Source organism: Arachis hypogaea, chromosome 2, assembly GCF_003086295.3.
Source record: "Arachis hypogaea cultivar Tifrunner chromosome 2, arahy.Tifrunner.gnm2.J5K5, whole genome shotgun sequence".
NCBI lineage: Eukaryota > Viridiplantae > Streptophyta > Magnoliopsida > Fabales > Fabaceae > Arachis > Arachis hypogaea.
Window position 1 is genome coordinate 65986546 of NC_092037.1, and position 72089 is coordinate 66058634.

At 37.2% G+C, this 72089-nt stretch overlaps 2 protein-coding genes across 2 annotated transcripts; one reads left to right on the plus strand and one right to left on the minus strand.

Moving 5' to 3' along the window:
- Positions 1-6332: 6332 nt before the first annotated feature.
- On the minus strand, positions 6333-9610 carry LOC140177060 (uncharacterized). Its single transcript, XM_072209462.1, has 4 exons — positions 7957-9610; positions 7845-7904; positions 7058-7702; positions 6333-6532 (listed from the first exon to the last, which is right to left on the minus strand). The coding sequence occupies exons 1-4, from the start codon at positions 9608-9610 to the stop codon at positions 6333-6335; spliced, it is 2559 nt and encodes an 852-aa protein (XP_072065563.1).
- Positions 9611-11277: 1667 nt separating this feature from the next.
- Positions 11278-35989, plus strand: LOC140177062 (disease resistance protein RGA2-like). Its single transcript, XM_072209465.1, has 2 exons — positions 11278-12190; positions 35943-35989. The coding sequence occupies exons 1-2, from the start codon at positions 11278-11280 to the stop codon at positions 35987-35989; spliced, it is 960 nt and encodes a 319-aa protein (XP_072065566.1).
- The last annotated feature ends 36100 nt before the right edge of the window (positions 35990-72089 follow it).

Sequence of the window (72089 nt, forward strand, 5' to 3'; positions counted from 1 at the left end):
TAATCCCCGGTCATGAACCCCAAAAACTTGGTGTTCAATACCATGGCATTACACAACTTCGCACAACTAACCAGCAAGTGCACTGGGTCGTCCAAGTAATAAACCTTACGCGAGTAAGGGTCGATCCCACGGAGATTGTTAGTATGAAGCAAGCTATGGTCATCTTGTAAATCTTAGTCAGGCAAACTCAAATGGATATAGTGATGAACGCATAAAAACAACAAGATAAAGATAGAGGTACTTATGTAATTCATTGGTAGGAACTTCAGACAAGCGCATGAAGATGCCTTTCCTTCCGTCTCTCTGCTTTCCTAATGTCTTCATCCAATCCTTCTTACTCCTTTCCATGGCAAGCTTATGTAGGGTTTCACCATTGTCAGTGGCTACCTCCCATCCTCTCAGTGAAAACGTTTGCCTATGCTCTGTCACAGCATGGGGTAATCATCTGTTGGTTCTCGGTCAGGCCGGAATAGAATCCATCGATTCTTTTGCGTCTGTCACTAACGCCCCGCCTGCTAGGAGTTTGAAGCACGTCACAGTCATTCAATCATTGAATCCTACTCAGAATACCACAGACAAGGTTAGACCTTCCGGATTCTCTTGAATGCCGCCATCAGTTCTAGCCTATACCACGAAGACTCTGATCTCACGGAATGGTTGGCTCGGTTGTCAGGCGAGCACTCGGTTGTCAGGCGATCAACCATGCATCGTGCAATCAGGAATCCAAGAGATATTCACCCAATCGAAGGTAGAACAGAGGTGGTTGTCAGTCACATGTTCATAGGTGAGAATGATGATGAGTGTCACGGATCATCACATTCATCAAGTTGAAGAACGAGTGATATCTTAGAACAAGAACAAGCGGAATTGAATGGAAGAACAATAGTAATTGCATTAATACTCGAGGTACAGCAGAGCTCCACACCTTAATCTATGGTGTGTAGAAACTCCACCGTTGAAAATACATAAGTACAAGGTCTAGGCATGGCCGTGAGGCCAGCCTCCCAATGATCTAAGATAGCATAAGAATGAAGATAGCTACCCCTCGATATCTCAATACAATAGTAAAAGGTCCTACTTATAGAAAACTAGTAGCCTAGGGTGTACAGAGATGAGTAAAAGACATAAAAATCCATTTTCGGGCCCACTTGGTGTGTGCTTGGGCTGAGCAATGAAGCATTTTCGTGTAGAGACTCTTCATGGAGTTAAACGCCAGCTTTTATGCCAGTTTGGGCGTTTAACTCCCATTTGGGTGCCAGTTCCGGCGTTTAACGCTGGAATTCCTGAGGGTGACTTTGAACGCCGGTTTGGGCCATCAAATCTTGGGCAAAGTATGGACTATCATATATTGCTGGAAAGCCCAGGATGTCTACTTTCCAACGCCGTTGAGAGCGCGCCAATTGGGCTTCTGTAGCTCCAGAAAATCCACTTCGAGTGCAGGGAGGTCAGAATCCAACAGCATCTGCAGTCCTTTTTAGTCTCTGAATCAGATTTTTGCTCAGGTCCATCAATTTCAGCCAGAAAATACCTGAAATCACAGAAAAACACACAAACTCATAGTAAAGTCCAGAAAAGTGAATTTTAACTAAAAACTAATAAAAATATACTAAAACCTAACTATATCATACCAAAAACATACTAAAAACAATGCCAAAAAGCGTACAAATTATCCGCTCATCAAAGGATAGGTTGATCAGAAAGACATTCTTTGTTGTTTTAGATGATATTTGGGACAATCAACAAAATTTGTGGGACAATTTCCTAAATCCTTTTCTATTTGGGAAAAAAGGAAGTAAAATTCTTTTAACGACTCGCAATGAAAATGTTGATTCTATGGTTTCACTTACTAATCTACATTACAAACTAGATATATTGTCCGACGAAGATTGTTGGTCAATGTTCTTGAAACATTCATCACTTTCAATTAATTCTAGACAACATGCAACGCTAGAAAAAATTGGTAGGAAATATGGTTCTAGTTGAACTTGAGAAGGGGGGTTGAATCAAGTTAGTTTAAAACTTAAAGTTTCAAACTATGTTTTGCTGTTGCTCGAGTTGCAGGAGATTATTTAAAATTGTCTCATACGCAGAATATTAAAAGAGCAAAGAAGAGGAGAAAGAGGCCAGCATGTATCCTGGTTCGGATTCTCAGTGCCATGAATCCTACATCCAGTCTCCACCACAAACCATGGTGGAATTTCCACTATAATTTTCAGATTACATACACCAATACTATTGAATTAATTCCTAATCCAACTAGTATCTACCCCTAAGCTTTCTTCACCAAAGCTTAGCAACCCCAAAGTGCTATCCCAACTTGGAAGGAGAATCTACACAGATTCAATTCTCACCAAGTGCTAACCCAACTTGGCAAGGGGAACTAATCCTAGTTCATACACCCAAATTACATCAGAAATTAGTGGCTATTTTGTATCACTCTTGCCTTTTCTCTCTTGGCTTTTGAACCTCACATAATTGCCTTTTTTCAAAACAGAAAATAACGCAAGACAGCCATAACATAAGATCAGAATTAAGCTTGAGTAGAAGAAAGAGATTTCAGCTCTGTGTTAGAGATGGTGCTCTGAATATGTGTGCTCTCTTTCTTGCTTTGAAATGATGAAGTGAAACTTCTTATATATCTTCAACTTGGCTTCATTGTTGCTCCTTCCATTTTCTTGTACCAGCTGCCCGTTGGAGCTGTCTCAGCTGGCATGCAGTCCTTGCTCATCTGCTCCACTAACGCTGCTTGTTGGAGGGTCTGATCCAACAACCTCTGTTGTCCTTGGAGCTGCTGTCTTCCTTGGCATGCAAATCACTTCCATTTTTGAGCCATTCCAACTGCTGTCCATAGCTCTGCGATTTTGTTTTGCTCTTCCAAACTTGCTAATGATCTTCTGTATTTTGATTTGCTGATGTCCTTTGTGTAGTGGCACTGTCCTTGTGTTGTTCTTTTCCTAAAGCCACAGCTGTCCTGCGTTGCTCATGATGTAGACAGCGGCCCCTTTTTCTTTTACTTTTGCCAAATGCATAACCTTTTATTCTTTGCTGAACGGTGCAATGAGCTTTGGCTCTTTTATAATGCTGAAGCACTAGCTGGTGTTGGATTGAAGTAATGTGGACTTGGTCATATGGGCCTGCCACAATAAAGCACACTTTAAATAATATTGGGCTTTCAACCCAAAATAATGTTTGTCATCATAACTTAACCCAAAATCAAACTAGGCTCAACAATCTCCCCCTTGATGACAAACATGATAAAATAGGGAAATTAAAACTAATTTAAGTGAGTTAAGAACACTTCCCTTTGACGACATTTGGATTGTGAGTTGCTCCCCCTCAATGCTAGCATTACTCCCCCTTGATCATGGCTTACATCTTTACCTGAACAAATCTTAACAAACAGCCAGGACCAAAATTTCCAAGCAATATACCACAGTAATAATAATACAGAGCAATTAACACTAGGCATGATACACAGGACAAAATAAGTTACTTAGCAACACAAAGCATCATTGTTCTCAACTATCACTATTTACCCCTAAGCCAAAACTAACATTCCCTTTTTTTCTCCCCCTTTTGTCATCAAGGGAGGAAAGGAAAAACCTGCACAAAATTTGTTAGTGGCTGGTGCATATAGTTCAAGTAGCAGAGTAGTTTAAGTCTGTTACAGTCATCCAAAAGATTAAACAAGTTCAAAACAAAAACAAGGCATAGTCGCAGATGAGATAACAAGGAGTTAGGCATCAGAGTTGGATTCATCAGAGGTTCCGTCATCCTCCCCCTCATTGTCAGAAGTTGTGAGGCCAACCTTGACATCCTCCACAAAGTCCCTAAGAGTCCGAATCCTCCATTTGGTCTTCTTGAAAGCATTTTCCTCCATAACTTGGTTCCTTTTGCGCTCGGCACCATGAGTGAGAAGAAGATCTGTCAGATTGATGAACTCTTCAAGCACATTTTTCATAATGCGAGTCATGACCTTAATTGTAGTGGAGATGTAAAGGGGAATCAGAGGATCCTCATCAACAGAGGGAACATCAGTGCTGTCATCAGTTTGGCGACGCCTGGGAGCTGTTTTCTTTACTGCACCACCCCCTTTGATATATGAGTTACAATCTTTAGCAATTTCAGCCCCAAAATCAACATTGTAATATTGAAAAATTTTTGTAAGAAGCATGCCATATGGTAATGCATTTTGGTACTGACACAAGCAAGTAAGCAAAAGAAATGGGGAGTTTTGAAAGCAGTGCATACAGAACCAGCGTGTCACAAAATAATACTCGTTGAAAAGAGCCGCTCTGAGGTAGGAGGATGTGATTTACAATCCGATGCAATTAAAAATGAAGCCCTAATAAAACGAAATGCAAATTCCAAAAATTTGAGACCCAAAAAAATTGAAGTTTGCCGAGTGATCTCAAAATATTGAGGACCAAAAAGATTGAAAATCCACTTTTTACAAAGGCTTAGTCATCAAATTTTTTTTTGTTTTTTTTTAAATAATTTCAGTAAAGAACAGCCCATAGTCCAAGATACTGCTTCAGCACTAGATGTCCATCATGTATTGAGTTCAGATATGATACCAAAGGTTACTCATCATCTGCAAAAAAAAATCTCACCGCGATTTATGAGACAAAACACAAAAGATCTCATTATCAGAAAAATTAAGAAAACAGAGATGAAGTTAGAATGCCCAGTTCAGTTCTTAATTTGCAGAACCTTTCCTCTATCAATAGTTTGGTGAATATATCAGCTAGCTGACCTTCAGAATTAACAAACTGAATATCTAAATTTCCATTTTGCACATGTTCTCTTATCGAATGAAAATGAACTTCAATGTGCTTTGTTCTAGAGTGCAAAACAGGGTTTTTGGAAATGTTAATAGCACTCATGTTATCACAAAATAATGGAATATTAGATACATTCAGTTTATAGTCAGCTAGTTGAGTTTTCAGCCATAATAATTAAGAACAACAAGAGGAGGCTGCAATATACTCAGCTTCGGCTGTTGAAAGTGCCACAGTAGCTTGCTTCTTGCTAGACCAAACAATGAGGGATTTTCCAAGAAAGCAGCACATGCCACTTGTGCTTCTTCTATCAATCCCATCCCCAGCAAAATCTGCATCACAGAAACCCACTAATTGAAAAGAATCAGTCTTAGGAAACCATAAACCATAGTTAGTGGTACCAAGCACATATCGGATGATCCTTTTGACTGCTGAGAGATGGGACTCCTTAGGCTTTGATTGAAACCGTGAGCAAACTCCCACACTTTGGATGATATCAGGCCTTAAGGAGGTTAGATACATTAGGGATCCAATCATCCCTCTGTATCGTGTCTCATCAACATCTCTACCGTGTTCATCCTTATCAAGCTTGATGTTAGGATGCATGGGGGTTCCCATAGGATTAGCAATGTCCAGCCCAAACTTCTTGACGAGTTTCTTTGCATATTTTTCTTGATGGATGAATATGCCTTTTGCAGTTTGCTTGATTTGCAAGCCTAGGAAGAAATTGAGTTCTCCCATCATACTCATATCAAATTCATTGGTCATAAGCTTAGCAAAATCTGCACACAAATCCTCATTAGCCGAACCAAATATAATATCATCAACATAAACTTGCACAAGAATAAAATGATCATGATAATTTCTAATAAATAAAGTGGTGTCAGTGGCTCCTCTTTGAAAGTTATTTTTCAATAAAAATGAGCTAAGCCTCTCATACCAAGCTCTAAGAGCTTGTCTTAAACCATATAAGGCTTTAGCTAGTTTGAAAACATGGTTAGGAAAAGTTTTGTTTTCAAACCCAGGTGGTTGAGCCACATAAACCTCTCTATCTATTATGCCATTGAGGAAAGCACACTTTACGTCCATTTGGAACAACTTGAAGCCACAATGAGCAGCATATGCAAGGAGCAATCTGATGGCTTCCATTCGAGCTACTGGTGCAAAGGATTCATCGAAATCAATCCCTTCCTCTTGATCATATCCTTGAGCGACCAATCTAGCTTTGTTTCGGACTATAGATCCATCTTCACCCAGTTTGTTTCTAAAAATCCATTTAGTGCCAGTGACTTTCTTTCCATTTGGATAAGGCACTAATGACCAAACTTGGTTCTTCTCAAATTGCTGCAATTCTTCCTTCATAGCTAGCACCCATGAAGGATCAGCAAGAGCTTCTTGGATGTTTTGAGGTTCAATCTTTGATAAGAGAGCAATGTTATTGGATTCTGCTCTTTTCAAAAATGAACGGGTAGTCCTGCCAGTGGATGGATTTCCTATTATGAACTCTTCAGGATAGTTTTTCAGAAACCTCCATTCTCTTGGTCTTCTTGACTAGTTTGAGGATTCAGGTTCCTCTTGATCAACAATGGCCTCTGCATCAGTATTTTCTACAGCAACAGGAGATAATTCCAAATTGTCTCCTGCAGAATTGAACTTTTCGTTGCTAGCAGGTGCAGCTTCTTGAGAACTTGAATATTGTTGAACTGGCTCATTGTTCTCAGGTAATTCAGCTTCGAAACCTGGACTATCATCTATGCAAACACTAGGAACAATGTTAGTCTCACAGAATGTGACATGCATGGTTTCCTCAACAGTTTTGGAGTTCTTGCTATAAACTCTATAGGCCTTGCTATTTGTGGAATAACCAAGAAAAATCCCTTCATGTGTTTTAGGATCGAATTTTCCTAAATTTTCTTTGATATTCAAAATGAAACACTTGCATCCAAACACATGAAAATAACTAAGATTGGGAGGATGCCCTTTCCAAAGTTCATATGGGGTTTTCTTCAAAAACTTCCTAATGATGGTTCTATTTAAAACATAGCAAGCTGTATTCACAGCTTCAGCCCATAAGAACTTGGGGATTTCATATTCACATAACATAGCTATAGCCATTTCTTGTAAACTTCTATTTCTCCTTTCTACAACACCATTTTGTTGAGGTGTTCTTGGACAAGAGAAGTTATGTGATATGCCTTGTTCATCACAAAAAGATTCAAAAAATTGATTTTCAAATTCTTTACCATGATCACTTCTAATTGAAACAATTTTTAAACCTTTTTCATTTTGAACCTTTTTGTTGAATTTCTCAAAAACTGAAAAGGCCTCGTGTTTATGAGCAAGAAAGAACACCCAGCCAAATCTAGTATAGTCATCCACAATTACCATGCCATAACTCTTTCCTCCAAGACTTTGAGTCCTAGTTGGTCCAAATAGATCAAGATGTAACAACTCCAATGGTTTCTTAGTAGAGACATCTTCCTTGGGTTTGAAAGAGGTTTTAATTTGTTTACCCATTTGACAAGCATCACAGATGATGTCCTTATCAAATTTTATATTAGGAAGACCTCTAACTAAGCCTCTCTTTACAAGCTTAGAGATTTGGAACATGCTAGCAGGTCCTAATCTCTTATGCCACATCCATTTTTCAGATTCCATTGAAGAGAAACAAGTCACATTTTGAACTTTTAGATTATCTAGAGTGATACCATAAACATTGTCACTTTTTTTGGCAACAAATAAAACAGCCCATGTTTTCTCATTTATGACACTACAATATGATTTCCTGAAGGTTACAGCATACCCAAGGTCACACAATTGACTTATGCTCAATAGATTATGCTTTAACCCATCAACTAAGAAGACACTATCAATGCAAGTTGAAAAATCTTTGCCAACCTTACCAATGGCAATTATTTTACCTTTACCATTATCTCCAAAAGTGACAAATCCTCCATTATACTTGTTGAGTTTAATGAAGAAAGTATCCCTTCCGGTCATATGCCTTGAACATCCACTATCAAGATACCACATGTCCATTTTCTTCTTGGATGCAAGGCAAACCTGCATGTTCTTCAGCTAACCTTAGGTATCCAAATCCATTTGGATCCTTTGATGTGAAATCTTCTTGGTTGCCCAAGAGCATTAAAATCATGAACAACTTTATATAACTTACTATCATTACCAAAAGACCTAAGAAAGATGAAACATTGAGGAGGATTATGACCATTTCTATTGCACTTGTAGCACTGATTTTTGCCCACTGATTTCTGGGGTTTGCTGAATCCTTTTGGTTTGAAAAATTTGGAAGAGGAAGATTCAGATTTTTGAAAGTTTGGTTTGAAAACTGATTTATTTCCCTCTATGAAACCAATTCCAGATTTTTCAGACCCAAATCTTTGACAAGCAAGCAGTTTGTTCAAATTTTGAGAACCTTGAACAAACTTTACTAAGTCTTCATTCAAACTTTTTATTTGTTCATTCAGCTTTTTGTTTTCAGAAATCAAATCAGTGGAGGCAGTAACTTCATGCTTGAGTTTGAATTTTTCTAATTCAGTTCGCAAGGCAATATTTTCTTCTTTTAAAAACTTTTCATTATTAGTTTCATTTGCCTTAACCTTTTTCAAAAGAAGATCATTTTCTGTCCTCAAAGCCTCATTTTCTTTCTTACATTTAGCATACTTATCCAAGAGTTTCTTAGAGTTCACAGAAATGTCTTTGATAATGTAGTGCAGTTCATCAATAGATAAGTCAGAGAGATCTACCTTATCTTCATCATTATGATTTGCCATCAGACATATTTGAGCTTCTTGATCTGAGCTTTCTGAGCTGGTGTCATTCTCCAAGTCCTCCCATGTTGCCATCATCACCTTTTTTTTGTCTTTCTTAGATTTTTTGCCTTTCTTAAGTTGAGGGCAATCTGACTTGAAGTGACCAGGCTCCTTGCAGTGATGGCATGTGAACTTGACTTGATCTTTCTTGACATCTTTGGATGAAGAGCTTCCTTTGCCTTTGTTTTTGTATCTCAGTAGTCTTCTCATTTTTCTTGCAAAGAGCACCATTTCTTCATCTGAGAAACTGTCATCAGATTCTTCTCCTTGGGCTGTCATTCTTGATTTTAGTGCTATACTTTTCTTTTTGTCATCTTTGTCTTGAGACATGTGAGTGGTTTCATAAGCCAGCAGCTTGCCTCTCAGCTCATCATAGGTGATTTTGATCAAATCATTCCTTTCAGAGATGGCTGTGCTTTTCACTTCCCATTTCTTAGTAAGACTCCTCAGAATCTTTCTTACCAAGGTTTCTTCAGAGTAGCTTCTTCCCATGGCGTCCAGATTGTTGATGATTATCAAGAACCTTTCGAACATTTGATCGATGCTCTCATCTTCCTTCATGCTGAACATTTCATACTCCTTCATTAACATATCAATTCTGGTTTCCCTCACTTGCTTAGTGCCTTCATGAGTGAGTCTGAGATTATCCCAGATTTGTTTCGCTGTTTTACACCTTGACACTTTTCTGAACTCTTCAAAACTGATTGCACAGTGCATCAAGTTGATTGCCTTGGCATTGAGTTCAACCTTCTTCTTTTCTTCATCTGTCCATTCATTGTCCTCCTTTGCCACAACTTCTCCATCAGCATTCTGTTTGGTAGGAATGTCTGGGCCATTGAGAATGATCTTCCAGATGTTGTAGTCGATCGACTGCATGAAGATTCTCATTCTCTCTTTCCAGTAAGAGTAGTTGCTGCCATTGAAGTAGGGAGGTCTATTGTTGGACTGCCCTTTAGTGAGAGTGAAAGCCACGATGTTGGGATTCATGTTGTTGGCCATGGATCTTTACTCCAAGCTATGAAGCTTGCCTTCTTGAGACCTGGCTCTGATACCAATTGATGGTTCTAGTTGAACTTGAGAAGGGGGGTTGAATCAAGTTAGTTTAAAACTTAAAGTTTCAAACTCTGTTTTGCTGTTGCTCGAGTTGCAGGAGATTATTTAAAATTGTCTCATACGCAGAACATTAAAAGAGCAAAGAAGAGGAGAAAGAGGCCAGCATGTATCCTGGTTCGGATTCTCAGTGCCATGTATCCTACATCCAGTCTCCACCACAAACCATGGTGGAATTTCCACTATAATTTTCAGATTACATACACCAATACTATTGAATTAATTCCTAATCCAACTAGTATCTACCCCTAAGCTTTCTTCACCAAAGCTTAGCAACCCCAAAGTGCTATCCCAACTTGGAAGGGGAATCTACACAGATTCAATTCTCACCAGGCGCTAACCTAACTTGGTAAGGGGAACTAATCCTAGTTCATACACCCAAATTACATCAGAAATTAGTGGCTATTTTGTATCACTCTTGCCTTTTCTCTCTTGGCTTTTGAACCTCACATAATTACCTTTTTTCAAAACAGAAAATAACGCAAGACAGCCATAACATAAGATCAGAATTAAGCTTGAGTAGAAGAAAGAGATTTCAGCTCTGTGTTAGAGATGGTGCTCTGAATATGTGTGCTCTCTTTCTTGCTTTGAAATGATGAAGTGAAACTTCTTATATATCTTCAACTTGGCTTCATTGTTGCTCCTTCCATTTTCTTGTACCAGCTGCCCGTTGGAGCTGTCTCAGCTGGCATGCAGTCCTTGCTCATCTGCTCCACTAACGCTGCTTGTTGGAGGGTCTGATCCACCAACCTCTGTTGTCCTTGGAGCTGCTGTCTTCCTTGGCATGCAAAGCACTTCCATTTTTGAGCCATTCCAACTGCTGTCCATAGCTCTGCGATTTTGTTTTGCTCTTCCAAACTTGCTAATGATCTTCTGCATTTTGATTTGCTGATGTCCTTTGTGTAGTGGCACTGTCCTTGTGTTGTTCTTTTCCTAAAGCCACAGCTGTCCTGCTTTGCTCATGATGTAGACAGCTGGCCTTTTTTCTTTTACTTTTAGCTTTGGCTCTTTTACAATGCTGAAGCACTAGCTGGTGTTGGATTGAAGTAATGTGGACTTGGTCATATGGGCCTGCCACAATAAAGCACACTTTAAATAATATTGGGCTTTCAACCCAAAACAATGTTTGTCATCATAACTTAACCCAAAATCAAACTAGACTCAACAGGAAAATTGTCAAGAAGTGTAAGGGGTTACCTTTGACTGTGAAGACACTTGGGGGTTTATTACGCAGTAAGTATCATGAAGAGGATTGGAAGAATGTATTGGAAAGTGAAATTTGGGAACTTTCAGAAGATGACAGCAAAATTGTTCCTACATTAAGAGTTAGTTATCACTATCTCCCTTCACATTTAAAGCGGTGTTTTGTGTGTTGTTCATTGTTTCCAGAAGATTATCTTTTTGACAAAGACGAATTAATTTTGCTATGGATGGCTGAAGGCCTTTTACAACCAATAGGAAAAAGCACTTTAGAAAAAATTGGTTGTGCATATTTTAATGAATTAGTTGCAAGATCATTTTTTCAACCTTCTAATACTAATGGTAGCTTATTTGTAATGCACGATCTTATACATGATCTAGCAACAGTTTTTGCTGGAGAATTCTATTTCAGTGCCAAAAACCATGGCAATGCACCCGAGATCAGCATCAAAACTCGTCACTTGTCATATATTGCAAAACCTTGGCATCCAATCTCAAAACTTCCAGAAGTTGGCAATGGAGCAACACATATGAGATCATTTCTATCTATTTGCTTGTTTGTGGATTATCCATTAACAAGGATAAAATGCGATTCTGGGCATTTTCTGCTACATTTGAGGTTTTTAAGAGTGTTGTCATTTAAATGTTTTACTCTTAAATCATTGTCTGATTCAATAGGTGAATTGTTCCATCTGCATTATTTGGATCTCTCGTTTACCCTTGTTGTAACTTTGCCGGAATCATTGTGTAAATTATACAATCTACAAACGTTGAAGTTGAGGAATTGTATTAAGCTAAAGATGCTTCCTAGCCGCATGCATGATCTTGTTAACCTGCGCCACCTTGACATTGAAGGAGCTTCTTGTTTGAAAGAGATGCCGAAAGGATTCAGCAAATTAAAAAATCTGAACTTCCTAAATCATTATATTGTTGGCAAGCATGAAGAGAATGGGATCAGAGAATTGGGAACACTAGACAGCCTTCAAGGGTCGCTTTGCATTGCCAAGTTAGAGAATATCAACAACAGTTCTGAAGCATTGGAGGCAAAGATGGGTAATAAGAAGCACATCAACATTTTAACATTTAAATGGCTTCCAGGGAGTGATATTGTTGATTTTCAAACTTCAAGAGATATATTCAACAAATTACAACCACATGGAGACTTGAATGAGCTATCAATTGTGGGTTATAGAGGTGAAACATTTCCAGATTGGTTAAGCCTTGGCTGTTTTTCTTATGGAAATATGACTAAACTGAGTCTGAGTCGTTGTACAAATTGTCGTCAGCTTCCTTCATTGGGACAACTATCCTCTCTGAAGCATCTGGAGATTTCTGAATTAGATGTGATCCGTCACCTTATAACTCAGTCTTTATTATGCATTATGAGTTATAACTCGGCGTTACCTATCATTCATTCTTTTGCTTGTAACTGACACCTTCATTACCGACTTAATGACCATCATTTCTATCTTAATGACCAAACGGTCATAACATCAATTGTATTCATCAATTTTATGCCTATAAAAAGAACATTCTATATCTAATTTCAATAATACATTCTATATTCATAGAATTATTATAAACACAACATAACACATGATAACTTTCATTTCATGTCTTACATTCTATATTCGTAGAATTATTATATACCTCTTAAACACTTACTGACTTGAGCGTCGGAGTGTCTTTTGCAGGTACCCACCCCCTTGTTCTCTCCTTGCCGACGTATAACTCATCCCGACGAGAAGCTTGAAGACATTCATCGACAGACGAGCTATACACCGGCCAAACTCAGCAAGAACAATTGGCGCCGTCTGTGGGGACGAGTAAAATCATTCCCACTCCCGTTAGATTCATAAAACTTGATTTACATTCAAATTTTTGAACCAATCTCAACAATCTTGTTTAAGATTTTTAATACCTCTTATCAAATTTTAATCTATCGCAACTTTTTATAAAGTATATACTTTATACATTCAAATTGCTTCATTTTTACGTATCATAATATTCCACATCTCATAATTGATTAATGAACCAATCCGAGAATAAACTCGGCTTTCAATCAATCCAAAAAAAAAACTCGGTTTTCAATCAATCCGAGCACAAATTCACTTATCAAATTTGCTTATTTTTTTTAAAGTTTTCTATTTACACAAGTAAAATTATATATTTTATTCAACATACTTTTACATTTATATTTTGAGTAACTAATACTTACTGATTTATTAGTTATATTCAAACCTCAATATATGTTCTATACAATAATGACATATAATAACCATGTCAATTACATTTTTATTTCATTATGTATTATATTCTATTGCTTAATAATTTCATTTATACAATTAAATGACAATAATGATGAGTTTAAATCTTAAAATTGGATTCTATCAAAAAATTAATTATATATCAATTGTATATAACTGTTACACTATTCACTTTATGCTATTAAATTTTATGTTACTATTTATTTAATGTAGAAAATTAAACAGGCAATTTATTATTATTGCACGAAGAATATCCCTCGTCATACTGTAACTACTAGAAACATTATACTAAATGTATAATTCAATAACTATTATCTTATTGCTTTATTATCAAATTAAAGCATGTCCTACAAAACAAAATTCAGATATTCACATTTGGCATGTATGACATTCATATATGTCGCCTTCTTCTCTACAATTATCAACTTTCAAGGTATATTTTTTTTTTTACTTTGAACTATTTTACTTTTATAATATATATTATTCAATATATGTTGTGAGTTTATACCTATTCATTTTCTCAATTTATCTTATTCATGTCAAACCTTCACTATAAATTGTAAATATTCAATAACTAATTGCTTTGAGCGAGAAATTTATCAATAAGTTGTTGTGGGCTGGAAAAATTCCCAAGACAATTAACCATTATATCCTCGGATCATACAATCGATTCCATCAATGGATATCTATCTCTGAACTTTTCAGTTCATATACAATCAAATGCTAAAATTGTTCTTAAGCGGAAAAGTATCCCCCACACAACTATCTTGATTGAACGACTCGTATCACTCAATTATTTTTTGAATAAGTGCCGACATAATAACCCGACTAAGCTTGGGGGCTCACCATATCATTATTCACTCATCTTTTAACCGAGTTATAACTCATTTTATTTTCTAAGCTTAGCCTGGATCATATGATCGGCGGATAAAGCTTGGGGGCTGTGATCCGTCACCTTATAACTCAGTCTTTATTATGCATTATGAGTTATAACTCGGCGTTAACTATCATTCATTTTTTTGCTTGTAACTGACACCTTCATTACCGACTTAATGACCATCATTTCTATCTTAATGACCAAACGGTCATAACATCAATTGTATTCATCAATTTTATGCCTATAAAAAGAACATTCTATATCTAATTTCAATAATACATTCTATATTCATAGAATTATTATAAACACAACATAACACATGATAACTTTCATTTCATGTCTTACATTCTATATTCGTAGAATTATTATATACCTCTTAAAACTTGAGCGTCGGAGTGTCTTTTGCAGGTACCCACCCCCTTGTTCTCTCCTTGCCGACGTATAACTCATCCCGACAAGAAGCTTGAAGACATTCATCGACAGACGAGCTATACACCGGCCAAACTCAGCAAGAACAAGATGGATTGGAAAGAATTGATTGTGAGTTTTACAGGAATAACAAATCATTTCAGCAAGAGACACCCTTCAAATCTCTTGAAAGTTTGACATTTGAGAGTTTGCCTAGTTGGCGGGAGTGGCTTTTTTCTGATGAGTTTGATGCTTTTCCTCAGCTTAAAAAGCTTTCAATAAGGGAGTGTTCCGTGTTAACCGGAGATCTGCCTAATCACCTTCTAGCTCTGGAACAACTTTCCATTGTTGAATGTGAACAGCTTGCATGTTCACTGCCCAGAGTCCCCAGGCTTCATCAATTAGATGTAAAGAGTGTGTATCATATCAGAATGGAGGAGCCGCTGCATTGGGTAGTAATTGAAGGAACCCAGCTAGTGAACTCCATATTGGAGTGGCTCGCCGACAACCAATCAACTCATCTGCAATGCCTAGTCATTAGGAAGTGTTCTTAAGACATATCACTCTCGGGATTATTTGTTCACTTCATTACAAGAACTGAAAATCTGGGATTGTCCAAAATTAATATTCTTAGAGAAACTGCAACACAAGTCACTAACGGAGATAAATTTGTACAAATGTGGTTCAATCACGTCGTTACCACTGGCGGCCCTTCCAAATCTGAGGACACTCACAATCGATGCATGTAAAAACATTGAATGTGTTGTGGTGCCAATGGATGTTGAAGATACTCTTCCATGTCTCCGTTATTTAGACATCAAATACTGTCCCAGTTTTGTATCCTTGTCAACTCTAGTCTTGGCTGCGCCTCACCTAGAGTCTGACTATAAGCAATTGCCCTGAAATTGATTCTTTTCCGGAGGGAGGCCTTCCGCCAAGCTTGACAACTCTTTGGATTAAAAACTGCCAGAAGCTAGCAAGGTACATAACATCAAACGGTTTGCAATGTCAAGGCCTTGCTTGTCTTATCCTTTATTCATGGGATGATGTTAAGTCCTTCCCAAGAGAGGGTTGCCTTCCTGCTTCGCATTGGTCTCTATATCTGGGGGAGTTTCTGACTCTGGAGACGCTAGACTGTGGGGGACTTCAACACCTCACCTCCCTCAAAGAATTAACTATTGAATACTGTTTGAAGCTGGAGAATATCACACAAGAAAAGCTGCCTTCCTCTATAACAGAACTCCACATCAAAGACAGTCCTTTGAGGCGTAAGCTGTACCAGATGAACGATCCACGAATTCAATATGAAAATTGAAAAGAGCTACTTGTTCTGTTGCCAAAGATTTTCAGACAGATAATTGTGTTTTATTTTCCAATTGTTGCACTTCTAATGTTTGGCAAGAAATTTTCAATGTATGTCCACACAGAAAATTTTTCTTTTGTCATATCCAACTATAGCTATTCTTTTTGCTTCCCTTGCAAGTTACATTTAATACTATAACTGTATTTTGAATAGTTTCTTCCCTCTTTTTCTTAGCTATTCAGCTAAGCATCTATTTGATAGAACTACCATTTATAGTTTTTTTTTTCTCTGTTGGGGTACCATTTTTCCCTTTTCGTTAGCATATCACATTATGTACTCTGGGCCAATGTGAGTATTGAGGTGAACTGAATTAAGACTAAACATTGTCCAGGTGTTGCAAGCTTGCAATTCTGCCTCTGTATATTGGTATTAATTATATAATCATACCTTGCTTTATTCAGGTGTATAACAGCATATGGAACACCTTGATAAGTCAATGAGTCTCTCTAGCAGTCTAGCTTCAGTAATATGTCAATTAAATGATTTTCTGCTTCTGCAAAAGAAGCAAATAATCAAAAGCAACATAACAAAAGTATAATTTTTTGTGTTGATGTTTATTTGAATTTTTTTTTTTAAAATACATCCTACTTGTTCCTTGTAATTATACTTGTCTCTATTTTAAATGCAAAGTCTAAGATTGCAAGAAAATGCAGGCCTTCGTAGACATGATAATGCAAATATTCAATAATAAACTAATTCTTGCTGTAAAAGGCTTCTTGAATTGGATGTAAATTAATTTTCTAATCTCTCAGCATTGTATTTATTTATTTTCGGGTATTTTTCAGCAGTGTGAGTTATTATCCCACTTTGTAAAGCATGAAAATTTTGCTTTCCCATACAGGAACTGAGCCTTCTAAAGACCCTGGAGGCAATATGAATTTCTTCTTTGACATTGCTGAATCTATGACTGACTGCTAGCATGAGTGAAAAAAAAAACGGCTGGTAGCAATTCAATGCTTGGTTGCATTCTGGATAAAATTTCTTAGAATAGGGAATCGCCTACTTTTGTATCTGGCTCTTCATAAAAATAAAAAAATAAAAAAAAAATCCTCTGCTAGGTGAACACAGCCAAATGAAGGAAAATTTGTTGAATCCGCAGGAAGGAAGAACTTTTCTTCTTCTGGATAAATCTTGAACCATTGAAGTAAGGAAATGTAAAATGTGATGGAATCTACAGGAATAAAAGAAGATGATATCTGGGGGAAGCACTTTCTTCGTCAATGAGGAAGAAAGGATCTCTCTATATGAATAACCCAAAAATTTGGTACAATGTTTCCCATGTATGTGATATTGAGGTTGATAGGATATGGATTTGATGTTCCAACATCTTCAACAGATAATTCTTTTCCTTTCTTGGAAGGTTAGTGCGCTTGTACAAATATATTCAGTTTTTGTACCAAGATTTTCTTTTGCATGTCAACAGGATTATTATTAGCAATTGATTCGTCTGTTAGTTTTGCATGCCTAAAAGCCTTATCTTATTAGGTGGATCGGCTACATGTATCATGTATGTCGTGGGATTGTTCATATAGAGATCTCGCTGGTCACCTCATGCATCTTCTCTAATTTGTAATTTTTAATGCCTGAGTATGTGTCTGAATTATGATAATTCCGACTTTGTAGTTGAAATGTAATATTATTTGTTATCGTTAGCGAAGGTGACATTATACTTATTGCATGAGTTTTGTTGTCATTACAGTACTCCTGGATTTCATCTGACCATCATTATATTAAACCAGATTAACTTGAAGCTCGAAGTTCAGCCCTGGACTTGATCATCATAGCTGAACTCTCAATTCTTGACAATGGAGCATCAAAGTGGATTATTACAGATTTTCGGTATGTTCTTACTCTTCATTGCTGTTAGGGTCCTACATGCCTTATATACATGCTAGTTTTCTCATTGTCCTGTTTTCATTGTATTCAAAGATATAGCTTCTGTGAATGTGGCCAAGGTTTTTCTTTTGCTGTGTGCAAAGACATAAAAGTTATCAAATCCACATTGTTTGGCATCTTTGGTGGAGAAGGTCACTGAACTAATAAGTACTTGAGTTTTTCAATTTTCATACTTGTCCTGCTGACACCTTCTACCTTGAATTTGATGATCTACTTGAAATTTACATTACAGTATTATTTTTGGGATGTTAGCTTTTTATAGACTGATTATTCTTTTGTTTTGATTATTCGCCATGAGTTTTAGTGTTGCTCTTTCTCATACCAAGGAGGAAATGAAAGCTCGAATAAGGCACATCATATTGAATGCAACTGAAGCATGTTCTTGAGGAGGTTCAAGCTCCATACAAATGCCAAAATGGATTGTTTCTATTTACTACTCCGACTGCAATCAAGGAAGTGATTAAGAAACCTGATGTCAATCAAGGTAATTGAAATTTCCAAGTAATAAAAAAGATATTTGTATTGGCTGATTTTTAATTATTTTTTCATTTGTTCATTTTTTGTGTTCTTTTTTTTGTTACGTACCAAGTATATCCATAGAAAATAGGACTGACAATATGAATAAACACATTATTTTCTAAATTTCTATCAAATATAGCAGCTGAGATCTCAGTTTAACAAGGATTTCATGATGAAAAGAAAAGTTGGTGAAAGATATCGTTCAGGTATTCCTGGAAGAAGAAAGAAATGAGGCAAAATGGATACACAATGGAAAATAAGGCAGTACATGCTAACAAAGGAAACCTATGCCGTAAAATGTAAACAAGAAATGAGATAGCTACATCCAACTTTGTATTGGAAGAAACTCTTGTATCATTCTTTTTGTTAGAGAATGAAAATGAAAGAGATTTGTGTACTAGGAAAATATGTTTGTAAAATATTATTCAATTAGTGAAAACTAGTACAAAAGATCTTGCTTCGGCATTTAAATTAATTTGTTATGTTTTCTGTTTAGTTGTTTTGATACAAATGTAGCAACATGTTTTCAATTGCAGTAAAAATCTGGTCACTTATATTTGAAGGATTATGCTACGTGTATACCAAAATCAGCCATCAAAATTAGTCACCAGTATAAAATACATGCTGGAATACAAATACACTATAAAAAATAAATTAAACCAAACATTTATTTATACGCAAATACACTAGTGATTAATTTTGGTGAACAAATAACATTTCTCATGATTTTAATATGTCAATTTGAGGTCCGCATTAGTTTGCATAACCATAAAAAGATGCTGCATCTTCTCATAAAAAGGCTACAACAAAATATGGATTGTCATAGATCTATGGAAGAATTAACCTGTAAATATGTGCTTCTATATATAAAATTAATAGGGTGAAAAAAATGTATACAATAAATTTCTCTTTTAATTATGGAAATATTGTAATTATATTACTCTGTCCAGAAACAATTAATTCAGTGTCCAATTTTAAATGTGCACAAAATAAAATATAAAAAAAAATTAATAATTAATGACATTAAAAAGGAGTATTTAACTAGGAATATTCCTTTATATATAATCAAATAATACCGGTGTAAATTCATGTAAATGTTATATTGTTGAATAACTTTTTATTAGAATATATTTTAACAAAATTCATTGATATGTGCTTCAAATGTTCGTGATATGAAGAGTTCAAGTGTTATTTAAAAGATATTATTTTACATATTTAGAATGTTTTAATTTAATGTATTTTGATTTTATTTATTTAATTATTAGATTGGGCCTTATGTTTGTGGGTTTAGGGTTTTCTATATTTTAACCTAATAAGAGGTTATAAATACCTCATAAATTAGGGTAGTGGTAGTATAAAATGATTTAGAGGTTTTAAAACCTCTTTTTGGTCTCGCAATGAAACCATGATGTAGACAATTGAAGTTGATGAATCCTTCTCTTGTTGCATCGGGGAATTGAGTAAAAGGTTGAGGAGTCTCTTCGATTCAATTCCCAAACTATGGCGTTGACAAGTTAGGTTGAGGAGTTCCTTTCTTGTTGCGTGAAGAAATTGGGTAGAAAGTAAAGTGATTCTCAATCTATTTTATTTGTTTCTATTTCAATTTCAATGTATCTTTTTTTTATTCAGTTTAAATCCTTATCTTCTTGTTTATCCTTTTATTTCTATATCATTTGGTATCAGAGCTCAAGTATTGAATTAATTCTTATTAATCTATATTCGTTCTTCTTTTATCATAAAAAAAAGAGTCCAGTGTCTGTAGTGTCTTTCTTTAAGTTCTTGTGTTTTTGTTTTCTGTTTGTATCTTATATTGTTAATTTTATTGTTTAAAAAAAATAAAAAAATAAGCATACAGTACAAAAAAAAAAAGAAAAAAGAAAAATATACAAAAAAATAAAAAATTATCTTTCTTGTAATTATTGTTCTTTTCATATACTATTTTTCTACCTACAAGTTTTGAGGATGAATCTTTTTTGAAGAGCTGGGAATGATACGTGTTTCAAATATTTGTGATATGAAGAGTTCAAGTGTTATTTAGAAGATATTAGTTTACATATTTAGAATGTTTTAATTTAATGTATTTTGATTTTATTTATTTAATTACTAGATTGGGCCTTATGTTTGTGGGTTTAGAGTTTTCTATATTTTAACCTAATAAGAGGTTATAAATACCTTATAAACTAGGACAGTGGCAGTATAGAATGATTTAGAGGTTTGAAAACCTGTTTTTGGTTTCGCGATAAAACCACGATATGGACAATTGAAGTTGAGGAGTCTTTCTCTTGTTGCATCGGGGAATTGAGTAGAAGGTTGAGGAGTCCCTTCGATTCAATTCTCTAACTATGGCGTTGGCAAGTTAGGTTGAGGAGTCTCTTTCTTGTTGCGTCAAGAAATTGGGTAGAAAGTAGAGTGATTCTCTTTGTACTCAATTTCAATCTATCCTATTTGTTTCTATTTCAATTTCAATGTATCTTTTTTTATTCAGTTTGAATCCTTATTTTCTTGTTTATCCTTTTATTTCTTTATCATTTAGTATCAAAGTTCAGGTATTTGATTAATTCTTATTAATCTATATCTGTTCTTCTTTTATCATAAAAAAAAGTTTAGTATCTGTCGTGTCTTTTTTTAAGTTCTTGTGTTCTTGTTTTCTGTTTGCGTCTCATTATTGTTAATTTTATTGTTTAGTAAAAAAATAAAAAAATAAGCATACAGTTCAAAAAAAAAAGAAAAAAAAGAAAAATATACAAAAAAATTATCTTCCTTGTAATTATTGTTCTTTTCATATACTATTTTTTTACCTACAAGTTTCAAGGACGAATCTTTTTTGAAGAGAAGGAGAATGATATGTGCTTCAAATGTTCGTGATATGAAGAGTTTAAGTGTTATTTAAAATATATTAGTTTACATATTTAGAATGTTTTAATTTAATGTATTTTGATTTTATTTATTTAATTATTAGATTGGGCCTTGTGTTTGTGGGTTTAGGGTTTTCTATATTTTAACCTAATAAGAAGTTATAAATACCTCATAAACTAGAATAGTGGCAATATAGAATGATTTAGAGGTTTGAAAATTCTTTTTTGGTTTCGCAATAAAACCATGATGTGGACAATTGAAGTTGAGGAGTCCTTCTCTTGTTGTATCGGAAAATTTAATAAAAAGTTGAAGAATTCTTTCGATTCAATTTTCAAACTATGGACAAATTAAGTTGAGGAGTTCCTTTTTTATTGCGTCAAGAAATTAGATAAAAAATAAAGTGATTCTTTTTGTACTCAATGTCAATCTATCCTATTTATTTTTATTTCAATTTCAATATATTTTTTTATTCAATTAAATTATTATCTTTTTATTTATCCTTTTATTTCTTTATCATTCATCTAACACTTTTTTCATAAATCGCAATTTCGGATAATATATAAGTTTAAGACACACATGAATAGAAGTTATAAGTTGTTTTAGATAATAGTTATAATAAGTGACCATAATTTGATAGTTGACTTAATAATTTCCTTGCCAATTTCTTTGGTTAATTAATTTTATCGTTATTGACCAATTAGGACAATTTTCTTATTTGTCACATTATATGAGTTTACTCACAAGTCACAACTAGAAATGGAGGTGGGTCGCGCTATTCGACAGGAGTTTATACTTCACTTCGTTTTAAATTTGGTTTGGCTCATTTTATTAAACATGTCAAATTTAGGTTTATGTAAAGTCTATTAGTTAGAAAAGTCAGGATATAAATTAAAAAAAAAATTTATAAAACTCGTTAAGTCGGTTTATTTTTCTATTTTGTAAAAATAAATTATTTTTAATTTAGACTTTCAACTATTCACTTATATTAAACACAAAAAAAAAACTAAAAAAAATCAATTGTTAAGATTAATTATGATTGTAGCATTTTTCTAAAGAAAAAGTTTATAGATTTTAAGTATTATTATAATATGTGACTAACAATTGATATATAAATGAATTATATTTTACAAATAAATTTTAAAATGTATCTAATGTCAATTTAAAAATTTTGAAATTTATTGTTTTGAGTTATAATTCACTAAACATACTTTTTAAATAAGCTCATAGGCTTATCAAGGTTTAAACAAGCTAGGCTCGAACTTGAAAAAAAAAAACTGCTTATAAGAAGTAACAGGCCAAAGTTTGAGTCATCTATTTACAATATGGACTAGGCTTATCAAAGCTAAAGCTTGGCTCGATTTGGCCCATTTCCATCCCTATTTACAAGAAAGGGTGAAAGTAGGCCGGACTATCCGATGGAGAATTGTACTTAGCTCGTTTTAGACTCGGTTCGACTCGACTTATTTTATTAATTAAGCAGGCCAAACTTGAATTTTTTGTAAAGTCTATTAGTTAAAAATGTCAAGTCATAGGTTTTAAAAAAAAACTTATGAAACTTATTGGATTGACTCGTCAAAATATTTTTTTTGTTATAATAAAATATTTTAGTTTAGACTTTCAACTATTTACTTATATTAAACGCAAATCAAAACTAAAAAAAATCAATGGTCAAAATTAGTTAAAATTATAATTTTTATGTTCAAAGAAAAAGTTTATGAATTGTAAATAATTATAATATGTAACGATTAATATATAAATGAATTATATTTTATAAATTATGAATTTTAAAACGTATTTAATGTCAATTTAAAATTTAAAATTTGTTATTTACGGTTATAATTTATGAAATAGACTTTTTAAATAAGTTTGTAGAATGTCAAGTTTTAAACAAAATAAGTTCGAGTCTAAAAAAAAGTCTATGAAATGTGACAGATTTAAATTTGGTCTATTTATCTACAACATAGACTAAGCTCGTTAAAGTTAAAATTCGATTTGACTAAACTTATTTTCATCACTATAAAAATAGAAAATTTTGAGAATGAACTCCAACAAAGATTTTTTTTATTAATTGAATTTGATCATTTTTAACTACTAATTGTTTGTTATTTTTAGTTTAATTATCATTTTTAATTTCTTTAATTATTGTTTCACTTTATTAATTGTTTTAAGTTTTGTTGCATATCATGAAAATCCCAATTCCATAGTCAACAATAATCGGCGACACACTTAAAAAATTTTAGTAGTAAAAATAAAAATATACTAAAATATGTTGTGATAAGGATACTATCACACCTTACGTGGATGCCCATTTTTCATAAAGTGTAGTTTCTCAAGGATGACTATTATTTAATATGATCTTGAAAAGCTACTCATGTACATATATAAATAGGCTTAAGCCTCTGAGTATTATACACAAGTGAAAAACAATAATAAAACAAAAGCAAATGCTATTCTATCTCTCTTTACTTTTTATATTCCTTTCTATCTTTATATATATACTTATGCAATTCTCTCTCTATTTACTTTTTATACTTCTTTCTATCTTTGTATATATATATATATATATATATATATATATATATATATATATATATATATATATATAATATTATTATATATATAAAAATTATTATTGAGCTAATTATTTTAATACTAGAGTCTTCTATTTATACATCTTTATTTTATATATCTTTTATTTTACAACACGTTATCAGCACGAGACTCTGATAAAATTTTTAGGAAGATTCAGGTAACAAATTTTCATTATGTCGAAGCTCTCTCATCTTGAATTCAATGCTCTTGATATATCTGGAAACAATTATTTATCATGGATACTAGATGCTGAAATCCATCTTGATTCAATGGATCTTGGAGATACCATTAAGGCTGAAAATAATGCATCCCAGAAGGATAAAGCCAAAGCCATGATTTTTCTCCGTCGTCATCTTGACGAAGGATTGAAAAATGACTATCTCACATTAAAAGATCATGCAGATCTTTGGAAAGACCTTGAAGAAAGGTATAATCATCAGAAAACGGTGATACTTCCTCAAGCCCGATATGAATGGACGCATTTGCGTTTACAAGATTTTAAATCTATAAATGAATATAATTCTGCAATGTTTCAAATCACCTCACGAATGAAATTGTGTGGAGAAAAAATAAATGATCATGATAAGTTGGAGAAAACTTTCTCAACCTTCCATGCCTCGAATGTGCTCCTGCAGCAGCAGTATCGAGAGAAAGGGTTTAAAAAATATTCTGAGTTAATTTCTTGTCTTCTTGTTGCCGAACGCAACAATGAGTTGTTACTAAAAAATCATGAAGCGCGCCCAGCTGGTGCCGCCCTATTTCCTGAAGTAAATGCGGCAAATCATTACCCCAGAAGTGGTAAATGGCAAGCTTTTAATAACAAGAAAAATTATGGAAGGAAAAAGAATTATGTTCAAAAGAGAGGATCTCACCAGAAGTGGGATAAAGAAAGGAATATCGGGCAGAATAAATCAACAGAGGATAAGTGTTTCCGTTGTGGTGGAAAGGGCTATTGGTCTCGTACCTGTCGTACCCCAAGGCACCTAGTCGATCTTTACCAAGCATCTTTGAAAAAAGATGATAAAGGAAAGGAAACAAATTTTGTTTCAAATGATGCTGAGAACTCCACCACTCATTATGATGTATCTGATTTCTTTGAGGATCCTGAAGGAAATATTGGTCATTTGATCAATGATGGAATAGTTTAATATGTGGGATTGTGAAGTATCTATGTAAATAAATAATGTAAAGAACTTATTGTTAAGTTTTATTTTCTATGTATTTAAGTTTCAAATGTGATGTACATAAATAATGAAATATTAATGTTTATGAATTTTGAAATTATTAAATGTGTAAAATTTGAAATAAAATTTTAGTATATGACATTATTTTATGTACAGTGTTTCTTAGAAGAATAATTCTGATCAAGTATCAATTTAACTGTGCATACTACTCATTTTATTATTATTTGTTTTTTGAAGAGAATGGCAAGGATATGTAATGAAGATGTATGCCTTGCGGATAGTGCAAGTTCACACACTATTCTCAAAAGTGATATATATATTTTACCCATCTTGTGCCCAAAGAGGAATATGTTAATACTATTATTGGCTCAGGCAATGTGATAGAAGGCTCCGGAAGAGCTATAATTTTGTTTCCTGGAGGAACAAAATTTATAATAAATAATGCACTGTTGTCTACCAAGTCTCGAAGAAACTTGTTGAGCTTTAAAGATATTCGCCGAAATGGATATCATATTGAGACTATGAATGAGGGAAATAATGAGTATTTATGTATCACAACTCATGATTCAAATAAGAAAGTTATATTAGAAAAATTACCCTCACTTTCATCTGGGTTGTATTATACCAAGATTAGTGCAATTGAATCACATGCCACTGTAAACCAGAAGTTTACTAGCTCAAATGAATTCATAACTTGACACGACCGATTGGGTCATCCGGAAACAATCATGATGAGGAGAATTATTGAAAACTCTCATGGACATTCACTAAAGAACTAGAAGATTCTTAAAACTAGTGAATTTTGTTGTGCTACATGTTCTTAGGGAAAGTTAATTCTAAGGCCATCACCAGTAAAGATTAGATTTGAGTCCCCTGAATTCCTAGAAAGGATTCAAGGTGATATATGTGGACATATTCATCCACCATGTGGATCTTTTAGATATTTTATGGTTCTAATAGACGCATCTTCGAGATGGTCACATGTGTGCTTATTATCTTCTCGCAACCTGGCATTTGCGAGATTATTGGCTCAAATTATTCGATTAAAAGCACAATTTCCAGAAAATCCAATCAAAGCAATTCGTCTTGATAATGCTGTTGAATTTACTTCCCAAGCTTTTGATGCTTATTGTATGGCTAATGGAATAAGTGTTGAACATCCAGTAGCTTATGTTCACACACAAAATGGGTTAGCAGAATCACTTCTTAAGCGCCTCCAATTAATTGTTAGACCCTTGCTTATGAGAACAAATCTCCCAACCTCGGTTTGGGGGCATGCTATTTTACATGCCGCAGCACTTATTCGTTTGAGGCCAACGAGTTATCATCAATTCTCTCCTATGCAATTAGCTTTTGGCCAGCAGCCAAATGTTTCCCATTTAAGAATATTTGGGTGTGCGATATATGTTCCCATTGCACCACCTAATCGCACCAAAATGGGACCCCAAAGAAAATTAGGAATATATGTTGGATATGATTCTCCCTCTATAGTGAGGTATCTTGAGATACAAACTGGAGATGTATTTAAAGCCCGGTTTGCGGATTGTCATTTTGATGAATCAAAATTTCCAACATTAGGGGGAGATAATAAGCTTCTTGAAAAATAGCTTAACTGGAATGCATCATCATTGATGCATTTAGATCCTCGATCAAAGCAATGTGAACTGGAAGTTCAAAAGATTATACATTTGCAAAGAATAGCAAATGATTTGCCTGATGCATTTTTCGATACAAAGAGGATAACTAAATCTTATATACAAGTGGAAAATGCCCCAATTCGAATTGATGTCCCAGTAGGACAAGTAGCCACTGAAGCAAATTCACGCCAGAAGCGTGGCAGGTCTGTCGGTTCCAAAGACAAAAATCTTCGAAAGAGAAAAGAGGTAAATAATATAACTGTTGAAAAAGACATAGTAGAGACACCTGCAGTTGTCCAAAATTCTGATATAACGCCAGAAGACGTTCAGGTACCTGAAAATTGTGAAAATGACGAGATCTCGATAAATTATGTCTTTACAGGAGAGAAATGGGACCGAAATAAGACAATTGTCAATGAAATATTTGCATATAATGTGGCATTAGATATCATGCATGAAAGTAAGGATCTTGAGCCAAGATCAGTCGAAGATTGTCGACAAAAGAATGATTGGCCAAAATGGAAAGAAGCCATGAAGGCTGAATTAGACTCACTTGCAAAACGTGAAGTCTTTAGACCTGTAGTCCGTACACCTGAAGATGTAAAACCTGTTGGATATAAGTGGGTATTTGTGAGAAAACGAAATGAGAAAAATGAAGTTGTGCGCTACAAAGCCTGACTTGTGGAAAAAGGTTTTTCACAAAGGCCCGGTATAGATTATGAAGAAACGTATTCCCCTGTAGTGGATGCGATAACATTGCGTTATTTGGTCAGTTTATCTGCATATCATAAACTGCATATGCATTTAATGGATGTGGTAACAGCCTACTTATACGGCTCATTAGATCGGGATATCTATATGAAAGTCCCTGAAGGACTAAAGATATCTAAACCATCCAATGAATATTCGCAAGGGTTATACTCAGTCAAATTGCAAAGATCTTTATATGGTTTGAAGCAATCTGGACGAATGTGGTATAATCGTCTTACTGAGTATCTGGCCAAAAATGGATTCAAGAATGATGATATCTGTCCATGTGTTTTTATTAAGAAATCTGTATCTGGATTCATTATAATTGCTGTGTACGTTGATGATTTAAATATCATTGGAACTCCTGAAGAGATTCCAACGATTATAAAAACTCTGAAAGAAGAGTTTGAGATGAAAGATCTTGGAAAGACTAAATTTTGTCTCGGCCTGCAGATCGAGCAAACAAAGAATGGGATCTTTATTCATCAAGTGACATACACAAAGAAGATATTGAAGAGATTTTATATGGATAAGTCACATCCTTTGAGTACCCCAATGATCGTAAGATCTTTGGATGTGAAAAAGGATCAATTTCATCCTAAAGAAGAGAATGAAGATATCCTTGGTCCTAAAGTACCATATCTTAGTGCCATTGGAGCGCTAATGTATCTTGCTAATAATACGCGACCTGACATATCATTCGCGGTGAATTTACTAGCAAGATATAGTTCCTCTCCAACCAGAAGACATTGGAGTGGAATCAAACAGATCTTTCGATATCTTCATGGAACGATTGACATGGTGTTGTTTTATCCCTATGGATCCAAGTCACAACTAGTTGGCTATGCAGATGCCGAATACTTGTCTGATCCACATAAAGGGAGATCTCAAACAGGATACCTGTTTACATATGGGGGTACAACTATATCATGGAGGTCCACAAAACAGACTATAGCAGCAACCTCCTCTAATCATGCTGAAATACTAGCAATTCATGAAGCTAGTCGCGAGTGTTTTTGGCTGAGGAGTCTGATTCAATATATTCTATTATCATGTGGACTGATTGATCATAAGATAGCTCCAACTGTCCTGTTTGAAGATAATACAGCATGCATTGCTCAACTTAAGGGTGGATACATCAAAGGTGATAGAACAAAGCATATTTCTCCCAAATTCTTCTTCACTCATGATCTTCAAAATCAAGGGACAATTGATGTCCAACAGATCCGCTCAAGTGACAATCTGGCAGATTTATTTACAAAGTCACTCCCAAAATCTTTCTTTGAAAGATTGGTACATGAGATTGGAATGCGCCATTTTCAAGACATTAAATGATGTCGGCAAGAGGTGGAGACTATACTCTTTTTTCCTTGGTCAGGTTTTTTCCCATTGGGTTTTTCTTGACAAGGTTTTTAATGAGGCAGTCCACATCACTAAAGGATATTGTACTCTTTTTCCTTCACTAAGGTTTTTTCCCACTAGATTTTTTTTTAGTAAGGTTTTAACGAGGCAATAATCCTAAATGGTCATCCAAGGGGGAGTGTTGTGATAAGGATACTATCACACCTTATGTGGATGCCCATTTTCCATAAGGTGTAGTTTCTCAATGATGACTATTATTTAATATGATCTTGAAAAGCTACTCATGTACATATATAAATAGGCTTAAGCCTCTGAGTATTATACACAAGTGAAAAACAATAATAAAACAAAAGCAAATGCTATTCTATCTCTTTTTACTTTTTATATTCCTTTCTATCTTTGTATATATACTTATGCAATTCTCTCTCTATTTACTTTTTATACTTCTTTCTATCTTTATATATATATATATATATATATATATATATATATATATATATATATAATAATATTATATATATATATAAATTATTATTGGGCTAATTATTTTAATACTAGAGTGTGCTATCTATACATCTTTATTTTATATATCTTTTATTTTATAACAAAATAAATTTTATTACGTTGGATATCGATATCTATATTATATATACTAAAAGAACTAAAGCTATGTATTAAAAAGCATAATGATATAAAATAAAGAAAATTTAATTTACAGTAATTTTTCTTTCTTTATTTTCAAAATCAATAAATATTTTTTATTTAATTTTGGTACCTTGTTAGTTTAAAAAAAATTTATGTCTCCATTTTATTATATATTGTCATGTAAAAAAAGTAATTATTGTTTTATATTTATTACATAAATGACTATAAAAAAATAAATATGATTAAATGATTATATAAAAAAATTTATATTATCAATACATTAAAATTTAATTTTATGTTTTTAATAATTACTCTACTACTGATCACAATTTTTATGTATTGATTACCACCAACTCAATTAGAATATCCATTCGTTATAATATTTATGGCATAAAAAAAATCTTTTTTAGCCAAAATAATTATTATAAGTAAAATCATTTAACAATTAAGATAAAAGAAAATACTATATAACTTTAAATAAAAATATAACTAATATATAGGTATTATTTTTTTTATCTCAATTAATTTTTGAAGGGTACAAAACACTAATAATTTCACTTATATTTAGAAAAACAAAGCTTCAAATTGGTAAGTAACTAATTAATTAGTTTTAAAATGTACATTATCACTATTTATTATTTTTTATTGAGTTATTGATTTAGTTATTTATTTATAATTTTGATGCTATATTAAATTTAATAAAATAAATATTATATTGCTGTAGGTTAAGTTTAATGAAACAATTTTTTTAACATGAACCTCAAAAAATCATTATAATTTATTATGTGGCCAAAGACAATATAATAATGAGGACATATATAGACATTCATATACCAGGACATATATATACATTATTATTATTATTATTATTATTATTATTATTATTATTATTATTATTTTTTTTTTTTTTTTGTAAAATTCTAAGGCTTTGTTTGGATCTAGGAAGGAAAATGGAAAGAAAAATAATAAGAGGAAAGAAAATGAGAGGAAAGAAAATAGAAAGAAAAGTAGAGTTATTTGTATGTTATTTGGATTAAGAAAAAATGGATGAAAAGAAAATAGAGAGAAAATTTTCTTTTGTTTGGACTTTGGATTGAAAGAAAAGTGAAAAGAAAAAAAATCATAATAGTATAAAATTACATTAATACCCTTATTTATATTATATGTAAATTATAATTTATTAATATATTCAAGTTATTTTTTTAATAGAAAAAAATCATTCAAATTAAATTTTAAGATCTTAACATATTATTTTTGTTAATAACAACAATTTTTTTTAGATTATTCTCTTCTATTATCTTTTAAATATGGTAAACAAAAAATTATCATTATTTTTTAAATATATACAAATAAATAATTTTATAAAAGACCAATAAAAATTATTCTTAAGTTACACCATTAATCTCTTTAATTATAAGGAAAATATGAAGTTTGATGGGACAATAAAACTAGGAAAATATAAGAGATGATTTTCAAATTTGAAAGGAAATGAAATGAAAAATTTTGATTTTTTTATTAAAGAGTGTTGGGAATAAGACACTATTCCCCCTTGAGAAAATACCTTTGACAGAGAAATAAAATAGACACAATCAAAACACAAGAATTTAACGTGGAAACTCCAAGAAACAGGAGAAAAAACCACGGTCGTTGTCAAATGACAACCAGAGAATATCACTATGTGAAAATTGTTTACAACACATAGACTTCTTTCTCTCTAACACCGGCACCCCAGTACACCCACACTCTCTCAAAGCAAATATCTAACTACACCTCACAACACTCTCTAATAAAAGAGTATAGAGGAAAGAAAAATTAGATACAAGCTTAAAGTGTTTCTGACTGGTGCAAAAACAAATGGAGAACTTAGCCTCATATTTATAGCCTAGGACACCCACTCCATTTGCTATCCTAAGCAATGTGGGACTAATTCAACTAAATCCTAACAATCTCCACCTTGATTGAAATAGTCGCACATCTTCAGCTTCCATTGTCAACACCGACAATTCTTTGCTGCCATTGTCTATACCGACAATCATAGTTCAGAGAACTATCATACTCCACCATGAAAGTATACTCACTTGGAATTAGACCACTCCAAGCATTTCGCCTTGGTACAGATCGAAACCTTGCTGAAAATTCATGGTGCAACTTCCAAATTGGCTTTTCCTAGAAGTTCTTTAGCCATCGACCTAACTCCGCCACACACCTTGCATCTCAACGCCAACCAATGCCCGTGTGCAATTGTGGACCCGATTGCCACAACTTATCCTTATCCATGGCAGTGCGGTAATACCATGAGGATACTTCTTGTCTTCTAGAGAACATCATCTTTCATACCAGAGATCTTCTCCTTCAACGCCTTGTGCAAACCTGATTGTATCAACACATCCTTGACTTGTATTTGCCACAAGCCAAAATTGATTCTTCCATCAAATTTCTCTATTTCAAGCTTCACAGCACTTGAATATCCTAACATTGTTGCAACTGTATACTGAAATAGTATAACTCAACTGTAGACTGTGCACTAGGAAGGATCCACAGGAAAGAGAGGTGGGTCACAATGGACACACTTAAATACCAAGTCTTTCCTTAGCCAGAACCTTTCCAAACTGCACTCTCACAGTGTCACACTGCCTTCCAGCAACAACAACAGCAACTAAAGATCAACCTCAAGTCACAGGACAAAATTTTTTTCTGATGTGGAAGGTCAGACTAGGCTGCAACCACAGAGCATACTAAGAATAAATCCCACCGAACCGAAGCTCTGATACCACTTATTCGGAATAAGACACTATTACCCCTTGAGAAAATACCTTTGACAGAGAAATAAAATAGACACAATCACAACACAATAATTTAACGTGGAAACTCCAAGAAACAGGAGAAAAAACCACGGTCGTTGTCAAATGACAACCAGAGAATACACTCTCTCTCAAAGCAAATATCTAACTACACCTCACAACACTCTCTAATCAAAGAGTATAGAGGAAAGAAAAATTAGATACAAGCTTAAAGTGTTTCTGACTGGTGCAAAAACAAATGGAGAACTTAGCCTCATATTTATAGCCTAGGCCACCCACTCCATTTGCTATCCTAAGCAATGTGGGACTAATTCAACTAAATCCTAACAAAGAGAGGGTAAATCTATAATTATATCATTATTTTCTCTTCTTCCTTCGCTGGTTTTTGGTAGACACCACCTTACTTTTTTCTTTTTCTCTTCATTTTTTTTGGTAAACCAAACAATGAAAAATTTGATTTTTCACCAATTTTCTTTTCTTATATTTTCTTTCCCTCCATATTCTTTTGAAACAAACACAGTGTAATGGGGCAAGTGCTCCTCACTTACAACTGTGGGTCTATTTAAAAATAGATTCTCTAAAGTTTTATTAATAATTGAGAAAATAACGTACGATTTCTAACTTTTTAATATTTTTTATATTTTTTTGTTTTACTTATAAAATTAATTATGAGAGATTATATTTTATTCTTTCAATTATTAAAAAAATAGAGAAAATTTATTTCCAAATCTATTTTAGATCATAATTAGGGATAAAAACAGACCATGCCAGACTAGGTTTTGTTTTTAACAGGCCTGGTCTATCATATAGTTAATTAGCTTGGGTCTAACTTGCAGTCTGTTATAGATTTTTTTTAAAGTACTAAGCCTAGTTTGTTATTCAGTCTGGCCTGACCTGTAACCTGTTAAAAGACTTAATAATTTTTTTTATAAAAATAAAAATATTATTTTAAAAAATTATTTTTTAATAAAAATATTTATATGTAATATGTCTAATTTATATTTATAAAATTTTTTCAATATATTTAAAATATACAAAAGTATTTATAATAAAATATAATAAATTTAAAATATCTATAATTATGTTAATAATAAAAAATAATTTATATATTTAATTATGTTTTAACAGGCCAAGCAGGCCTGACAAACCAATAAGACTAATTAATGAGGCTGAGTTTGATCTATTAACATATTAAGGCTTTTATGAAAGCCTAAATCTGTGCCTATTTTATAATAGGCCAGGTCAAGCCATGCTAAATACAGACCAGACTGCAAGCTCCTAACAGATCGTCTGACCTATTTCCATCCCTAACCATAATGTGATTTTTTTGGAGGACGACTCGAAATAAATTCCTAATTTAATTTTGAATCCATGACAATTGTTTCTAAATTTCAAATTTGATAGGGACTTCAATTTGAAAATTTTACTACAATAATAAAGAACTTGTTATTTTATTTTCCATGCCGATTTTTTAGACATCAATTTTTTGATGTCATTGCCAAATAAGTGCTAGTAGTTGATTATTGTGCATATTGTGAATAAATTTACTTGTTTTGTTGTTTCTTGCAATTAAGTAAGACATTTGTTCTTAAATATATTTTATAATCATTGATTTCTTTTCTTGAGTAGGATTTTTTTTAATTTTTGTTTGTTGCATGAATCATATGATTCTCAAGTTGAATGTCACGGTCTTTATTTAATTTAAACTTGGTTCAATTTGATCCAAAAATAAAAAGACTTTTAAGAAATTACGAGTATTTGATATTTCTACTAGTAATACAGAAGATATTGACATAGCAGCCAACCAAAGAAAAACTTTTAAGAAACTATTTGATGTAGCTTTTCAACCTCTACAAATTTGATATCCCGAGTTCAATGTAAACTTTGAATTAAAGACGTGGGTCATCAATCTTCTCCCTAAATTTCATAGATTACTAACACAAATATCCGTTGAATCATCTTAAGGGATTCCAAGTAGCTAACATGCTCAAGTGCTTGAAGGCAGATGAAGTTGTAGTCAAAGGTCTTTGCTTTTTCTTTCTCCTTAAAAGGGAAGACAAATGATTGGTCTTGTTCTTGGGTGAGTAACCTGGATGTAACTCGGTTCCTTACAGTTGATACCGAACTGTTGTCCTCCACACTGAGCTATAGGCTCAGAGGTCCGAGCTTTTCATCCAGAAGTGTGTCACGTTATAGAGAGAACAAAAAGGGAGAGTGTACCTGCAAAGGTACTCCGATACTTAAGTTAGTATTGTGAATTTTTGTGTGTCTTTTAAAAATACCTTACCTTCTTTATGTAGAGAGAGGTGTTTGACGGTTTCATCGGTCATGATTATTTGTATTGAAGAGCAGTTATATTGTATTCGGCCATTATGATACTTGGCCAGGTGTTTTGTTCTGAGCTGTACTGTTTGGATGAATCATGATTTATTAAGCGGAACTATAATGTACGATGCCAAGTTATAACTTCATATTGTAACAGCCATATCACAGGCCCCAAACTTGGCCTGAGGATATTTTTAATGAAGTAGGTTGAGCTTTTAATTTGCTATAACTCGGCGAGTAGGATAGTTTTTGAAGCCCCCAATTCAACATACTTTATTAAAAATAGTTTGAAATGATAGTTTGGATAAAGGTGATAGTTTTAAATGAAGAGAGAGAAAGATAATGATGGCATTAAAAGAGGTTTTCATGTCTCAAATCCATTTGTATTGTTGATTTGATTGTTGGAACGGTTTGATAGAATACAACCGATTATAATTTTGTTTAATTAACTACGTTGGAATCCAAATGGCTTTTTGCAAATCATAACTTCACTTTGGTTAAGAGACGCTTGAGAAGATTACTAATAAGGAAATGAGTAAAAAAGGTACATATATGTTTTCTGCTCTCTGTGTGTGTTCTTCCTTCTTCATCTTTCTCTTTCTTGTTTTTAAAAATGGGTTTTGAGAAAGAGAAAAAGGATAAATTTGACTGATCATATGACTGGGTTAGTGAAGATGTCAAAATGTGATTTTTTCTGTTTACTAATGATGAAGAGGTGAAAGAAATAGATGTGAAGAAGATAGTTAAAGTAGGTTTTGGAGTGCGTTTGGAGTTGTTACCATATTCTAGTGAGGACCGTATGTTTCACAGGGGAGAGGGTTTTGAATTCTTTTACATGCATAGCTGTGTTTTGGAGGAGTTGAGAGTGAAGCTTCCATTTTCAGATTTTCATTGTCAAGTTTTAAAGTAGTTGAACTGTGTCCCTCTCAACTCCATCCCAATGGGTGGAGGAGTTGAGAATGAAGCTTCCATTTTTAGATTTTCATTGTCAAGTTTTAAAGCAGTTGAACTATTCCCCTCTCAGCTCCATCCCAATAGGTGGACTTTTTTGCGAAGCTTTGAGGTTTTGATGGAGTATTTGGAAGAAAAAACCTCACTAGAGCTATTCTTCTCTATGTTCCAAGCCAAAGATGTTTGGAAAGATGGTTGGATTAATTTAAATAGTTTCCAGAGTTTGCTATTTTTAAATTATATAAGTCCTTCTTCAAGGACTTTAAGAAAATGTATTTAAAAGTTAGAAGTGTTGAAAATGATTTTCTATTTTATTTAAATCAGAATTTAGGGGAAAGGTTTCCCTTGTGGTAGTGTTCGGAGTCTCAAAAGATTCTTAGTTTTGAAACAATTAGTCCTAGAAATGAATGCATTATTTAGTATTTAGTGGAGGTTGTTAACCACAAAGAGTTAATCTCAGTTTTTTATTTACTTCAATGGGATGACAATAGGCAAGCTGTGGTAGATTATTTAGGTAAGGTTTCAAAATATAGCTTTGTAGGCATTATTGTTGTATATTGCTAATTGTTTAATTTGATTTTGTGCCAGGTGAGAAGTATCCTGGTGTATCTGCTGCTACTTTGAGAGCTGGATGAAAAGCAAAAACCTTGAAAAGGAAGAATCAACCTCAACCAAATAAGGGGGCTCCCAAAAAGGAAGAAAGTCATATTGAAGAAAAAAAAAATTTCATGTTGTGGACCTATCTGAAGACTCTGATGAAAATGAGGGAGAGGTTCCCATTGAGAAAATACATGATTTTATGGATTATCAGAAAAAATCTCATGATACTGCCGACCATAGTGATGGGTCGTCAGTTTGGGGTAAAGACTTCCCTTTTATGGCCGTGGCTGATGAGCTTTGTCAATCGTCGGCAGATGTATCATTGGCAAATGAGGTTGGAGATATCAAAATTTGGCCAGTATATGCAGGTATGATTTTGTGTTTTATTTCTTTTGTTTTATAATGTTATTTGATTGTGTTTTTGTTTTTGTAAGGTGGTTGGGTTGCGATTGGCTAGCCTGGGTCGTAGCCAGGAGATTAAGCATAAGAAGCTCTTTGGACAAAAGGAGAATTCGAGTTTGTTAAAGGAGTAATTGGCATTAAAAAAGAGTACTATAACTGATTTGGAGGGTAGGTTCTCTGAAAAGGATAAAGAATTGTAGGTGATGAAAGAAAGTTATGCGAAAGAGGTTAAGGATTTGAAAAAGAAGGAGGCCGACCTTTCTAGTATGAGAACTCAAGTGATCGAAATTACTGCGAAATTGAAGGATATGGAGAAGAATAAAGAAGCTGAAATACTATATTCGTTTGTTGAGGGTTTTGAGCGTGCCTCGTTCTAGGCGAAGTTTTTGGTTCCTAATTTCGACTTCTCCCAAATGGATCCGGGGAAGATTGTTCATGATGGAGCAATGGTTGATAATGACGGAGCAACCGAGGATGTTAAATCTCTTTCCCAAGATAATTGAATACTTGAAAAAAGAATGAAAATATTTCAAGCAAATCAAAGAGAGATGAAGAGAAGAAGAAGAATAAAAATAATTTAATCCATGCAATAGAGCTCTCTTTCCCAATGGAAAGAGTTAGGTTTTTTCCATGTATGACGAATCTTTTCGGGATTTTAAGAACTACTTCTTTAAGGTCTGGGCTGTTGAAGGAGCCCGACCTTTCTTTTTGGATGAAAATAATGAGCTCTGCTTTTCCTTAGAGTGGCAGAGGAATGTAGTGGTATCCCGATATACTTGGAAGATGTTGAGCGAGGTCGAGCAATCCTTTGTGAGTGTTTTGGAGGATATTTGGGGAGAACCTCCCCATTTGGATACTAAAAAGTCTTTAGGAGATCCGTCCCCTATTCGAACTGCTTTGGGTACTGCCTTGATATATCTTGTTATCTTTGTTTTTCTCCTATTTTTCTTCCTGGCATAATAAATTTTTCTTTTTCATTTTGCAGAAATGGCTAAGAATAATGATGCCATGAAGGCCTTCAAGAAGGCGAGGAAAGCTACTGCGGCTCAAAACATCTCGGCCCGGGCTGATGGGGAAGGAGCTTTCCAAGCTCCTTTGAAGCCATCCGTGCCGAGCTCTCCTGGCCCGAGGAGAATGATCCCTACACCTCGGGTCCGTTTAGTGGATCCCCCTCAGTCTTCTACCGCTGCTGTGATTTCTTCTTCGGCCGCCCCTCCTCCAAAAAGACCTCGAACTGTTGAACCCTTCAATCTAGATGCCCCATATTTTGATCCTATTGGTTTTGTGGACCAGCAGATCGCACCTTATGGTGCTTGGTGCACGAAATTGTGATCATCAATGGCGCCATCAACATGGTACGCTCAATTGCAATCTCAACTCTTTATCACAACTTCGCACAACTAACCAGCAAGTGCACTGGGTCGTCCAAGTAATAAACCTTACGCGAGTAAGGGTCGATCCCACGGAGATTGTTGGTATGAAGCAAGCTATGGTCATCTTGTAAATCTCAGTCAGGCGGATTCAAATGGTTATGGAGGATTAATGATTAAAAGATGAATAAAACATAAAATAAAGATAGAGATACTTATGTAATTCATTGGTGAGAATTTCAGATAAGCATATGGAGATGCTTTGTTCCTTCCGTCTCTCTGCTTTCCTACTGTCTTCATCCAATCCTTTTTACTCATTTCCATGGCAAGCTGTATGTTGGGCATCACCGTTGTCAATGGCTACAGTCCCGTCCTCTCAGTGAAAATGTTCAACGCGCTCTGTCATAGCACGACTATTCATCTGTCGGTTCTCGATCATGTCGGAATAGAATCCAGTGATTCTTTTGCGTCTGTCACTAACGCCCCACAATCGCGAGTTTGAAGCTCGTCACAGTCATTCAATCCCTGAATCCTACTCAGAATACCACAGACAAGGTTTAGACCTTTCGGATTCTCAAGAATGCCGCCATCAATTCTAGCTTATACCACGAAGATTCTGATTAAGGAATCCAAGAGATATCCACTCAAGCCTTGTTTGCATGTAGAACGGAAGTGGTTGTCAGGCACGCGTTCATAAGTGAGAATGATGATGAGCGTCACATAATCATCACATTCATCAAGTTCTTGGGTGCGAATGAATATCTTGGAACAAGAATAAGCTGAATTGAATAGAAGAGCAATAGTAATTGCATTAATACTCGAGGTACAGTAGAGCTCCACACCTTAATCTATGGTGTGTAGAAACTCCACCGTTGAAAATACATAAGAACAAGGTCTAGGCATGGCCGAGAGGCCAGCCCCCATGATCTAAGAACTAGACGTCCAAAGATGATCTGAAGATATAAAGTGATCCAAAGATGATCCTAAGATCTAAATTGATCCAAAGATAAAAATACAATAGCAAAAGGTCCTATTTATAGAGAACTAGTAGCTTAGGGTTTACAAATATGAGTAAATGACGTAAAAATCCACTTTCGGGCCCACTTGGTGTGTGCTTGGGCTGAGCATTGAAGCTTCTATGTGTAGAGACTTTTCTTGGAGTTAAACGCCAGCTTTTGTGCCAGTTTGGGCGTTTAACTCCCACTTCTGTACCAGTTTCGGCGTTAAACGCCGGGCAGTCTTGAGCTGATTTGGAATGCCAGTTTGGGCCATCAAATCTTGGGCAAAGTATAGACTATTATATATTGCTGGAAAGCCCAGGATGTCTACTATCCAACGCAATTGAGAGCGCGTCAATTGGGCAGCTGTAGCTCCAGAAAATCCACTTCGAGTACAGGGAAGTCAGAATCCAACAGCATCTGCAGTCCTTTTCAGCCTTTGAATAAGATTTTTGCTCAAATCCCTCAATTTCAGCTAGAAAATACCTGAAATGACAGAAAAACACACAAACTCATAGTAAAGCCCAAAAAAATAAATTTTAAATAAAAACTAATAAAAATATAATAAAAACTAACTAAAACACACTAAAAACATACTAAAAACAATGCCAAAAAGCGTATAAATTATCCGCTCATCACAACACCAAAGTTAAATTGTTGCTTGTCCCCAAGCAACTGAAAATCAAATAGGATAAAAAGAAGAGAATATACAATGAATTCCAAAAACATCTATAAAGATCAGTATTAATTAGATGAGCGGGGCTTTTAGCTTTTTGCCTCTGAATAGTTTTGGCATCTCACTTTATCCTTTGAAGTTCAGAATGATTGGCTTCTATAGGAACTCAGAATCCGGATAGTGTTATTGATTCTCCTAGTTAATTATGATGATTCTTGAACACAGCTACTTTATGAGTCTTGGTCGTGGCCCAAAGCACTCTGTTTTCCAATATTACCACCGGATACATCCATGCCACAGACACATAAATGGGTGAACCTTTTCAGATTGTGACTCAACTTTGCTAGAGTCCCCAATTAGAGGCGTCCAGGGTTCTTAAGCACACTCTTTTTACTTCGGATCACGACTTTAACCGCTCAGTCTCAAGTTTTCACTTGACACCTTTAAGCCACAAGCATATGGTTAGGGACAGCTTGGTTTAGCCGCTTAGGCCAGGATGTTATTCCTGTAGGCCCTCCTATCCACTGATGCTCAAAGCCTTGGATCCCTTTTTTTGCAAGCTTTTCACTGCTTTTTCTTGCTTCAAGAATCAATTTGATGATTTTTCAGATCCTCAATAACATTTCTCCTTTTCCATCATTCTTTCAAGAGCCAACAATTTTAACATTCATGAACAACAAATTCAAAAAACATATGCACTGTTCAAGCATACATTCAGAAATCAAAAGTATTGCCACCACATCAAAATAATTAATCTGTTATAAAATTTGAAATTCATGTAATTCTTCTCTTTTTCAATTAAGAACATTTTTCATTTAAGAAAGGTGATGGATTCATAGGACATTCATAACTTTAAGGCATAGACACTAAGACACTAATGATCATAAGACACAAACATAAATAAAACATAAAGCATAATTTTCAAAAAACAGAAAAATAAAGAACAAGGAGATTAAAGAACGGGTCCACCTTAGTGATGACGGCTTGTTCTTCCTCTTGAAGATCTTATGGAGTGCTTGAGCTCCTCAATGTCTCTTCCTTGCCTTTATTGCTCCTCTCTCATGATTCTTTGATCTTCTCTAATTTCATGGAGGAGGATGGAATGTTCTTGGTGCTCTACCCTTAGTTGTCCCATGTTGGAACTCAATTCTCCTAGGGAGGTGTTAATTTGCTCCCAATAGTTTTGTGGAGGAAAGTGCATCTCTTGAGGCATCTCAGGGATTTCATGGTGAGGAATTTCCTCATGTCCATGAGTGGGATCTCTTGTTTGCTCCATCCTCTTCTTAGTGATGGGCTTGTCCTCATCAATGAGGATGTCTCCCTCTATGTTAATTCCAACTGAATTACAGAGGTGACAAATGAGATGAGGGAAGGCTAACCTTGCCAAGGTAGAGGACTTGTCTGCCACCTTATAAAGTTCTTGGGATATAACCTCATGAACTTCTACTTCCTCTCCAATCATGATGCTATGAATCATGATAGCCCGGTCTATAGTAACTTCGGACCGGTTGCTAGTGGGAATGATTGAGCGTTGGATAAACTCCAACCATCCCCTAGCCACGGGCTTGAGGTCATGCCTTCTTAGTTGAACCGGCTTCCCTCTTAAATCTTTCTTCCATTGAGCGCCCTCTTCACAAATGTCTATGAGGACTTGGTCCAACCTTTGATCAAAGTTGACCCTTCTAGTGTAAGGGTGTTCATCTCCTTGCATCATGGGCAAGTTGAATGCCAACCTTACATTTTCCAGACTAAAATCTAAGCAATTCCCCCGAACCATTGTAAGCCAATTCTTTGGGTCCGGGTTCACACTTTGATCATGGTTCTTGGTGATCCATGCATTGGCATAGAACTCTTGAACCATTAAGATTCTGACTTGTTGAATGGGGTTGGTAAGAACTTCCCAACCTCTTCTTTGGATCTCATGTCGGATCTCCGGATATTCACTCTTTTTGAGTTTGAAAGGGACCTCGGGGATCACCTTCTTCATGGCCACAACTTCATATAAGTGGTCTTGATGCACCCTTGAGAAGAATCTCTCCATCTCCCATGACTCGGAGGTGGAAGCTTTTGCCTTCCCTTTCCTCTTTCTAGAGGTTTCTCCTGCCTTAGGTGCCATAAATGGTTATGGAAAAACAAAAAGCAACGCTTTTACCACACCAAACTTAGAAGGTTTGCTCGTCCTCGAGCAAAAGAAGAAAGAAGAGAGTAGAAAAAGAAGAAAGATAGAAGATGGAGGGGGGCTTTGTGTTTCGACCAAGGGGGAGAAGTAGTGGTTAGGTTGTGTGAAAATGAAGGAGTGAAGAAGGATTTATATAGGGGTGGAGAGAGGGGTAGGGTTCGGTCATTATGGGTGGATTTGGGAGGGAAAGTGGTTTGAATTTGGATGGTGAGGTAGGTGGGGTTTTATGAAGGATGGATGTGAGTGGTGAAGAGAATGGTGGGATTTGATAGGTGAGGGGTTTTTGGGTAAGAGGTATTGAGGTGATTGGTGAATGGGTGAAGAAGAGAGAGAGTGGTGGGGTAGGTGGGGATCCTGTGGGGTCCACAGATCCTGAGGTGTCAAGGATAGCTCATCCCTACACCAAGTGGCGTGCAAAAATGCCTTTTCTGCCAATCTTGGCGTTAAATGCCGGGCTGCTGCCCCTTTCTGGCGTTTAACGCCAGCTTCTTGCCCATTCCTGGCGTTAAACGCCAGTCTGGTGCCCCTTTCTGGCGTTAAACGCCCAGAATGGTACCACACTGGGCGTTAAACGCCCATTTGCTGCCCTTACTGGCGTTTAAACGCCAGCAAGCTTTTCCTCCAGGGTGTGCTATTTTTCTTTTTGTTTTTCATTCTATTTTTGCTTTTTTCAATTGATTTTGTGACTTCACATGATCATCAACCTACAGAAAAAATAAAATAACAAAAGGAAAATAGATAAATATAACATTGGGTTGCCTCCCAACAAGCGCTTCTTTAATGTCAGTAGCTTGACAGTGGGACCTCATGGAGCCTTACAGATGTTCAGAGCAATGTTGGAACCTCCCAACACCAAACTTAGAGTTTGACTGTGGGGGCTCTGTTTGACTCTTTCTTGAGAGAAGTTCTTCATGCTTCCTCTCCATGGTTACAGAGGGATATCCTTGAGCCTTAAACACAAGGGATTCTTCATTCACTTGAATGATTAATTCTCCTCTGTCAACATCAATCACAGCCTTTGCTGTGGCTAGGAAGGGTATGCCAAGGATGATAGATTCATCCATGCACCTCTCAGTCTCTAGGATTATAAAATCAGCAGGGATGTAATGGTCTTCAATTTTTACCAGAACATCCTCTACAAGTCCATAAGCTTGTTTTCTTGAATTGTCTGCCATCTCTAGTGAGATTCTTGCAGCTTGTACCTCAAAGATCCCTAGCTTCTCCATTATAGAGAGAGGCATGAGGTTTATACTTGACCCTAGGTCACACAGAGCCTTCTTGAAGGTCATGGTGCCTATTGTACAAGGTATTGAGAACTATCCAGGGTCCTGTCTCTTTTGAGGTAATCTCTGCCTAGTTAAGTCATCCAGTTCTTTGGTGAGCAAAAGAGGTTCATCCTCCCAAGTCTCATTACCAAATAACTTGCCATTTAGCTTCATGATTGCTCCAAGGTACTTAGCAACTTTCTCTTTAGTGACATCTTCGTCCTTTTTAGAGGAAGAATACTCATCAGAGCTCATGAATGGCAGAAGTAAATCCAATGGAATCTCTATGGTCTCAGTGTGAGCCTCAGATTCCCGTGGTTCCTCATTAGGGAACTCATTGGAGGCCAGTGTACGTCCATTGAGGTCTTCCTCAGTGGCAATCACTGCCTCTTCTTCCTCTCCAATTTTGGCCATGTTGATAGCCTTACACTCTCCTTTTGGATTCTCTTCTGTATTGCTTGGAAGAGTACTAGGAAGGAGTTCAGTAACTTTCTTACTCAGCTGACCCACTTGTGCCTCCAAGTTTCTAATGGAGGATCTTGTTTTAGTCATGAAACTTTGAGTGGTTTTGATTAGATCAGAGACTATAGTTGCTAAGTCAGAGGAGTTCTGCTTAGAATTCTCTGTCTGTTGCTGAGAAGATGATGGAAAAGGCTTGCCATTGCTAAACGTGTTTCTTCCACCATTATTATTGTTGAAACCTTGTTGAGGTCTCTGTTGATCCTTCCATGAGATATTTGGATGATTTCTCCATGAAGGATTATAGGTGTTTCCATAGGGTTCTCCCATGTAATTCACCTCTTCCATTGATGGGTTCTCAGGATCATAAGCTTCTTCTTCAGATGAAGCGTCCTTAGTACTGCCTGGTGCAGCTTGCATTCTAGACAGACTTTGAGAAATCATATTGACTTGCTGAGTCAATATTTTGTTCTGAGCCAATATGGCATTCAGAGTATCAATCTCAAGAACTCCTTTCTTCTGATTCGTCCCATTGTTCACAGGATTCCTTTCAGAAGTGTACATAAATTGGTTATTTGCAACCATTTCAATGAGTTCTTGAGCTTCTACAGGCGTCTTCTTCAGATAAAGAGATCCTCCAGCAGAGCTATCCAATGACATCTTGGACAGTTCAGATAGACCATCATAAAAGATACCTATGATGCTCCACTCAGAAAGCATGTCAGAAAGACACTTTCTGATCAATTGTTTGTATCTTTCCCAAGCTTCATAGAGGGATTCACCTTCCTTTTGTCTGAAGGTTTGGACTTCCACTCTAAGCTTACTCAATTTTTGAGGTGGAAAGAACTTTGCCAAGAAGGCATTGACTAGCTTTTCCCAAGAGTTCAGGCTTTTTTTAGGTTGTGAGTCCAACCATATCCTAGCTCTGTCTCTTACAGCAAAAGGGAATAGCATAAGTCTGTAGACCTCAGGGTCAACCCCATTGGTCTTGACAGTGTCACAGATTTGCAAGAATTCAACTAAAAACTGATGAGGATCTTCCAATGGAAGTCCATAGAACTTGCAATTCTGTTGCATTAGAGAAAATAATTGAGGCTTAAGCTCAAAGTTGTTTGCTCCAATGGCAGGGATAGAGATGCTTCTCCCATAGAAGTCGGGAGTAGGTGCAGTAAAGTCATCCAGCACATTCCTTGCATTGTTGGCATTGTTGTTGTTTTCGGCTGCCATGTCTTCTTCTTTTTGAAGATTTCTGTTAGGTCCTCTACAGAGAGTGATGCTTTAGCTTCTCTTAGCTTTTGCTTCAAGGTCCTTTCAGGTTCAGGGTCAGCCTCAACAAGAATGCTTTTGTCTTTGTTCCTGCTCATATGAAAGAGAAGAGAACAAGAAAGTATGGAATCCTCTATGTCACAGTATAGAGATTCCTTGAGGTGTCAGAAGAAAAGAAGAATAGAAGGAGAAGGTAGAAGAATTCAAACTTATCAAGAGAGATAGAGTTCGAATTGTGCATTGAGGAGGAGTGTTAGTCCATAAATAGAAGGATGTGAGAAGAGGGGAAGAATTTTCGAAAATAAATTAAAAAGATTTTAAAAGAAATTTTGAAAATTTGATGAATGATTTTCGAAAATTAAAGTTGGAAAAGAAATAAAGTGATTTTGAAATTAGAAATCAAAAAGATATGATTGAAAAATTAATTTTGAAAAAAATGTGATTAAAAAGATATGATTGAAAAATAATTTAAAAAGATTTGATTTTTAAAATTAATGACTTGGCTAATAAGAAATTTAAAAGATATGATTCAGACATTAAACCTTTCTCAACAGAAAAGGCAACATACTTGAAATGTTGAATCAAATCATTAATTGTTAGCAAGTATTTTTGAAAAATGGAAAGAAATTGATTTTAAAAATATATGATTGAAAAGATATGATTTGAAAAAGATTTGATTTTGAAAAATTCTGGAAACTTGAAAAAAATTTGAATTAAAAACAAAATCTTCCCCCTTGTGCCATCCTGGCGTTAAACGCCCAGAATGGCATCCATTCTGACGTTTAACACCCAAAATGCTACCCTTTTGGGCGTTAAACGCCCAACCAGGTGCCCTGGCTGGCGTTTAAATGCCAGTTTTCCTTCTTACTGGGCGTTTTGAACGCCTAGCTTTTTCTGTGTAATTCCTCTGCTGTATGTTCTGAATCTTCAATTCTCTGTATTATTGACTTGAAAAGACACAAATTAAATTTTTTTTTGGATTTTTAATGATGAGGAATAATCAAAATGCAACTAAAATTAAATAAACAATGCATGCAAGACACCAAACTTAGAAGTTTGTATACTACTAACACTAACAAGTTGAGAATGCATATGAGAAACAACAAAACACACAAAACAAGAGAATTTCAAGATCAGAGCAAGTAAATCATCAAGAACAACTTGAAGATCAATGAAGACATATGAAAAATGCAAGAAGAACAGAAACATGCAATTGACACCAAACTTAAAATGAGACACTAGACTCAAACAAGAAACATAAAATTATTTTTGGTTTTTATGATTTTGTAATTTTTTTGGATTTTTCGAAAATTGAGTGGAAAAAAAAAGAGATTCAAAATTTTTAATAAGAATTCCAGGAATCATGCAATTTTCCTTTTTCATTTTGTAGAAATGGCCAAGAATAATGATGCCATGAAGGCCTTCAAGAAGGCGAGGAAAGCTACTGCGGCTCAAAACATCTCGGCCCGGGCTGATAGGAAGGAGCTTTCCAAGCTCCTTTGAAGCCATCCGTGCCGAGCTCTCCTGGCCCGAGGAGAATGATCCCTACACCTCGGGTCCGTTTAGTGGATCCCCCTCAGTCTTCTACCGCTGCTGTGATTTCTTCTTCGGCTGCCCCTCCTCCAAAAAGACCTCGATCTGTTGAACCCTTCAATCTAGATGCCCCAGATTTTGATCCTATTGGTTTTGTGGACCAGCAGATCGCACCTTATGGTTCCTGGTGCACGATATTATGATCATCAATGGCGCCATCAACATGGTACGCTCAATTGCAATCTCAACTCTTTATCACAACTTCGCACAACTAACCAGCAAGTGCACTGGGTCGTCCAAGTAATAAACCTTACGCGAGTAAGGGTCGATCCCACGGAGATTGTTGGTATGAAGCAAGCTATGGTCATCTTGTAAATCTCAGTCAGGCGGATTCAAATAGTTATGGAGGATTAATGATTAAAAGATGAATAAAACATAAAATAAAGATAGAGATACTTATGTAATTCATTGGTGAGAATTTCAGATAAGCATATGGAGATGCTTTGTTCCTTCCGTCTCTCTGCTTTCCTACTGTCTTCATCCAATCCTTCTTACTCCTTTCCATGGCAAGCTGTATGTTGGGCATCACCATTGTCAATGGCTACAGTCCCGTCCTCTCAGTGAAAATGTTCAACGCGCTCTGTCACAGCACGACTATTCATCTGTCGGTTCTCGATCATGTCGGAATAGAATCCAGTGATTCTTTTGCGTCTATCACTAACGCCCCACAATCGCGAGTTTGAAGCTCGTCACAGTCATTCAATCCCTAAATCCTACTCAGAATACCACAGACAAGGTTTAGACCTTTCGAATTCTCAAGAATGCCGCCATCAATTCTAGCTTATACCACGAAGATTCTGATTAAGGAATCCAAGAGATATCCACTCAAGCCTTGTTTGCATGTAGAACGGAAGTGGTTGTCAGGCACGCGTTCATAAGTGAGAATGATGATGAGCGTCACATAATCATCACATTCATCAAGTTCTTGGGTGCGAATGAATATCTTGGAACAAGAATAAGCTAAATTGAATAGAAGAGCAATAGTAATTGCATTAATACTCGAGGTACAGCAGAGCTCCACACCTTAATCTATGGTGTGTAGAAACTCCACCGTTGAAAATACATAAGAACAAGGTCTAGGCATGGCCGAGAGGCCAGCCCCATGATCTAAGAACTAGACATCCAAAGATGATCTGAAGATCTAAAGTGATCCAAAGATAAAAATACAATAGCAAAAGGTCCTATTTATAGAGAACTAGTAGCTTAGGGTTTACAAATATGAGTAAATGACGTAAAAATCCACTTCCGGGCCCACTTGGTGTGTGCTTGGGCTGAGCATTGAAGCTTCTATGTGTAGAGACGTTTCTTGGAGTTAAACGCCAGCTTTTATGCCAGTTTGGGCGTTTAACTCCCACTTCTGTGCCAGTTCCGGCGTTAAACGCCGGGCAGTCTTGAGCTGATTTGGAACGCCGGTTTGGGCCATCAAATCTCGGGCAAAGTATAGACTATTATATATTGCTGGAAAGCCCAGGATGTCTACTTTTCAACGCAGTTAAGAGCGCATCAATTGGGCTTCTTTAGCTCTAGAAAATCCACTTCGAGTGCAGGGAGGTCAGAATCCAACAACCTCTGCAGTCCTTTTCAGCCTCTGAATCAGATTTTTGCTCAGGTCCCTCAATTTCAGCCAGAAAATATCTGAAATCACAAAAAAAAACACAAACTCATAGTAAAGCCCAGAAAAGTGAATTTTAAATAAAAACTAATAAAAATATAATAAAAACTAACTAAAACATACTAAAAACATACTAAAAATAATGCCAAAAAGCGTATAAATTATCCGCTCATCAGTGCTCTTTCAATGGATGATGTATCTCTCCTTCATCACTTAGATTTTATAACTTGGAGTAGTGTCAAGATGGCCCCTATGGGAGCTGCTTTGTATCGCACTGCCCAAAATCTACCTCTGCATGCTACCAAAGCTTTTATGGAAGAAGCTAAGCGAGAATTTGATCGGATGAAGGGTCTCAAGGAGGAGTTTGAAGCGGAGGTGACTCAATTGAAAAAGGAGCTGGAAGGGGAGAAGGCCAGTTCTCTTGCCCTGGCGGCCTCTGTGCGATTGGCTGAGGATGTGGCTTTGAAGCACAAAGAAAGTTATGTCGCATCCTACCGAGAAGTGATATGTCTTCGGGATGAGCTAGAGTCAGTCCGAGTTGATTATTCCGAGCTCCAGGGTCATCTTGTGGGCAGCGTAACTGCTGCCTATGAGAACCTGAAGGAACAAGTTCGGGTTATTGCCCCGGAGGCTGACCTTGCCTTGTTTAGCTTGGATAATGTTTTGAAGGATGGCAAAATCGTTCCCGAGGACCCTGATGATGATGATGTTGAGCCTCCTCCTGTTCCTTCTACCAAAGTCTCCGTTGTGCCGCCTTCTTCCTCTCAGGCTGCTGAAGTTGTTCAACCTGAGTCCGATCCTGATGTTCAGATCCTGAACCGGGATGATGGGACGGTAGATGCAGTGTCTCTTCAGACTCGTCCTCCTTCACCCGGGGATGCTGCTACTGGGAAACCTTTGGACTCTCTTTGATTATTTCTGATGAATTTGTGTATAGCCCAGCCTGTGGGCTTTGAACTCTTTTGTTTTGTAAATGGTGTTTTGTTGATAGTTGATACTTCTGTTGCTTGTTTTAGCAACTTTGCTTTGAAAAACAAAGTGACTTTCAAGCTTCCTGGGCTGATTTTGGTGGCCTCTGAAGCTTGCTGTTATCATAACTTAGTAGTTTTTGTATCCTGTCTTCTTTGCACTCGTCTTGGCACCTTCGTAGGTTTTTATCTGTCATGATTAACTTGATTCTTTGGCCTGACGCTGCTTTCATCAATCTTAAACTGTTGTTTATTGTAATACTGAGATTGCCAATTTTTCAACTTGGTTTTTGTTTGTTTGTAGCCCTTCCTTACTTATGGTCTCTTCCAAGGGTAGCTTTATCGTGTCGGTTCCTGTCAAATTACTCGGTACTCCTCTTTCTTGGACTTTGTTCAGGGCTCTTTCAGGGATTACCTTTGTAGCTTTGTATCTTGGACCGACTTCGTCATGTCAGGCTTTGTCGAGTCACTTGATAATCCTCTTTCTTGGACCTTGTGCAGGTCTCTTTCAGGGATTTATCTTTTGTAGCTTTTATCTTTCCATGCCGACTTTGTCACGTCGGACCCTGTCGAGTTACTTGATAATCCTCTTTCTTGGACTTTGTTCAAGTCTCTTTTAGGGATTTATCTTTTGTAACTTTATCTTTCTGGGCCAACTTTGTCACGTCGGGCCCTGTCGAGTTACTTGATAATCCTCTTTTTTGGACTTTGTTCAAGTTTCTTTCAGGGATTTATCTTTTGTAACTTTATCTTTCCGGGCCGACTTTGTCACGTCGGGCCCTGTCGAGTTACTTGATCTCTTTCTTGGACTTTGTTCAAGTCTCTTTCAGGGATTTATCTATTGTAACTTTATCTTTCTGGACCAATGATGAGCGGATAATTTATACGCTTTTTGACATTGTTTTTAGTATGTTTTTAGTATATTTTAGTTAGTTTTTATTATATTTTAATTAGTTTTTAGTTAAAATTCACTTTTCTGGACTTTACTATGAGTTTGTGTGTTTTTCTGAGATTTCAGGTATTTTCTGGCTGAAATTGAGGGTCCTGAGCAAAAATCTGATTCAGAGGCTGAAAAGGACTGCAGATGCTGTTGGATTCTGACCTCCCTGCACTCGAAGTGGATTTTCTGGAGCTACAGATACTCAATTGGCGCGCTCTCAACGGCATTGGAAAGTAGACATCCTGGGCTTTCCAGCAATGTATAATAGTTCATACTTTGCCCGAGATTTGATGGCCCAAACTGGCGTTGCAAATCAGCTTCAGAATTCCCAGCGTTTAATGCCGGAACTGGCATAAAAATTGGAGTTAAACACCCAAACTGGCATAAAAGCTGGCGTTTAACTCCAGAAAAAGTCTCTACACATGAAAGCTTCAATGCTCAGCCCAAGCACACACTAAGTGGACCCCAGAAGTGGATTTTTACGTCATTTACTCATTTATGTATACCCTAGATTACTAGTTCACTATTAATAGGATCTTTTGACATTGTATCGACACCTCATGACACTTTACACGTTTCTCATTGTATCTTCTACAGCATGAGTCTCTAAACCCCATGGTTGGGGGTGAGGAGCTCTGCTGTGTCTTGATGGATTAATGCAATTACTACTGTTTTTCATTCAATCACGCTTGCTTCTATTCTAAGAATTTACTTGTTCTTCAACTTGATGAATGTGATGATCTGTGACACTCATCATCATTCTCGCTTATGAACGTGTGCCTGACAACCACCTCCGTTCTACTTTAGATTGAATGGATATCTCTTGGATTCTTTAATCAGAATCTTCGTGGTATAAGCTAGAATTGATGGCGGCATTCAAGAGAATCCGGAAGGTCTAAACCTTGTCTGTGGTATTCTGAGTAGGATTCAAGGATTGAATGACTGTGACGAGCTTCAAACTCCTGAGGGCTGGGCGTTAGTGACAGACGCAAAAGAATCACTGGATTCTATTCCGACCTGATTGAGAACCGACAGATGAATAGCCGTGCTGTGACAGAGCGCGTTGAACATTTTCACTGAGAGGATGGGAGGTAGCCATTGACAACGGTGAAACCCTACATACAGCTTGCCATGGAATGAGCCTTGCGTGCATGAAGAAGAAGACAATAGGAAAGCAGAGATTCAGAAGATAGAGCATCTCCAAAACCTCAACCTGTTCTCCATTACTGCAAAACAAGTACTTATTTCATGTTCTTTTACTTTTTACAATCAACCCTGATAATTATTGATATCCTGACTAAGAGTTACAAGATAACCATAGCTTGCTTCAAGCCGACAATCTCCGTGGGATCGACCCTTACTCACGTAAGGTATTACTTAGACGACCCAGTGCACTTGCTGGTTAGTTGTGCGGGATTGCAAAAGTGTGATTGCAATTTCGTGCACCAAGTTTTTGGCGCCGTTGCCGGGGATTGTTCGAGTTTGGACAACTGACGGTTTATCTTGTTGCTTAGATTAGGACTGTTTTATTTTTTTGTTGGTTTAGAGTCTTTTATTTGAGTTTAGTTTCATATTTTAAGTTTGGTGTCAATTGCATGCTTTTGTTTTCTTTTATTTTTCGAATTTGCATATCCTTAGTCCTTTCTTGATCCTTAAAAATTCTAAGTTTGGTGTCTTCTATGTGTTTTCCTTTAAGTTTTCGAAAATTTGTGTCTGATTTTCTAAAAATTTTAAGTTTGGTGTCATTTTGTTGTTTTTCTCTTTCCTCATTTCAAAAAAATCAAATCTTTTTCAAAATAATTTTCAATCATATTTTTTCAATTGCTAATTCCAAAATCTTTTTAATTAACTAATTGATTTAGTTTTCAATTTGCTTTGATCTTATTTTCTTTTAGTTTTCGAAAATTTATTTTATTTTCCTTTTGTTTTATTTTATTTTTTCGGTCAAAAAAAATATTTTACTTTACTTGTGAATTCATATCATATTCCCTTTCTCCATCATGGACCTAAGTGGAATTGAACAGTCCAGAAGGACTCTGGGGTCATATGCTAACCCCATTACAGCTGCATATGGGAGTAGCATCTGTATACCTCCCATTAAAGTAAGCAGCTTTGAGCTAAATCCTCAACTCATTATCATGGTGCAGCAAAATTGCCAGTATTCTGGTCTTCCACAGGAAGAACCTACTGAGTTTCTAGCACAATTCTTACAAATTGCTGACACAGTACGTGATAAAAAGGTGGATCAGGATGTCTACAGACTATTACTGTTTCCATTTGCTGTAAAAGATCAAGCTAAGAGGTGGTTGAATAACCAACCTACAGCAAGCATAAAGACATGGAAACAGTTATCAGACAAATTTCTGAATCAATTTTACCCTCCAAAAAGGATGACACAGCTAAGGCTGGACATCCAAGGCTTTAAACAAGAGGATAATGAATCCCTTTATAATGCCTGGGAGAGGTATAGAGGTATGCTAAGAAAATGCCCCTCTGAAATGTTTTCAGAGTGGGTACAGTTAGACATCTTCTACTATGGGCTTACAGAAAAAGCTCAGATGTCTCTAGACCACTCATCTGGTGGATCTATACATATGAGGAAGACGATTGAAGAGGCTCAAGAGCTTATAGATACTGTTGCTAGAAATCAATATTTGTACTCTAGCAATGAGTTAAGAAGAAGTTATGGCAGTAGCCACTGATCCTAATCCTCAAGAACAGATGGTTGAACTTAATCAGCAATTACACCTAATGACAAAACAGTTAGCAGAATTTAAAGAGATGCTCCAAGAAACTAAAATTGCTAACAAGAACATAGAATCACAGTTGAATCAGGCAAAATAGCAGTTATCTAAACAGATAACAGAAGAATGCCAAGCAGTTCAACTGAGGAGTGGGAAGACATTGAATAACACTGCTCAAAGTAGCAAGAAGCCAATAAAGGAACAATTGACAGAGGATAACCAAACCACTGTCCAAAATCCCTTTGAGGACAGTAAGAGCCCAGAGAGGAATACTCTTGGCGTCCAAACGCCAGAAAGGGGGGAAAGCTGGCGTTAAACGCCCATTCCCTGCCCAGTTCTGGCGTTCAAACGCCAGAAAAAGGGGAAAAGTTGGCGTTAAACGCCCAATCTTCACCCAATCCTGGCGTTCAAATGCCAATGGGGAATCAGACACCTGAGAGTGCTTATAGTAACCCCTCTAAAAAGGCTTCTCCAACCACCTCTGTAAGGAATAAACCTGCAGCAACTAAGGTTGATGAATATAAAGCCAAGATGCCTTATCCTCAGAAACTCCGCCAAGCGGAACAGGATAAGAAATTTGCCCGCTTTGCAGACTATTTAAGGACTCTTGAAATAAAGATTCCGTTTGCAGAGGCACTTGAGCAAATACCTTCTTATGCTAAGTTCATGAAAGAGATCTTAAGTCATAAGAAGGATTGGAGAGAAACTGAAAAAGTATTTCTCACTGAAGAATGCAGTGCAGTCATTCTGAAAAGCTTACCAAAAAAACTTCAAGATCCAGGAAGCTTTATGATACCATGCACATTAGAAGGTGCTTGCACCAAGACAGCCCTGTGTGACCTTGGAGCAAGTATCAATCTAATACCTGCATCAACTATCAGAAAGCTTGGGTTGACTGAAGAAGTCAAACCAACCCGGATAAGCCTCCAACTTGCTGGTGGCTCCATTAAATATCCATCAGGCATAATTGAGGACATGATTGTCAAGGTTGGGCCATTCGCCTTTCCAACTGACTTTGTAGTGCTGAAAATGGAGGAGCACAAGAGTGCAACTCTCATTCTAGGAAGACCTTTCCTAGCAACTGGACGAACTCTCATTGATGTACAAAAAGGGGAAGTAACCCTGAGAGTCAATGAGGATGAGTTCAAGTTGAATGCTGTAAAAGCTATGCAGCACCCAGACACACCAAATGACTGCATGGGCGCTGACATTATTGACTCTTTGGTAGAAGAGATCAATATGACTGAAAGTCTAGAATCAGAGCTAGAGGACATCTTCAAGGATGTTCAGCCTGATCAGGAAGAACCAGAGGAAACAAAAGAATTTTTGAAAATTCCTCAGGAGGAGGATAAGCCTCCCAAACCTGAGCTCAAACCACTACCACCATCCCTGAAGTATGTATTTCTGGGAGAGGGTGACACTTTTTCAGTGATCATAAGCTCTGCTTTAAATCCACAGGAAGAGGAAGCACTGATTCAAGTGCTAAGGACACACAAGACAGCTCTTGGGTGGTTCATAAGTGATCTTAAGGGCATTAGCCCAGCAAGATGCATGCACAAGATCCTATTGGAGGATAATGCCAAACCAGTGGTTCAACCACAAAGGCGGCTAAATCCAGCCATGAAGGAGGTGGTGCAGAAAGAGGTCACTAAATTACTAGAGGCTGGAATTATTTATCCTATTTCTGATAGCCCCTGGGTGAGCCCTGTCCAAGTTGTCCCCAAGAAGGGAGGCATGACAGTGGTTCATAATGAAAAAAATGAACTGGTTCCTACAAGAACAGTTACAGGGTGGCGTATGTGTATTGACTACAGAAGGCTCAATACAGCCACCAGAAAGGATAATTTTTCTTTACCATTCATAGACCAAATGCTAGAAATACTAGCTGGTCATGATTATTACTGCTTTTTGGATGGCTATTCAGGTTACAACCAAATTGCAGTAGATCCTCAAGACCAAGAGAAAACAGCATTCACCTGCCCTTCTGGCGTGTTTGCCTACAGGAGGATGCCTTTTGGTCTATGTAATGCTCCTGCAACCTTTCAGAGATCCATGCTATCCATCTTCTCTGATATGGTGGAGAAATTCCTGGAAGTCTTCATGGATGACTTCTCAGTATATGGAGACTCATTCAGCTCCTGTCTTAACCACCTAGCACTTGTCCTGAAAAGGTGCCAAGAAACTAACCTGGTTTTAAACTGGGAGAAATGTCACTTTATGGTGACTGAAGGAATTGTCCTTGGGCACAAAATTTCAAGCAAGGGAATAAAGGTGGATAAGGCAAAGGTAGAGATAATTGAAAAATTACCACCACCTGCCAATGTTAAGGCAATCAGAAGCTTTCTGGGACATGCAGGATTCTACAGAAGGTTTATAAAGGATTTTTCGAAAATTGCTAAACCTCTGAGCAACCTGCTAGCTGCCAACACACCTTTGTGTTTGACACACAGTGTCTGCAGGCATTTGAGACCCTGAAAGCCAAGCTGGTCACAGCACCAGTCATCTCTGCACCAGACTGGACATTGCCATTCGAACTAATGTGTGATGCCAGTGACCATGCCATTAGTGCAGTGTTGGGACAAAGGCATAACAAGCTTTTTCACGTCATTTATTATGCCAGCCGTGTTCTAAATGATGCACAGAAGAATTACACAACCACAGAAAAAGAGTTACTTGCAGTGGTCTATGCCATTGACAAGTTTAGATCCTATCTAGTGGGATCAAAGGTGATTGTGTACACTGACCATGCTGCTCTTAAGTACTTACTCACAAAGCAGGATTCAAAACCCAGGCTCATAAGATGGGTGTTGCTTCTACAAGAGTTTGATATAGAAATAAGAGACAGAAAAGGGACAGAGAACCAAGTAGCTGATCATTTGTCCCGAATAGAACCAGTAGCTGGGGCGTCCCTCCCTTCTACTGAGATCTCTGAGACTTTCCCAGATAAGCAACTCTTTGCCATTCAGGAAGCTCCATGGTTTGCAGATATTGCAAATTACAAAGCTGTGAGGTTCATACCCCAGGAGTACAGCAGGGTGCAAAGAAAGAAATTAATTTCAGATGCCAAGTACTACCTATGGGATGAGCCATATCTCTTTAAGAGATGTGCAGACGGAATGATCTGCAGATGTGTACCCAGAGAGGAAGCACAAAGGATCCTATGGCACTGCCATGGATCACAGTATGGGGGACATTTTGGAAGTGAGCGAACAGCCACTAAGGTCCTCCAATGTGGCTTCTACTGGCCTACTCTCTATAGAGATGCCCGAGAGTTTGTGCGTAACTGTGACAGCTGCCAAAGAGCTGGTAACTTACCTCACGGATACGCCATGCCTCAACAAGGGATCTTAGAGATTGAATTGTTTGATGTATGGGGGATTGACTTCATGGGTCCGTTCCCACCATCATACTCAAACACTTACATTCTGGTGGCAGTGGACTATGTATCTACGTGGGTAGAAGCAATTGCTACACCCACTAATGATACTAAGACCGTGCTGGAATTCCTCCAGAAACACATCTTCAGCAGATTTGGTGTTCCCAGAGTCCTAATCAGTGATGGGGGTACTCATTTCTGCAATAAACAACTCTACTCTGCTATGGTCTGATATGGAATTAGTCACAAAGTGGCAACCCCATATCATCCACAGACAAATGGGCAAGCTGAAGTCTCTAACAGAGAGCTAAAAAGAATCCTAGAACGGACTGTAATTGCCTGTAGAAAGGATTGGGCAAAGAGCTTGGATGATGCTCTGTGGGCATACAGAACAGCATTCAAGACTCCAATAGGAACCTCTCCATACCAACTTGTGTATGGCAAGGCCTGTCATCTGCCCGTGGAACTGGAACATAAAGCCTACTGGGCAACCAGATTCCTAAACCTAGATGCTAAGTTAGCTGGTGAAAAAAGATTGGTCCAGTTAAATGAGCTAGATGAATTTAGACTCAGTGCCTTTGAAAATGCAAAGATTTATAAGGAAAAGGCAAAGAAGTGGCATGACAAGAAGTTGTCATCCAGAGTCTTTGAGCCAGGACAAAAAGTTCTACTCTTCAACTCTAGGCTCAGACTGTTCCCAGGAAAACTTAAATCCCGATGGAGGGGTCCGTATGTGATTACAGGAGTATCACCATATGGATATATTGAGCTTCAGGATACTGATTCTGACAAAAAGTTCATTGTTAATAGACAGAGGATCAAGCATTATCTTGAAAGCAATTTTGAGCAGGAATGCTCAAAACTGAGGCTTGAATGATTCTCAGTGAAGGTCCAGCTAAAGACAATAAAGAAGCACTTGCTGGGAGGCAACCCAGTCATTAGCAGGTCATCTGTTTTGTTTAATCAAAGTTTGATACATATTCTCAAAGGGCAATTATCAAAATTGAAGGAATTCACAGAGTTACAGAAGGATTCAGTGCAAAAAGGAGAGAAAAAGAGCTTGCTGGCGAAAAAATGCCAGTAAGGGGTACTTTGGGCGTTAAACGCCAGAATGGGCACCATTCTGGGCGTTTAACGCCAGGTGTGCAGCATCCTGGGCATTTAGCAAAACGCCCAGTGATGAAGAGAATTCTGGCGTTTAGCGCCAGCTAGGGTACCTGCCTGGGCGTTAAACGCCCACAATGGCCAACATTTGGGCGTTAAACGCCAGAATGGATACCATTCTGGGCGTTTAACGCCAGAAAGGTGGGGGGACAGAGATTTTGCTTTCTAATTAAAATTTTTTCAAACTTTCCTGTTTTGATCCATAATTTTCTACATAAACACATTTCAAACTTTCATCATTCACCCTCAGATTTTCAAAAAATAAAATCATTCTTCAAATCTCTCTCAAATCTTTCCCAAATCTTCTTCAAAAACTCAAATATTTGTCAAATTCTTTCCATATCTTCTCAAATCTCCTTCAAAATTTTCGAAATCTCTCCCCCTCCCTTATAAATACATGTTCGGCCATCCCTTTTTTCCCACCATTCGAATTTGCTCTCCTTCTCTCTCCCCTCTTTCCTTTTTTTTGCTTGAGGACAAGCAAACCTCTAAGTTTGGTGTGCTTTTCCATGATCACTAAGCCAAGATTCATCAAGATCATGGCTCCTAAGGAAAAACAAACCAATTTAAGAGGCAAGAAAAAGAATATTCCAAAGAGTCTTTGGAATCAAGAGAAGTTCTTAACCAAAGAACATGAAGACCATTATCACAAAATAATGGGTCTGAGGTCAGTGATCCCGGAAGTCAAATTCGATCTAAAAGAAGATGAATATCCGGGGATCCAAGAGCAAATTCGAAACAGAGGATGGGAAGTTCTAACCAATCCTGAGATAAAGGTTGGAAGAAATATGGTTCAGGAATTCTACTCAAATCTGTGGCTGACAGATAAGCAGAGAATGACTGGAACTGCTTTCCATACTTACAGAACCATGGTCAGAGGGAAAGTTATCTACTTCCATCTGGACAAAATAAGAAAGGTCTTCAAATTGCCTCAACTGCAAGATGATCCTAAATCCTTTAATAGAAGAATGGTGAGAGCAGATAAGGGGTTGGATCAAGTTCTAGAGGACATTTGCCTCCCTGAAACTAAGTGGATAACCAATTCAAAAGGTGTCCCAAACCAACTCAAGAGGGGAGACCTCAAACCAATTGCAAGAGGCTGGCTAGACTTTATTGGGCGTTCCATATTGCCCACTAGCAACCGTTCTGAGGTTACTATCAAGAGAGCAGTGATGATTCATTGCATTATGCTTGGAAGAGAAGTGGAGGTTCATCATCTGATTGCTTGTGAGATCTACACAATTGCAAACAAGAATTCCACTGAAGGCAAACTGGCTTACCCAAGCTTGATCTCCTTGCTCTGTAAAGAGGCTGGGGTGAAGATGGGAGTAGATGAATTCATACTAATTGAACATCCAATCACCAAGAAGTCAATGGAAGGACAAATGCATGACAACTCTATCAAAAAGAAGGCGCAGGAGTTCCTCCCTGAATTTTCTAAAATTGACTACTGGGCCAGCCTAGAAGCATCTATCACCAAGTTGCAAGAAACTATAGAACAACTTAAGGAAGAACAGCAGAATCAGAACTGCATACTCTGTAAATTGCTGAAGGAACAAGAGAAGCAGGGGCGTGAACTTCAAGAGTTGAAACGCCAAAAGTTCTCCCCTCAAGTTGAGGGAGCATCCACTTCTCAAAATCAAGGTTGTTGAGTCCTAACTCTGTGATAACCTCTATCATTAGGAGCCTATTTGAATTTTTGTTTTCTATTACTATTAGTCTTATCTTATATCTATTTTTGAGTCTTGTTCTTAATTCATGATTAATAAAATTTAAGGTTCATGTCTTAAAGCTATGAATGTCCTATGAATCCATCACCTCTCTTAAATGAAAAATGCTTTAATCACAAAAGAACAAGAAGTACAGGATTTCGAATCCATCTTTGTAACTAGTTGAATTAGTTTGATGTGGTGACAATACTTTTTGTTTTCTGAATGAATGCTTGAACAGTGCATGAATTTGTTGTTTTAAGAATGTTAAAATTGTTGGCTCTTGAAAGAATGATGGAAAAGGAGAACTGTTATTGAGGATCTGAAAAATCATCAAATTGATTCTTGAAGCAAGAAAAAGTAGTGAATACAAAATTCAAAAAAAAAATTTATACATATATATATATATATATATAATAAATAAATAATAAAGTTGTAATCCAAGGCAAAAAGAGTGTGCTTAAGAACCCTGGACACCTCTAATTGGGGACTCTAGTAAAGCTGAGTCACAATCTGAAAAGGTTCACCCAAGTATGTGTATGTGGCATGTATGTATCCGGTGGTAATACTAGAAGACAGAGTGCTTTGGGCCACAGCCAAGACTCATAAAGTAGCTATGCTCAAGAATCATCATACTTAACTAGGAGAATCAATAACACTATCTGAGTTCTGAGTTCCTATGGATGCCAATCATTCTAGACTTCAAAGGATAAAGTGAGATGCCAAAACTGTTCAGAAGCAAAAAGCTACTAGTCCCGCTCATCTAATTGGAGCTAAGTTTCTTTGATATTTTGGAGTCTATAGTATATTCTCTTCTTTTTATTCTATCTTGATTTTCAGTTGCTTGGGAACAAGCAACAATTTAAGTTTGGTGTTGTGATGAGCGGATAATTTATACGCTTTTTGGCATTGTTTTTAGTATGTTTTTAGTATATTTTAGTTAGTTTTTATTATATTTTTATTAGTTTTTAGTTAAAATTCACTTTTCTGGACTTTACTATGAGTTTGTGTGTTTTTCTGAGATTTCAGGTATTTTCTGGCTGAAATTGAGGGTTCTGAGCAAAAATCTTATTCAGAGGCTGAAAAGGACTGCAGATGCTGTTGGATTCTGACCTCCCTGCACTCGAAGTAGATTTTCTGGAGCTACAGAAGCCCAATTGGCATGCTCTCAACGGCGTTGGAAAGTAGACATCCTGGGCTTTCCAGCAATGTTAATAGTCTATACTTTTCCCGATATTTGATGGCTCAAACCGGCGTTGCAAATCAGCTTCAGAATTCCCAACGTTTAACGCCGGAACTGGCACAAAAATTGGAGTTAAACGCCCAAACTGGCATAAAAGCTGGCGTTTAACTCCAGAAAAAGTCTCTACACATGAAAGCTTCAATGCTCAGCCCAAGCACACACTAAGTGGACCCCGGAAGTGGACTTTTACGTCATTTACTCATTTATGTATACCCTAGGTTACTAGTTCACTATTAATAGGATCTTTTGACATTGTATCGACACCTCATGACACTTTACACGTTCCTCATTGTATCTTCTACAGCATGAGTCTCTAAATCCCATGGTTGGGGGTGAGGAGCTCTGCTCTGTCTTGATGGATTAATGCAATTACTACTGTTTTTCATTCAATCACGCTTGCTTCTATTCTAAGAATTTACTTGTTCTTCAACTTGATGAATGTGATGATCCGTGGCACTCATCATCATTCTCGCTTATGAACGTGTGCCTGACAACCACCTCCATTCTACTTTAGATTGAGTGAATATCTCTTGGATTCTTTAATCAGAATCTTCGTGGTATAAGCTAGAATTGATGGCGGCATTCAAGAGAATCTGGAAGGTCTAAACCTTGTCTGTGGTATTCTGAGTAGGATTTAAGGATTGAATGACTGTGACGAGCTTCAAACTCCTGAGGGCTGGGCGTTAGTGACAGACGCAAAAGAATCACTGGATTCTATTCCGACCTGATTGAGAACCGACAGATGAATAGTCGAGCTGTGACAGAGTGCGTTGAACATTTTCACTGAGAGGATGGGAGGTAGCCATTGACAATGGTGAAACCCTACATACAGCTTGCCATGGAATGAGCCTTGCGTGCATGAAGAAGAAGACAATAGGAAAGCAGAGATTCAGAAGATAGAGCATCTCCAAAACCTCAACCTGTTCTCCATTACTGCAAAACAAGTACTTATTTCATGTTCTTTTACTTTTTACAATCAACCCTGATAATTATTGATATCCTGACTAAGAGTTACAAGATAACCATAGCTTGCTTCAAGCCGACAATCTCCGTGGGATCGACCCTTACTCACGTAAGGTATTACTTGGACGACCCAGTGCACTTGCTGGTTAGTTGTGCGGGATTGCAAAAGTGTGATTGCAATTTTGTGCACCAACCAACTTTGTCACGTCGGGCCCTGTCGAGTTACTTGATTATCCTCTTTTTTGGACTTTGTTCAAGTCTCTTTCAGGGATTTATCTTTTGTAACTTTATCTTTCCGGGCCGACTTTGTCACGTCGGGCCCTGTCGAGTTACTTGATAATCCTCTTTTTTGGACTTTGTTCAAGTCTCTTTCAGGGATTTATCTTTTGTAACTTTATCTTTCCGGGCCGACTTTGTCACGTCAGGCCCTGTCGAGTTACTTGATAATCCTCTTTCTTGGACCTTGTTCAGGTCTCTTTCAGGGATTATCTTTTGTAACTTTTGTAGGAGTCCGACTTCCTCATGTCAGGCTCTTCGAAGTTATAGTAATCCTCTTTTATAGGGTTGGCCAGACCTCTTTCCAGGGCTTTACCTATAACTTGGGTTGTTGTGGCTGGTCTGACTTTTTGTGTCGGCCCGTCTTTAAGTTATTTTATAGCAATCCATTTTATTAGGTCCTCGTCAAGTCCTTTCTATGGATCACTTTCTATAACTTCTTACATTATTCTGTTTTCATCTTTGCCAATTTTGTAGAATTTGGGTTTTTAGCCCTCGTTTTTATCGTGATCGTGCAGTGAATTCGATTTTCACGTTTTGTCGATCTGTAGCTTTATAATCGAGCGATGAATGTTTTCAGAATAATACGACTTGAGCGTTTGTAGAGAATCTGAATAAATTTTATTAAAAGAAAATGCAAATATACACGAGGAGTTAATTTCCTAAGTCGGGTGATTTGTAGGTCTTGGCGGGGCGCCTCGTTAAAAAACCTTTTTCAGGAAAAAGAGTGCGCCTTGTCCAAGATCTTTTATCTCCCCTAACTATAGTACCTTCTTAGGTTGCAGGCGTGCCATGATCTAGGAAGCTCTCGTCCGTCGAGTTCGGAAAGTTTGTAGTAGCCCTTTCCCAATACTTCTATGACTCGGAAGGGTCCTTTCCAGTTTGCTGCCAGCTTTCCTTTTCCAGGTCGAGTTGTTCCTATATTGTTTCGGATTAGGATAAGTTCGTTTTCAATGAAGGCCCGCTGTATTACTTTTCGGTTGTATCTGGAGGCCATTTGTCTTTTCAGCACCTCTTCCCTTATCCGAGCTTTCTCTCGGATTTCTGGAAGTAAGTCGAGCTCTTCCCTTTGAAGTTGGGAATTGACTTTTTTGCTAAAATGGATTACATTGGGTGATCCTTCTTCGACCTCCACTGGAATCATTGCCTCCATTCCGTAAGCTAATCAGAAGGGTGACTCATTTGTCGTGGAATGTAGAGTCGTTTGGTACGCCCATAAGACTTGTGGGAGCTCCTCGGCCCAGGCTCCCTTTGCATCCTGTAATCTTCGTTTTATCCCTGCTAATATAACTTTGTTAGCAGCTTCGGCTTGCCCATTGGCTTGGGGGTGCTCAACAGAGGTGAATTGTTGTTTTATATTTAGGTCGGCCGCTAGTTTTCTGAAGCCTGCGTCTGTGAACTGGGTACCATTGTCTGTAGTGATGGTGTATGGGACTCCGAACCTTGTGACGATATTTCTATATAGGAATTTTTAACTTCTTTGAGCTGTGGCATTGGCTAGGGGTTCTGCCTCGATCCATTTTGTGAAGTAGTCTATTCCTACTTTGAGGAATTTGACTTGTCCTGACCCTTGAGGGAAAGGTCCGAGGAGATCGAGTCCCCATTTTGCAAATGGCCAAGGTGAGGTTACGCTGATGAGCTCCTCTGGCGGAGCGGTGTGGAAGTTGGCATGCTTTTGACATGGTGTACATGTCCTTACGAATTCTGTGACTTCTTTTTGTAGGGTTGGCCAATAGAATCCTGCCCGTAGTACTTTTTTGGCGAGTGCTTGCGCTCCGAGGTGATTGCCACAAATGCCACTGTGTACTTCTTCTAAGATATCCTTAGTGTTGGAAGTCGGTACGTATTTTAGCAATGGTGTTGAAATTCCTCTTTTGTATAAAGTATTATTTATAATGGTATAGTACGTTTTAACCTCTTTGCCTCTTTCTCATCTATAGGGAGGGCCTCTGTTGTGAGGTAATTAATTATGGGGGTCATCCATCCCTGATCGCGACCTGTTATGGCTAGGACCTTTTCTTCTTCTGAGATTGATGGCTTCTGTAGAATTTCTTGGATAAGGCTTCTATTGTTGCCTCCTGGTTTGGTGCTGGCTAGTTTTGAGAGTGCATCGGCCGGGCATTCTGTTCTCGGGGTATGTGTCGAATCTCATACTCTTCGAGTTGTCCGAGCTGTTCCCTGATTTTGTCCAGATACATTTTCATAGTGGGATCTTTGGCTTGGTAGCTGCCTGTTATTTGTGAAGTGACTACCTGTGAGTCACTGAAGATGATAAGTTTTTGAGCTCTAACATCTCTAGCCAGCTTCAAACCAGCTATTAGTGCCTCATATTCCGCTTGATTGTTTGAGGCAGGGGACCCAAATTTGACGGAGAGTTCGATCTAGGTCCCCTGGTCGCTTTCAATTATTACGCCTGCACCACTTCCCGTTTTATTTGAGGAGCCGTCCATGTACATATTCTATTTTGTGGGGATTTCTGGTGTGTCCGTAAATTCCGCAATGAAGTCGGCCAGATATTGAGATTTGATGGCCGTCCGAGCTTCGTATTGAAGGTCGAATTCGGACAACTCGACTGTCCATTGCAAGATTCTGCCTGCCAAGTCTGTTTTCTGTAAGATTCCTTTTATGGGCTGGTTGGTCCAAATTTTAATGGTGTGAGATTGGAAATATGGGCGAAGTCATCGAGATGTTATTATGAGAGCGTAAGCGAACTTTTCTATTTTCTGGTAGTTCTGCTCGGTCCCTTGTAACGCTTTGCTGATAAAGTATATGGGTTGTTGCCCACTGTTGTCTTCTCGGACCAGTGCTGAAGCTATTGCCCGATTTTCCACTATGAGGTACAAGATGAGTGGTTCCCCTTCCCATGGCCGACTTAATATAGGTGGTCGTCCCAGAAATTTTTTGAAGTCTTGGAAGGCTTGTTCGCATTCAACTGTCCATTCAAACTCCTTTCCTGTCCTTAGAGTGGCGTGGAAGAGGAGAGATCTTATTGCGGATCCCGCCAGGAATCTGGACAAGGCTGCCAACCGCCCGTTGAGTTGTTGTACCTCTTTGATACAAGTCGGGCTTTTCATGTCGAGTACGGCCCTGCACTTGTCCGAGTTTGCCTTGATTCTTCTTTGTGTGATCATAAAACCCAAGATTTTACCAGCTTCTATTGCGAAGGTACATTTTGTGGGATTGAGTCGCATGCCATGTTGTCTTATGGTGTTGAATACTTGTGTCAAGTCGGATAATAACATCTCTTTGTTTTGCATCTTCATTAGCATGTCGTCTACGTAGACCTCCATGATCTTTCCGATGTGATTCGAAAAAACTTTGTTCATTAATCTTTGGTAAGTGGCTCCCGCGTTTTTGAGACCGAAGGGCATAACAATGTAACGGTAATTTGCCTTTGGGGTTAAGAAAGAGGTTTTTTCTTGGTCGGGTGGGTACATTGGGATTTGGTTATATCCTGAGTATGCATCCATAAAGGAGAGGTATTTGTATCCGGAGGAGGCAACTACTAGTGCGTCGATGTTTAGGAGTGGATAAGGATCTTTCGGGCAAGCTTTGTTGAGATCGGTATAGTCGGTGCACATTCTCCACTTCCCATTTGACTTTTTTACCAAAACGACATTAGCAAGCCATAGTGGGTATTTGACTTCTCTTATGAAGCCTGCCTCCAGTAGAGCTCGTACCTGTTCTTCCACTACTTGAGAGCGTTCTGGTCCTAGCTTTCTGTGCCTTTGTTGTACCGGCCGAGATCCTGGGTAGACTGCTAGCTTGTGGCACATTAGTTTGGGATCTATGCCTGGCATGTCTGCGGCTTTCCACGCAAAGAGGTCGGCGTTGCCGCGTAGGAACTGTATGAGTGATTCTTTTATGTCCCCTTTTAGGAGTGTGTCGATGTTGGTTGTTTGGTCTGGGGTGTTTCCGATCTGGATTTTCTCTATTTCTCCTTCAGGTTGTGGGCGGAGCTCCTCCCGCCTCCGAACTCCACCGAGCTCGATTGTGTGAAATTCTTCTCCTCTGCCTCTGAGGTTTAGACTTTCATTGTAACAGCGGCGCGCCATCTTCTGATCTGCCTTTACTGTGGCTATTCCTTCTGCGGTTGAAACTTCATGCATAGATGCGGAGTCGAGACTATTGTGCCGAGTTGATTTAACGTTGTCCGTCCTATTAGGGCATTGTAGGCTGAGCTTACGTCAACGATGATGTAATCTATTTTGAGTGTTCTTGACTGACTTCCCTTTCCAAAAGTTGTGTGGAGTGGGATGTATTCTATTGGTTGAACCGGGGTATCTCCTAACCCGAACAGGCTGTCCGGATATGCTGTGAGTTCTTTTTCTTCCAAGCCGAGTTTGTCGAAGGCGATTTTGAATAAGATATCGGCAGAGCTCCCATGGTCTATCAATGTGTGGTGAAGATTTGCGTTTGCCAGTATAATAGTGATGACCATGGGATCGTCATGCCCTGACGTGACGCCGGATGCGTCTTCCTTGGTAAAAGTGATAGCTGGGATGTCAGGTTTTTTCTCCTTTTTGGCGACGTGATATACGTCTTTGAGATGTCTTTTACGAGATGATTTGGAGACTCCTACCCCGAAAAAACCGTCGTGTATCATGTGAACATGTCTTTCTGGCGTTCGAGATGTCCGCGCGGTTGGTCCGACATCTTCTGCTCTTCTTCTTTTTCTTTGATCATCATCATAGGTGGCTAGATATCGATCTAGCTTTCCTTCTCGTAAGAGTTTTTCTATGACATTTTTAGGTCAAAACACTCATTGGTGGAGTGTCCACGGATCCGATGGTATTCACAATATTCAGTCTGGTTTCCTCTTCCCTTTTTGCCTTTGAGTGGTCGAGCTGGTGGTATTTTTTCCGTGTTGTAGACTTCTCTGTAGACATCCACAAGAGACACCCAAAGAGGGGTGTAATTGTGGTATTTTTTATTTTCTCTCCATGTCGATCTTCCTTTTTTCTGAAATCTTTGTCTTTATCCCGAGGGGTGAACCCTGCTTTTGAGATCTCTCCTAATCGGGAGTTTTCCTCCATGTTGATGTACTTTTCCGCTCGCTCCTCCACCTCGTTCAGAGATGTGTGGTACTTCTTTGATATGGATTGACTAAAAGGCCCTTCTCGCAGGCCATTAATGAGAACCATGATGGCAGCTTCTGTTGGAAGGTTTTGTATATCCATGCATGTTTTGTTGAATCTCTCCATGTAGTTACGCAGTGTTTTCCGCTCTCCTTGTCTGATTCCTAGTAAGCTCGGAGCATGTTTAGCTTTATCCTTCTGGATGGAGAATCTGGCCAGGAATTTTTTAGCCATGTAATCGAAACTCGAGATGGACCTAGGAGGGAGATTGTCGAACTATCTAATTGCTGTTTTTGTTAAAGTAGTTGGAAAGGCTTTGCAACGAACTACATCTGAGGCATCGGTGAGGTACATTCTGCTTCTGAAGTTGCTGAGATGATGGCTGGGATCTGTGGTGCCGTCGTACAAGGTCATCTCTGGGATTTTAAAGTCCTTTGGGATTTTTGTCTTCATGATTTCTTTGGTGAATGGTTTTGCTCCTTTCGTACGTTATCTTCGGGAATGGATCGGCTGGCTTTCGTCTTGACATCGGTTTCAATTTTTAGGAGTTTAGTTTCCAGTTCCCGGCGTCGCCTTATTTCTCTTTGTAGATCCTTCTCAGCCTCTCGTTGACATAGAGCGTCTTCCTCAAGTTGTTTTAACCAATCTTGAAATGCCTCCAGGGCTCCCTTGTTTGGGGAGTTCTTATTGTTGATTTGGGGAGTATCTTTTGGTATTGTGTCCGCATTTTTATGCGGCATTCTTTCTTCTAGATCTGAGGTGTGATCGTTGTCCTGGTCGTCTGCCATGGTAATGGGATGACTTCCAGGTTCCCCGGCAATGGCGCCAATGTTCCGAGGGTTACCTGAAACTAGAGGTCGATCGCTTTGCCTGTAGAACATCCCGGGTCGGCCAGCTCGACCCAGGGTATGAACAGGTACTATAGGAGCTTATGCCATGTGGATAGTTGTGGGATCCTACTCTTTGTTGGCCGTGATGTCACGCCATAGGTGCTCTGCTTTTGCTTCCGCGAGTCCTCAAACCTGATTCGGTTCAAACTGGAGAAGATATGCGGTTGTCCTCATCCTAACTGCAAATGTGCTCGCCTACATGGAAGTTATATGTAAATTCCATGTAATAGATTATGAGTAAAAGGCATAGCATAAGCAACAATTGGCATAGCCAAGATTACCAGAGGACTAAAAATCTTTGTGGAGAATCCTCCTTCCTACTGCAGCCAATACAAGCACCAAACAACAGTTTCCTCACTACAATCATGATTAGGGTCATTAAAATAAAGGTGATTAATTTCAAGAATGACTGAATAGCTTCTATTGTTCTAAAACTAAATTATGCACAATAAACCCATGATTTAGAAAAAAAATTCCTGTTAACCTTCCAAGCTTGTTGGGGATGTCCTTGGGATAGTTAAAATTTCCCAATGTAGAGGGATCGCAAGAGCCATGCTTGAAGTTCACAACATTCCTCTCCGTCATGAACAATTTGCCTAAAGTGCGGCATTGCAACACAAGGACGAATTACATAGGTTAGTGGTTAAGGGTCGAAATGTTTAGTAAAAAAGAATAACTTAATGGATTCGCAAGTTACAATCCGTGTCATGTAGGTCTCACGCCGGACTATGCTCTCATCGTCACGGCAAACATCCAGCACATACACCTTTAAAGCCTTAATGTCTAAAAGCATTAGATACCAGCCATCAGCAGGCTCCAGCACTGGGACAAAGACCTGAGAATGGGTTTTTTACATACATCAGATGCTCCAGATGAACCTTTCTTTCAAAATTATGGATGAGATGCAAGAGCAAGTTTTCCTATGGTATCGGTTATATTGTGGACTTCTTACATGTTCAAGCTGGCTGGTCTCAGGCATCCACCTGTACTCGTATTTATTTTGTAGTTGCTTTATGGCTACCTTGCGCAAGACATCAGCTACAAAATGAGACGAAAAGAACCACACACGTGATGCTATGCTTTTGGAGAACCTCATGGATGCAAGCATACACGAAGCATTGATAATCTACATTTAAGCGTTCACGTAACATAGTCAGGGACCACAAATAAACCTCACTCTCACCACATACAGGAAATGCAAATTGGTAAAATAGTCATCATTGGTTTATAGTTGTGGCTTTGATAATTTACATCAGTGTGTGGAGTCCATGGCGGGATGAGAGAGAAGAACATTCTCCGCAGAATTTCAAATTCAGCAAAGTGGAAGAGTACCTCACTGCACTTGAATAAGATCGGGTTAGATTTTCCAAAGCCTTAGGTTGTACATATCTAGCAACATGAACTGAAACATAACTAAAAGGACAAAATTAACCTGTATTTTGCATCGTCGGTAACCTTCGCAAAGACATATGCAGCAAGCTTGCACTGCTCAATAGAGAGTCCCATGTCCAAAGTTGGCCTGAATTGCATGTCATGGCTCTGCATCAATAAAGGGAGATTATGATAATAGTCCCGGAATTAATAAGTCTTCACATGTTCATGAACAATGGGCCCAAAAATTGGGAAAAAAGCTACCATGGGGATAGCCGGTACAACAAACTGCTAGGAGCTGCCAAGGGAACATGGTGGCGAGGACCGGTCTGTCGCACGAGAGGCTGTGTACTCCCCGACCTTTTCGGCTTCCCACTTCGGGTTAGATTCGGTCCTCTCAGCGGAGACCCCTCCATGGTGGTCAGCATAGTCTGCTCTATTTTGGCTAACTTATTTGGTTTTCCATCTAATGGTCCTGAGGCATACAGGCCCACGAGGCCAGTCATCGACTCGACCTGGTTCCACAAAGGCCGGTCGATCATGTCCTGTATAACACGAAATGCATATAAGTCATCTACTCAGGACAAAACAGACATGCAATTTTTGAATAGGCTAGAAACACTCAAATTGGCGTACCTTATTCGACGGAGTGGTGGGAGTCTTCATTGACGATATATTGCTAAACAACTTCGGTATTCCAACCGATCAATATCCCACATTCGCTGGGGGTGGAGCCATCACAGGGAAAGCAGTGCATTGGCGCGGTGTCGACCGAGCCTCATCGATGACCACGTCAGGCTCATCTGTAGGGGAGTCGGGCATAAAAACTTTAAACATGGAGTGCTCCTTCGATGGACTCTTACGGAGACCCTTGGGGTTGTTTTTAAGACTCTTACCCTTCTCTATTGATGACCTCAGCTGGGTTAGTGTTGTCAGTGTCTGGCATGGATGACTATGACTAAAAGTTCAGCTTCCAAACTCATATGGGCCTCCACCTGGTTTGGGTATCACTATGGAATGGTGGTATTCCTTGTCACGTTGGGTGTTCTGAAAAATCTGGAGAAGAACACCTTCCGCAAAGGTTGCCTTATTCTCTATCTCCTGCATGCGACCATCTAGCTTGCGCAACTTCTCCTCTGTTGACTACCCCGTATAACGCAGTACACATGTCAGGTATAAAAGGGATAAATCCTAATAAATACATGAATAAATAATACAAGGGATTAGAAATAAGTAGGGCCACATTTCAATTTATTTTCCACATCTCAAACCTCTAAGGCATACTTCATGGCTTCATTAAGCATTGCGGCATACCATAGTGCACCCACACTACCATGCATACTTCAATAGGTCATTCAAATAAGAAAAAGGTGCTTACTTGAATCAACTCCCTTAGTCGGTGCTCTATTGCGGTTTCAACATCTTCGGTTGACGACTTGGTTGGAGGATCTCCCACCAGGTCAACCGGTTTCTATCCCTAAGAAATATCCGAAAAAAATTAGTAAATTAACTTTTCGTCACTATTAATGTTCCCTGCTAAAGAAACAAAAGATTTATTATTTTCTTCCTACTTCACAAATGATATAATGGAGAAGGGACTCAAGACGTTGATTGTGAGCTCCAGGTTCATTTCTGATCCTCCACATTCATGTGCGCCGGTGGTGACGTAGCGGTTATGCTCAGCAATGGATCATTCCTACAACATAAAACATGGTATCATCCCATAAGCAAGCCACAGGTGACCACCGTTTCACAATATACTGATCACAAAACAAACTAAAGTAGTATCCATACCCTTCCGCTGGAAAATACTCCTGCAAGTCGGGTGAAAAGCATTCCAATCCTTCCATGATTCGTTGTTAGAAGGTTACTGGACAAGTTGTCTAAGTGAACAAGAAACTAAGCTGACGGAAAGAAAATCATTACAAAACTAACTTCATTTGTACTGGGACTATGGAAAAGGTGGGATGAAAGTACGTAGTATGTATTCAAAAGGTAGTTTGGGAACAGTAGGTGCCCCTACTTGTCCAGTAAGAAGTTTTTAAACCTGCAAATTGCAGGTTCAAGTGATGTTAGTACCCCTATATATTATCAACATGTGCCATCTGATGTTATAACTCACATCGTCTTTTGATTGCCCTCTAAGTGGGGGAAGTGTTACTCAGTCCTTGTAGCAATTTGAAGTAAGTCAAATAAACTTATTTTATTTTTAATTTGTCTTGCATGGACCATTCCTTTGATCATTTTAGGTTTCGTCTTTTTCTTTTAGCGGAGAAAAACACTACCATATCAAAGCCCAAGATTCATGTGTGTGGTATATAAAACCTAGCATGTCTTTCCTTCTTAATAATAATAATAATAATAATAATAATAATAATAATAATAATAATAAAAGCATCCAGTGCTAGTAAAAATTATGATAATTATAATAGTAATAATAATACTAATAAAATTTAGTATTTAACTATTAAATTCTGATTTTACCAAAATTTTCGTTAACAATTATAGTTATATTTTTCAATTAATTTTCTAATATCAGTATATATTATTTTAATATTAAATAAAAAATTATTGATAAAATTATTTTTCGATATAAATATATAAAAATTGTACTACACAGTAGTAAGAATTTTTGAGTTATTGTTAAAAAAATACATATTGACATCAAAAAATTAATAGTTAAACAAAAACATATTTGTCAAAGAAAATCAATGTAACGATTAGAAAATATTGAAAGGTTTCTTAAAAAAAATGAATGATTAAATTTGTTTCAACAAGACTTTGTCAAGAAGACAATGCAATTAATAAAAGAATAATTTATTAGAAGATATTTAGATAAGCAACATTTCATGACAAGAAAATAACATTCTTTTTAACGGTTTTTTATTATAAAAAATTATTTTTATTTTAAATATGGATAAAGTTAACAAAAGTTAAAACAAATTTTTTTGCAGTTTTTTTTTCACGCCATAGGGATACTCGAACCTGTGACTTTTAAGTGAGTATGAAACAACTATGCCTTTTGCGTTATAGCTCATCGGTACATTATTGTTTTAGGAAACAATTATCCATTTAAGGTTTAGGTATTGTGATTTAGGATACAAGATTTAGTGTTCAAGATTTACGATTCACGCTCTTGCATCTAGGGTTTATGATTTAGTATTTCGGATTTTTGGTGTTGGATTTGGGGTTTATGGATTAATAATTTAGAATTAAGTAAGTCGTTATTATTTTTTATTTGGATAAATGAGATTAAAACTATAGATACTATTTTTATTTTAGTTTTAGGGTTTAATCAATGTGACACTCAAATATAAGACTTTAGGATTTTGATCTCAAAGACATTAAACTCGCCTCCGTAGCTCTTTTCCCACAGTGGAATTGTGATTTAGCCATGTCAAGGATACAAAAATTTTTGGTTAACGACGATCAAAGAACCACAGTAGCCAGGCTCTCTGATCTCAATCATGCTCTTGAATGAAGGGATGCTTTCGCGCTCTCCGTTATATTTCCTAATGATTTAACATGGATGAGTTTGAGGTTGAGAAATTCAAAAAATTTTAGATAAAATAGAAATTTTATTCAATCAAATA

What these genes read in the sequence shown, in the direction of transcription:
- LOC140177060 (XM_072209462.1), bottom strand. Translation starts at nt 9,610, where the DNA reads ATGGCCAACAACATGAATCCCAACATCGTGGCTTTCACTCTCACTAAA. An exon ending in GTTAGCTGAAGAACATGCAG is followed by an intron (nt 7,703 to 7,844) that starts GTTTGCCTTGCA and finishes ATAATGGTAAAG; the next exon opens with GTAAAATAATTGCCATTGGT. An exon ending in AAAGGTTCAAAATGAAAAAG is followed by an intron (nt 6,533 to 7,057) that starts GTTTAAAAATTG and finishes GTGTTTGCATAG; the next exon opens with ATGATAGTCCAGGTTTCGAA.
- LOC140177062 (XM_072209465.1), top strand. Translation starts at nt 11,278, where the DNA reads ATGCACGATCTTATACATGATCTAGCAACAGTTTTTGCTGGAGAATTC. An exon ending in TAAACTGAGTCTGAGTCGTT is followed by an intron (nt 12,191 to 35,942) that starts GTACAAATTGTC and finishes ATTTTGTGCCAG; the next exon opens with GTGAGAAGTATCCTGGTGTA.